The sequence below is a fragment of the Bufo gargarizans genome, chromosome 8 (assembly GCF_014858855.1).
Source record: "Bufo gargarizans isolate SCDJY-AF-19 chromosome 8, ASM1485885v1, whole genome shotgun sequence".
Taxonomy (NCBI): domain Eukaryota; kingdom Metazoa; phylum Chordata; class Amphibia; order Anura; family Bufonidae; genus Bufo; species Bufo gargarizans.
In genome coordinates, this window is record NC_058087.1 from 2,869,113 (window position 1) to 2,941,201 (window position 72,089).

The 72,089-nt window shown below is 44.0% G+C and overlaps 1 protein-coding gene across 1 annotated transcript; it reads left to right on the forward strand.

The window, feature by feature from the left end:
• Positions 1 to 4,478: 4,478 nt before the first annotated feature.
• On the forward strand, positions 4,479 to 36,827 carry NMI (N-myc and STAT interactor). Its single transcript, XM_044303315.1, has 9 exons — positions 4,479 to 4,976; positions 6,755 to 6,809; positions 10,219 to 10,377; positions 10,609 to 10,725; positions 13,882 to 14,038; positions 23,381 to 23,487; positions 34,693 to 34,879; positions 35,114 to 35,220; positions 36,399 to 36,827. Exons 2-9 carry the CDS (start codon positions 6,765 to 6,767, stop codon positions 36,585 to 36,587), a joined length of 1,068 nt encoding a protein of 355 aa, XP_044159250.1. The 5' UTR covers positions 4,479 to 4,976; positions 6,755 to 6,764; the 3' UTR covers positions 36,588 to 36,827.
• Positions 36,828 to 72,089: the final 35,262 nt, after the last annotated feature.

Consider the following 72,089-nt stretch of genomic DNA (forward strand, 5'->3'; position numbering starts at 1 on the left):
CTGTATGAAACACCTATAGGGGTACTCTAATTGCGAGCTTAAAGAGGACCCGTCCCCTCTCCTGACATGTCTGGTTAAGTAACTACTTGCATTCCCTTCCCCATGTAATAACAATTCTGGAGCAAATATTCTTATGACTCTATGGGGTGCCATTACTCTATTATCCCTGCTAGAAGTTTAGGAATGAATTGCTAGCAGTCTGCAGTAAGGGTACAGATAGCTGTTAACAGTTGGGGGCGTGTCCCTGCACAGTCGGACTCTATCCAATCAGTGCTGCCATTGTCAGAAGGTGCAGGGACACCCCCCCAACTGGTAACACCCATCTGGACCTTTACTGCAGACTGCTGGAACTTCTAGCAGGAATAATAAAGGAATGACACAACATAGAGTCATAATAATAGATGCTCCAGAAGTGTTATTACATGGGGGATGCAAGAAGTTACTAAACAGACATGTCAGGAGAGGAGACGGGTCATCTTTAACTCAGAACTCTGATCAGGGCAAAGTGGAGAGAAACATCCTGGACATGAAGATGTGTTTCCTCTGCTTTTGTTTTACCGTAATTCCACGCCCGGTGGCTGAGTTATGTTTTACCGTAAATCCACGCCTGGTGGCTGAGTTATGTTTTACCGTAAATCCACGCCCGGTGGCTGAGTTATGTTTTACCGTAAATCCACGCCCGGTGGCTGAGTTATGTTTTACCGTAAATCCACGCCCGGTGAAGTTATGTTAGCTGATGAAAAGCTGATGACTTCTTAAAGGAAACCTCCACCTAAAAGAATAAAATGTAGTTTGTACAGTAAATATATGTTTTAATTAAATGGGTTTTCCCACCATAGCATTTTACAGTTACCATACTGCCCGCGCCTTTTTTAGGCTTAAAAATGCTGTTTCAGACAGTCTTATTTTTTTATTCATGTTTACTACTAAAAAATGTGCCTGCTTTGGAGACATTTGCGTCTTGTTCCCCTATTTAGATTTTTTTTAGATTAGTTCAGAACTTTTCTAACTTTGACACCTATTTTGCGACCTATTTATGTAGGTGCGCCTTCTTTTTTTTTTTGCCTGACTTAGGCCTCAGGCCTCATGCACACGACCGTTTTTTTTTTTAAGGTCCACAAAAACGTGGTCCGTTGGTCCATGATCCGTGACCGTTTTTTCGTCCGTGGGTCTTCCTTGATTTTTGGAGGATCCACGGACATGAAAAATGAAAAAAAAATCTAAGTCAAGTTTGCCATTGAAATGATATGAAAAAACGGACACGGATCACGGACACGGATCACGGACACGGATGCCAATCTTGTGTGCATCCGTGATTTTTCACGGACCCATTGACTTGAATGGGTCCGTGAACCGTTGGCCGTGAAAAAAATAGGACAGGTCATATTTTTTTCACGGCCAGGAAACACGGATCACGGATGCGGCTGCCAAACGGTGCATTCTCAGATTTTTTCACGGACCCATTGAAAGTCAATGGGTCCGCGAAAAAAAACGGAAAACGGCACAACGGCCACGGATGCACACAACGGTCGTGTGCATGAGGCCTTACTCGCAAAAATAGTCTAATTTCTACTCCACTCCAGGGCAGGCGTACTTTTCTTTGTCTGTTTTCAGTGGTGAGTTGCTCTACATTTTGCCTAAAAAGACGCACTTTCATGGAGATGTGCGCCTACTTTCAGCTCGCTTGCACAACATTTACATGCGCATACTAATAAGGCAAGTCTTAGGGCTCATGCACACCACCGTATGTATTTTGCAGTCTGCAAAAAAGAGATGCCGCCTGTGGTAACATCCGTTTTTTTTGCAGATCCATTATAACTAGGCCTGTCCTTGTCCACAAAATGGACAGGAATATGACGTGTTCTATTTTTTGTGTGGAACGGATTTGAGGACATACGGACACAGAATGCACACGGAGTAATGTCTGTTTTTTGCTGCCCCATTGAAGAATGGTTCCACAAAAAAAAACAAAAAAGCAGAACAGACAAAAAATACGTTTGTGTGGTGTCAGATGCAATTTCATGGTGTCTGGAACCTCGTTATCTGGTAATTGTTGCGCTTCGTTGAGCTCTTTGCCTGAATGTGAAGCGCTTTCTCGCCATCTAGTGATCATTAAGTGTATTACAGTTTTTCATTTTTTCCCCAGTGACTACACAAACATCTTCCAATGAGTTGGTAAGTCTGGTTTTATAATTACAAGCGCCGATTATTTCTCGTATACACGTTCCGTTGTTTTCCTTGATCTTTGGATCACTTGGCTCATCCAAAATATCTATGGTTTGCCCAAACCTTGTCTGACCTACACTGTTCTTTTAACTATAGTCACCTATTCTACCAGACTAGTGAGAGTCTCTCAAAATTTGGGAGCAGGCATCTCCGGCAAAGGCTGCTAGAAGCCACCACTGCGGTGAACTTGGTGATTACATATGAAATTGCTCCATTAACATCAATGGGAACTGTATAAATATGTGTGCGGTCTGCCCCCTAGTGGCAGCTGCAAGCAGCCAGAATGTCATCTCTGCTGTGTAAAGGCAAGCACTGATAGCATCCGTGTTCTGTCAGTGGTGTTGATGTATCATTTGTAGGAGATGGAATACGTGATACGCAAAAGGCGAATAACGGACACACGGACTAAAAACGGACATAGTCACAGATATGAAACATTGACTGACCTGTCTTGTCATGGATGTCATCACAGACACATCTGTGTGTAAGGGTTCATGCCCACGAGCGTGTGTGCCCTATTCTCGTATTGCGGATCGCAAAACAGCGGGTCTACAATATACGGGAACTGGCCATATGTGCTCCATATCACGGATGCAGACCCATTGACTTGAATGGGTCCACAATCCGCAAAAAAATAAATAAATAAAAATCACAAAAAGTTGTGAATTGTGCGAAACAAAATTCACTTTTTACGTCATGCTCAACAAACTAAAAGAGCGTTGGTTGTAACCGGACTAAGATTACATTTTTTAACCTCAGGACGGCCTAAAATGCGCCTTTTAATAAATTTGCCACAATTCACTCCAACAACATTTTCTTTAGGCCTCTTGCACACAAACATTTTTTTTTTCCGTTTCCTTTCTTGCGGATTCCGTTTATGGTCCATATGCGGAACCATTCATTTCAATGGTTCCGCAAAAAACAAACAAAAGAAAAACGGAATGTAATCCGTATGCATTCCGCTTCCGTATTTCCGTATATCCGTTCCGCTGAAAGATAGACCTTGTCCTATTATTGCCCACAAATTACGATCCATGGCTCTATTCAAGTCAGTAGGTCCGCAAAAAAAAACTGAATGCATACGGAACACATCCGTATGTCATCCGTTTTTTGCGGATCCATGCCCACTTTTCCCATGTGTATACTGGTAAAACACATTACTGTACTTTACATTAATGATGAAAAATTTTATGTTTGTTTGCGATCCGCAAACAACGGACCGCATACGGAAACCATACAAAGATTTTTGGCGCAACTATGGAACAGAAACAAAAAACGGAACAACGGATCCGTTTAAAACGGACCGCAAGATACTGAAAAAGCCATACGGTCATGTGTAAGAGGCCTTAGGGCGCGGCCACTCGATCAGGTTTCCTGATGCAGTTTTAGGGTCCATTTAGGCTACGTCTACGCGACGACCTTTGTCGCGCGACATTTTGTTGCACTAATGTCGCGCGACAATTTTTATAATGGCAGTCTATGGTGTCGCACTGCAACATGCAACATGCTGCGACTGCGACGCAACAGTCGCAGAAAATCCATTCGAGATGGATTTTTCTGCGAGTGTCGCGTCGCAGTCGCAGCATGTTGCATGTTGCAGTGCGACACCATAGATTGCCATTATAAAAATTGTCGCGCAACATTGGTGCAACAAAATGTTGCGCTACAAATGTTGCAGTGTAGTTGTGCCCTATGTGTTGCGCGACGACAAATGTCGTCGTGTAGACGTAGCCTTACACGTCCGTGGAATGGTTCCACAATATCCGGAACAGGTGCGGATCCATTCATTCTCAATGGGGCAGGAATGGATGCGGAGAGCACACTATGTGCTCTCCAAATCCGCATTTCCGGAGCGCAGGTCCCGATCTTCCGGTCCGCAGCTCCGGAAAAAAATAGAACATGTCCTATTCTTGTCAATTGCGGACAAGAATAGGCAGTTCTAAGGGGCGATGTGCGGATCCGCAATACACTACGGACGTGTGAATGGAGCCTTAGAAGCCAGAACTGGGAGTAACTTCACGAAAAGATTAGAAGTCGTATCCGTCCTTTATGCTTTCTCTCCTTTTATGATTCACTCCTGATTTTGGCTTCTAAAACTGCATCCATAAACCTGACCGTGTGAATGTGCCCTTCGCAAATAACACGCAGTCTTCACACATGTGGCCCGTGCTGTTTAGATACAGGCTTGACCTTTGACACAAGAAAATAGAAAGTGAAAGTGATCTCTCAGTTTCTGTTCTGTGGCAGGAAGAGCAGAGGACGAGGAGGCGTCTTATTTTCCTGCCGTCTCCTGGTTTTGCTGCCTCTTATTTTCCTGCCGTCTCCTGGTTTGGCTGCCTCTTATTTTCCTGCCGTCTCCTGGTTTGGCTGCCTCTTATTTTCCTGCCGTCTCCTGGTTTGGCTGCCTCTTATTTTCCTGCCGTCTCCTGGTTTGGCTGCCTCTTATTTTCCTGCCGTCTCCTGGTTTTGCTGCCTCTTATTTTCCTGCCGTCTCCTGGTTTGGCTGCCTCTTATTTTCCTGCCGTCTCCTGGTTTGGCTGCCTCTTATTTTCCTGCCGTCTCCTGGTTTGGCTGCCTCTTATTTTCCTGCCGTCTCCTGGTTTGGCTGCCTCTTATTTTCCTGCCGTCTCCTGGTTTGGCTGCCTCTTATTTTCCTGCCGTCTCCTGGTTTGGCTGCCTCTTATTTTCCTGCCGTCTCCTGGTTTGGCTGCCTCTTATTTTCCTGCCGTCTCCTGGTTTTGCTGCCTCAGGTAAGTGGCTGTCTACTGACCGCCTGCTTCTGATACCTCTGGCCGTGCTCGGCGACCGCCTGGACCTTCCCCAGATCCGCACACTCCTCCGCCCGTCCACCTCGCTTCTACTTCCTTGTCTGCTTCATATCCAGAATTGTAGACTCAGTAATGGGGCTCAAAAGACCCCAAAACCCCCGCCGGACACATCACATAACCTTTTCAGGACCAGGCTGTTTTGCGTGTAAGGACCACGCAATTCTTTTCATCTCCATTTCTGGTGAACATGGTTTTGTATTACTGCTATCCTCCTGCCGGTCATTGGACAGGACAGCGGTCACATAATAATGTAAGGCGCTTACCGTGCTGTGACAGCCGTGTTACATCCGTTTTTTCTGGATCCATTGTAACAATGCCTGTCCTTGTCCACAAAACAGACTAGAAAAGGACACGTTCTATTCTTTTGCGGAACGGACATACGGAAACGGAATGTACACTGAGTCATTTCCATTTTTTTCCGGCCCCATTGAAATGAATGGTTCCGCATATGGGCTGCAGAAAAAAAAAACGTAACGGACACGGAAAGAAAATACGGTCGTGTGCATGAGCCCTTAGAAAAAACATGGCTGCTTATTTCTAGAAACAACACCACGTCTGTCCGCAGGTTATGTCTGGTACTGCGATTGAAATGAATGGGGCTAAGCTGCAGTACCACACACAACCCGTGTTAAGGGGTGGCGCTGTTTTTGCAAGAAAGCAGCTACAATTTTCTAATCCCGGACAATCCGTTTAACTAAAATCTGGTTCTCTGGCGCAGTAGCCGTGTGAGAACTTGCAGAAATCCATGCATTCAACTCCTTTCACATGTACGGAACTGATTTCTGGTCGCAGAACTTTCCGCAACAAATCTGCCATGTGTGAATACACGCTAACGAACCTCCTGTATAGCTGCCCTCGCCCCCCACCGTTGCTGCTGTGGCAAAAAAAGCCCCATACCCATAAACAGGGTACTTCCAGGGGCCCCTATAGCAGCCACATGGGGTCCTCTATCATACATATCTGCAGACGGTATAAATGCTGGACGCACCCGTACTGTGCCTATAACTGGTGACCAGCGAACTTATCAAAAATTCGATTCGGCTGCTTCGCCTGAATTTCACAAAGAAATGTGATTCTTTACAAATTACTTCATCACGAATCGCATTCCAATCGCACGGTGATCACGCTGCCCCCCCATCATTGAACCCCTAAGATGCCGCACTCATCGCTGATCACGCCATCTGACATTAATTAATTGAGGCCTTTCAGGGGTTAATCAGGGTAAAAAAAAACAACATACTCACTTCATCCATTTGCTCATGGAAAGGCTGTCTCGGCCATCTTGATTGTAGTAACCGTGCAAAATCTCGCCTGGTGATGTGATGACATCATCACGCTGGCCGGGTGCGGTGACGTCACCGCACCCGCATCACTGATGACGTCACCGCGCCCGGCCAGCTTCGTGACCTGGTGACATCACACGTCACCACGCGGTTTCTTCAATCAAGATGGTCGCGACAGCTTCTCCGGAGCAAATGGTTGAGGTTGGTGTGTTTTTTTTTTTTTTTTTTTTTTTACCGCCATTTCAGGTAAAATAGATTCATTACTACGAAGCTCGTGAAAATTCAGCTTCGTGGCGAATCAAATTTTTTCCTGAAATTTGGATGGAAGTCAATTCGCTTGACTTCGATTTGCTCATCTCTACCTATAACTACAGCATTGCAAGAATGAAGTCACTTCTGGTTGATTTTTTATTTCAGGTGAGAAACGATGAATACAATTCAGCAGCTGAAAGAAGAACTGGAAAAATGGAAGGTAATTTTTTTTTATAGTTTTCTCATTTAAACGATAACTGTCATTTTTTTTTATTTATTTGCTAGTTTATTAGAGCTCGTGATGTATACCTGAGTGAGTCTGTCAATGGTTGTCAAAAGATCTGTAATTACCTTATAATAACAGCTTTCATTAATGTCCCAGTCCCTTTCCACTGCTCCCTTAAAAGACCGTTGCTAGGGCTTGTCTGTCTCCGGCTAGGAAGATGGAGGGGCGGTCCTTCACACTGCATGCCTGCATTAGGCTTCAGAGTGAGGAGGCGTGTCTCTCAGTAATCCAATCTGATTGGCTAGCAGGGACCAAGTGTGTATGTGAAGTGACGGGAAAGCAGTTTTGGCCTCAGAGAACTGGCAGAGGAGCCATCTTGAGAAGGTCCTCATATTGTAAATGTTTAAACAGCGGTAACTAAGGGAAAAACTCAAGGAAAACAGTGGTATGTGAAGAAACTAAAGATTGCTTTATGCATAATGCTGCTGCAGCAGCAACATATGCTAAGGGTCCAGTCACACGTCCATTGTTTCTTTCCTGATCTGTTCCGTTTTTTGCAGGACAGATCTGGACCAGATCTGTACCCATTCATTTTTAATGGGTCCTGAAAAAAAATCAGACATTGTGCTGTCCGATTTTTTTCAGGACCCATTGAAAATGAATGGGTCCAGATCTGTTCCGCAAAAAACGGAACAGATCAGGAAAGAAACAACGGACGTGTGAATGGACCCTAAAATAGATTTTTTTAAATAAAAACATGACCCTTACCCTTTAAACATTTGTGCAGCGATCAGCAGAACATACAGCACAACCTGCACTTTGTCAACAGGTTTCTATTGCTCCATCTAAAAATAAAAAAATATGACAATAGTCATGATTAAAAATATTCTCATCGTTTTGTGTTTGCAGGTCTATGTGTCTTGGTTACAGATTGTAAACCCATCTGATCCTCCAGTCATGTGTTAGGCCTCGTTCACATCACCGTTCAGCCTTTCCGTTCTCCTGCTCCGTTTAGGGGCAGGAGAACGGAAAGGACGGATAAGCACATAACTGACACCAGACTGAGTCAAACGGAGCCTGAGGACCCCATAGACTATAATGGGGTCCGTTATGTTTCCGCTCAGAAGATGTTTTTTAAGCGAAGACAAAAGTTGTGTATGCAGGACTTTTGTCTCCACTTAAAAATCATCTTCTGAGCGGAAACATAACGGACCCCATTATAGTCTATGGGGTCCTCAGGCTCCGTTTGACTCAGTCTGGTGTCAGTTATGTGCTTATCCGTCCTTTCCGTTCTCCTGCCCCTAAACGGAGCAGGAGAACGGAAAGGCTGAACGGTGATGTGAACTAGGCCTTACTGGCTTCCTCTCTTCATCTAATATCAGGATGTACATAGATCTCATAGGGCCCCGCAGCTAACCTAAAGCACCCCCCCCCCACACTGAGATTTCTGATGAATTTCTTTTTTTTTTTTTTTTATTAAGTGGGGGACATTTTTAATTACAAAATTTAAAAAAAAGTCGTCCTCCACTTCCCCCACTTTACTTGACTTTTTCTGTTTTAAAAATTGGAACGGGTGCTTCATTTCTAAATGTCTTGACACCAGACAACTGACGTCAATACTTTGATCAATCCCTGCATAGGAATTTATACAGTTAAGGCCTCATGCACACGACCATTGTTTTGGTGGCTTGGATGTGGACCTATTGACTTCAATGTCCGCATCCGTTGCTCCGTTCCGTGGTCCCCCAAAAAAATATAACCTGTCCTATTCTTTTCTGTTTTGCGGACAAGAATAGGCAGTTATATCAATGACTGTCCATGCCGTTCCGCAAATTGCAGAACGCACACGGACGCCATCCATGTTTTGCGGATCCGCGATTTGCCCACCGCAAAACACATAACGGTCGCGTGCATGAGGCCTAACATTGAAATCAATGGAAACTGTCAAATCTCTTTGCGCTGAGCTCCCCCTAGTGGTGCCTGGGATCGGGAGATCATACATCGCCTCAGTTTTGCCTGTGATGTATGACTATGGTGACACACAGGACTGCCCAGGGGTTGTAGATGCAAAATGGTAGATTTTTTTTTAACCCCTTAACTATCAGGCCTGTCTGCCTGATTTTCATTGTTTCCTTTTTTATTTTTTTTATTTTTTGATGTGATGTACTGTAGCTGTATGAAGACTTGTTTTTTTTTTTGCTGGATGAGTTGACTTTTACAATTTATTGTTTACATTTTATAACTTTTTAAGTAGAAATGCTAAAAAAAAGAGACTAAAAACCCTGCAATTTCCCCATTGTTCTCCCCCCCCCCCCCCCACTATTTATCATATGTTATAAATGCCATGTTAACATTTGTACCTTTGCACAATAATGGGGGAAAAAGTTATTTTAGGGGCCCCACATCCGAGAGTCATAACTTTTTAAATTTTCCTTAGATGTAGCCATATGAGGACTTACCGTATGTTTTTTTTGTTTGCGAGGTGAGTTGTAGTTTTTTTATTTTTTTATTTGGGGACACATAATAGTTTTATTTTACACCATGCAATATAATTATTATGTTATCTTTATTCCATAGGTTACGATTGTGGTGGTCCCATATACAGCATGCATATTTATGCGGTTACCTATTTAAAAAAAAATATATATTTTTAAATTAAAAGGGGGATTTAATTAAAAGGGCTATTTCTTTTAACTCTGTAATTAATTTTTTTGGGCCCACTCGGGGACTTGAAGCAGCACATTTTTTGATGGCCTAATAGCCAGATGTTGGTGGCAGGCCAGAGGGTCTTTTTAAAGCCACTTAGTTGCCATGGTAATGCATCAATACCCCGCAATCGTGTTGCCAGGTGCCAATAGCCAGATCGCTATTGACTGTGGCATATAAGGGCTCAAACCGCCAGGATCAGAGCTAACTCCAGCCTCTGCAGTTGCAGTGGGGGCCCTGACCGTGTACTCAAACTCCACTTCCGTCACCATCCTGTGGGTACAATGGGAAGTACCTAAGAGATTCCGAATATATATCCATCAGGATACGGGAACTACCACCTCCTTATAATGGATATTTATGTTATTCATCATTAAGGGGTTAACTGGAACTGGTTACAAAGTTGCATCTTACTTTTATTAGATGCGTTGGAGCAATAAACATGGTTGCAAAAGTATTCACACCTCTTAATATTTTATATGAAGTTAGAGTTGAGCTGGATAGATACCTTAAAAGGGGTTGATCCCATCCCATCGTTTACACTGCAGAGGCAGTTTTACGTAAGCCCGGCCACATGGGGTCGGCACTTAGCCCCATCTCGCCATTTCTACAGCCCCTTTAAAGGGAAACTTACAGCAGACTCTTGCTTTGGATGATGCAGTAGCAGTGATGATAATTGACGTTCTCATTTCTTAAGGAACAATGTGAGGAGGCGGAAAAACGCAAATCAAATACACTTTTAGATAAACTGGAAGCAGACGACCAACAAAAAGAAAAACAACAAATACTGGATCAGCTGCTGCAAAAGTCAACTGAAATTCAGGATACTCTGTCTGAAAAGCAGACTCTTTACCAAGTAAGAAAACCCTTGAAATCTTCCCTATAGTCGTAGCAAGAAACAGCGCCACCCCATGGGCTGTGTCTGGTATTGCAGGATTCGAGTTAATGGGCCTAAACTGCACTTACCAAACAGAGCCTGCAGACAAGAGTGGCGCTGTTTCAGAAGAAAAAAAAAGCCAAAGTTTCTTTCTAATCCCACGTTTTTTTTTAATGGATTTCATGTGTTCTATTTTTCATGCAACTTCAGAGCGAGATTCAAGATCTAAAAAATAAAAATGAGGAATTAAGAAAAAATGTTGAGAAACTTGACTATAAGATGACGGAGTGCAGGAAAACATTTGATAAGGCAAGAAATGATTTACAGGTAAGTAATACATAATTAAAAAGGTTCAGATTTGTTATAAAGTGAACCTTAAAGGGGTATTCCGGTTATAAGAATTTATCCCCTATAAACCGGATAGCAGATGACTATTAGATCAGTGGTGGCTCGAATGCTGGGACCCCCACTAATCATGAGAACAGGGGCCCCATACCCTGAAATGATAGAGCATGTGCCATGCCGCTCTATTTATTTTCTATGGCCGAGCGCTGTACTCTCTCCGGCAGTGCCATAGAGAATGATTGGAGCGGCATGGCACAAGCTCGTTATCATGATCAGTTGGGGTCCCGGCGGTCAAGACCCCACCAATCTAATTGTGATTCCATATCCTGTGAGAATAGTTGACAACTGTCCCAAATTTGCAAAGACTGTCCCTGATTTTCAGAGACCGTCCAAAATTCAGGCTGTCCTGGGGTGAAAATGGGCGTGCCTAATGATAACCTTGCCCGATTTGTATGCCCTGATTTTACCAACTTCAGCTTTGGTAACTACACCTGTGGGTCGGTGTACCCCTTTAAGTTCATAATCGTCTACTCCCAAGGGGTATGGCTCCATGGAGTTGGTGCTTGGAGGCTGCGACGCAGTCATGAGGTGGCTGAAGGCCGTGCCAGTGTGCAAGTCAGCGCAGTCTCTAAATTGATTGTTAAAAGAACGAATCCTCATTGATTGGTTCACACATTGCAGTTTTTGTCGTGTTAAAAAAACAAAAAGGCACAAAAACAACATGCATTTTTACTGTAATCACGGTTTCTGGGGGTGAAATGCGTTAAATCATTGGGGGAGACTGGTTTAAAGGAAAACTGGCTTAGTTGCCCATAGCGACCAATCAGATTCCACCTTTCATTCTCCATTAGGGCTCTGAAAAATGAAAGGTGGAATCTGATTGGTTGCTATGGGAAACTAAGCCAGTTTTCCTTTACACCAGTTTTGATATGTCTCCCCCATTTAGGTTCACAAAAAAGACAAAACTTATAAATTACCACACGTGTTTTTGTTGTTTTTTCGTTTTGCTGATATTCTCGTTGCCATTAATGATCTACCAACAATATTTTTTTAACGGTTAATTTGAATACTTTGTAAGTCAGGCTGCATCACGGCCTTGTCCCGTCCTCCTGGCGTTCATTCTGTGGAACCGTTTTCTCATAGGCATCTATAACCCAAATTACTGATCACCTGAAGCAGGGCATCGGGGGGGGGGGGGGGGGGGGGAGGGGGATCACATTACACCCACCTCCCCGCTATCTAACAGGTGCCGGCAGCAAGATACATCTTTACGTATGTCTAAAGACACTGTCATTTGCCCTGCACATTACAGCAGACCCTTTAGGGCTCATGCACACGTGTGCGGCCTAGGCCTGTGCTGCAGACCGCTGCACGGGTACCAATGCTGTGCCTGCCGTTTGCGGCTGAGGAGCCATTCACTTGAATGGGTCCGCCATTCGCAAGATTCAGTCCACACTGCAAAAAAGCAGAACATGTTCTATATTTTTTTGCTGTGCGGAGGCACAGACAAAAAATCCCACGGAAGCACTACAGATTGCTACCGTGGGATTCCAGTCCGTGCCTCTGCGCAGCAAAAAAGTCTGTACTACTATTTTTGGAACGGACACACGGACACAGAATGCACATGGAGTAATTTCTTTTTTTTTCAAGCCCCATTGAAATGAGTGATTCCGCATACAGACCTGTTAAAAAGTGGAACAGAAACTGAAGAAATATACGTTCGTATGCATGAGCCCATAGGGCTCATTCACGCGACCGTACGAACGGGTCCGTATCCGCTACGCTTTTTTGTTAAATAGATGCGGACCCTTTCACTTCAATGGGGCCACAAAAGTTGCGAACAGCACAACTTTTGCTGTCTGCATCCGTTTTTCCGTGGCCCCTCAAAAAAGATAGAACGTGTCCTATTCTTGTCCGTTTTACAGACAAGAATAGTAATTTCTATAATTGGCTGCCCGTTCCGTTCAGCAAGTTATGAAATGCACACGGGTGGCATCTGTGTTTTGCGGATCCACAATTTGCGGACTGCATAACATGGCGTGGTCTTGTGAATGTGCCCTTACTCTGTGTATTCTGCTTATAGCAATGAAAGGGCAATGGGGGGTTATAACTTTTCTTCAGGTGTTTTGCGCCATTACTTCTGTGGGATCCTCCTTAATCCCCAAAACAATGCCAACAATGCCTGGCAGAGCAGAGGCAAAGGAGACACTCTACATCAAAATTAATCTAAAAGGATAGGTGGTAACTGGTAAATGCTGGTGGTCCAGTCGTTGGGAACTGGGGTCCCCTGTGTGAATAGGTAAGTTTAACCACTGCTCCATTCTCTGTCTGTGGGACTGGCGAATACAGGACTTTGCTATATCTGGCAATCCCATAGACAGTTAATGGGGTTGTGGTCATGCATGCACACTAGGGTACATAGGGGAGTTGGGGACCCCCACTACCCATGGCTGGTTCTCTAGCGATCAAACATTTATCACCTGTCCTATGGATAAATGTATTTATGTTTTGTTGTTTGTAGCAACCAATCACAGTGCAGCTTTTATATGTTCAGTGACGTCTAAGAGATTAAATCTGAGCTCTGGTTACTGGTCACCTGGCCACTAGTTAGTTAGACTCATTCAGACGTGGACACACCGCTCAGACTCATTCAGACATGGACATGCCACATAGACTCACTTAGACTTGGGCACACCTCTTAGACTTATTCGGATATAGACACACCTCTTAGACTCATTCGGACATGGGTCCACCCCTTAGACTCATTCAAACATGGCCCACCCCTTAGACTCATTCAAACATGGCCCCCCCTTAGACTCATTCAGATGTGGACACACCCCTTATGCTCATTCAGATGTGGACACACCCCTTAGGCTCATTCGAACATGGGCCTGCCCCTTGGACTCAGTCAGATATGGGCCCACCCCTTGGACTCATTCGGACATGGACACACACCTTAGACTCATTCACTACTATATAAAGGTTCCTCAAAAATGGCCCAATGAGCTAGTACCGGTAGACATTTGGCCATATGTTGAGTCTCCCTTTTAACATAATTTCTCCGGGTTCTTTATAATCGCTTTCACATCAGTTCTTGATTTCTGCTCGTTCCTTATTACGGTTTTGTCTCTACATCAGGTGGACAACAAATTGCCACAAAAGAATATAAACTTTACAGAGAAAGCGTCCGGTCCGGGAAACCTTTCCAGTATTTCTTACACCTGTCAGATCTTGATACATCACCCATACATCTTACAGGAACGACAAGCTCTTCTAACCTTTGAAAAAGAAGAAGGTATGGCTGATAACAAAAAAAATAATGGTAATAATAATTAGAATTTTTATGGATTATGATAATAAAAACCTAATAGGTCCAGACAGAAAAGTGGAGAGGTTGTCCACATAGAGCTAGTACAATCTGACTGGTTGTCAGGGCAACTGTTCATCTTTTTGCCACCTCTAACACTAGTCTGGGTAAATTTGCTTGTCAGTAGTGTTGGGCGAGCATGATCGGCGGAACACTAATTTTACTCGAGCATCGCGATGCTCGGCATATTGCGGTGTTCGGCCGAATACCACGTGTGCTTGAGCGCGATGCTCAAGTCTCCTACCCGCACGTTTTTTGCCTGCTACGCAGCCAATAAACTTACAGGTAGGTACTGCCATTCACTGTAATGCCGTAGCCATGTTGGCTGCTGGCATTACAGTGATTGGCTGGCCGGAATGCTATATCGCACCTGATGACACGTGTTCGGCTCAGTCTTAGTCAGGGAGAGCTGGAGAGATAGTGTAGGGAGTGAAATAAGAATATGTTACCTTTTATACTTGTTATAGTCCCAAAAGTCCTTTTAAGGACTATAGTTGTTTCTGGCAGCAATATATATTTTTAGTGCAACCTGCGCTGAATAGCTTGCAATTGTTTGGCCGCTGCAGACAGCGACATTATCTGCACTACATCTCCTGTCTAACGTGTGCGCAGCCTAAAAATATCTGTGACATCCAGTGCACTTTTTCCGTAGATGGTGTCCGCTGCAGACAGTTACATTACCTGCGCTACATCTCCTGTATAACGTTTGCGTATCCGAAATATCAGTGACACTCAGTCAAAAATTTTTGCTGCTGTTGGCATCGACATTACCTGCGCTACATCTCCAGTATAACGTTTGCGTATCCTAAATATCTGACAGTCAATGTAATTTTTTCTTAGCCGCTGGTGACAGTGAAATTACCTCTGCTACATCTCCTGTATAACGTTTGCGCATCCTAAATATCTGCGACATTCTGTGTACTTTATTTGCGCATACACTTACAAAACCTGCGCTACTGTACGTGTGACATACTTGCAAGCATATATACCATTTAATATGCACAATGTGAGCAGTAAGGGGCGGGGAAGTGGCCGTGCTGCTAATGGAGCACGCAGAGGCCGTGTCCCTGGGCGCGGTGAAACTGTGCCTGCTGCCAGAGCACAAGAAACACACTCATCCACGAAACCTTAGCTTCATGTCCCAGTTTGCAGGGCGGAGCAGGACACCACTCTTGAAGTCAGACCAGTGCAACCAGGGGGTCGGTTGGATTGAAGTAGATAATGCTTCCAGTCGGTTAGGCACCACCCTGTCTTCCACAAAGTCCAGTCTCAGTAGCCAAGAGTCTAGTCAACAGAATCCTCACCCTGATACTCCTTCCACCCACCATGGAGAGTCTTGGCAAACAAGTGATCCAACAATTGGATATTCCAAGGAGCTCTTTTCATCACCATTCCTTAATTTGGGCCTCTCGCCTAGCCCGCTTTAAGAGGGACATGAGGAGATCTTGTGCCCTGATTCCCAAACTCTGGAGCACCCACAGTCAGAAGAAGATGACAGTGGGGAACGGGAATTAGTGTTTCACGAGGTGGATGATGATGATGAGACACAGTTGCCAATAAGTCAACCGCAATTAGTGTCTCAAGAGGTTCATGATGAGAATGAGACACAGTTGTCAATAACTGAGGTTGTTGTTAGGTCAACAAGGCAGGAGGATGACCAGAGTAAGGAAGTGGAAGAGGAGGTGGTGAACGATGAAGTCACTGACCCAACCTGGGAAGGGGGCAAGCCGAGCGAGGACAGCCGTACAAAGGGGTAGGGATCTGCAGCACTGCAACAGGCTGGAAAAGGCAGTGGGGTGGCAAAAGGGAGAAGGCGGGCCATACCAAACAGGCCCACAACTGTTCCCTGGAGCACCCCCTTGCGGCAATCTCACTTGCGAAGGGGTAGGTGTTCCACAGTCTGGAGCTTTGTTAAGGAAAGTGCGGACGATAAAAGAATTGTCATTTGCAACCTGTGCCGTACCAAAATGAGCAGGGGTCTGAACACTAGCAACCTCAACACCACCAGCATGATCCGCCACATGGCATCAAAGCACCCTAATAGGTGGGCCGAACGCCTGGGTCCACAACCAGTGTCTGCGGGTCACACCACTGCCTCCTTTTCCCCAGTGTTAAGTGCTGGCCAATCCCCTGTCCAAGACGCAGGCCCGGATGCCTCCCGCCATGCACCTGGACCTTTGCAAGCACCATCAGCTAGCACATCCACTTCTGTGTCCCAGCGCAGAGTACAGATGTCTATACCCCAGGCCTTTGAACGAAAGCGCAAATACCCAGCCACCCACTCACAGACCATAGCACTAAATGCACACCTTTCCAAATTGCTGGCCCTGGAAATGTTGCCATTTAGGCTTGTGGATACTAAGGCTTTCCGCAGCCTGATGGCGGCGGCTATCCCGCGGTACTCTGTCCCCAGCCACCAATACTTTGCATGGTGTGCAGTCCCAGGCTTGCACCAGCATGTGTCCCGTAACATCATCTTGCAGCACCAGTCAGCCATCAGTCAGTAGCTGGAAGAAGTGTAGCACTGCAGTGGGGAAGTGGCAACAGGCAGTGCTGAAGCGGATATGCTTAGGTGACAAACAGCACACCGCTGCAGAGCTGTGGCAGGGGATAAGGGACCAGACTGAGCTGTAGCTCTCGCCACTCAACCTACAACCAGGCATGGTTGTGTCTGATAATAGCCGTAACTTGGTAGCGGCTTTGGAGCTTGGCAAGCTTACACACATCCAATGCCTAGCCCACGTGTTCAACCTAGTGGTTCAGCGGTTTTTCAAAACCTACCCCAATTTGCCTGAGCTACTGGTGAAGGTGCGCCACGTGTGTGCCCATTTCCGCAAGTCATCGACAGCTTCCGCCAATCTGGCAATGCTGCAGCAGCGCTTGCAGTTGCCATCTCACCGACTGTTGTGCGATGTGAGCATGCGCTGGAACTCGACGTTCCACATGTTGGCCAGGCTTTGCGAGCAGCAAAGGGCAGTAGTGGAATACCAGATGCAACATGGTCGTCGCCTTTCCAGTCAGCTTCCGCTATTCACAAGCGAGGAGTGGGCATTGATGTCTGACCTCTGCGAGGTTTTACGCAACTTTGAGGAATCAACACAGATGGTGAGCGGCGATAACGCTATTATCTGCGTAACCATCCCACTTCTGTGTCTACCCAAACGCTCGCTGCTCACAATGAAGGCGGACGCTTTGCATGTGGATGAGGTGGAAATGGGGGAAGAAAGTGCATAGGGTGATAGCCAGACCACCCTCAGTTCATCTTCTCAACGTGAATTGGATGATGATGAAGAGCAGGAGATGGTTGCCTCTGCTACATAGGGTAGTACCCAAGGAAGTTTTATTCCATCTGTTCAGCGTGGATGGGTAGAAGAGGAGAAAGAGGATGAGGAGATTGAGAGTCGTCATCCTGATGAGGACATCGAAGTTATGTCTGTTGGGACTCTGGAACATATGGCTGAATTCATGTTAGGCTGCCTTTCCCGTGACCCTTGCGTTATACGCATTTTGGCCAAAACCAATTACTGGTTGTTCACCCTTCTCGACCCCGGCTACAAAGAGAACTCATCTCTCATTCCTGTGCTGGAGATGACAAGGAAAATGGTGCAATACCAGAAGGTCCTTGTGTAAAAATTGCTCCAAGAATTTCCAGCTGACAACGCTGGCTGCAGATTAGGCCTTGGCCAACTGAGGAGGTGAGACGAGGGGAACAGACAGCAGTTCCAACAGAGGCAAGGCAACACTCTCCAAGGCCTTGAGCAGTTTTATGACACCCCGCCAGCACCCTTAACCTGATGCGCGGCCTAGTGTCACAAGGAGGGAAATTTTTTTGAAGATGGTGAAGAAGTACGTAGCTCTACGCCTTGGAGGTGCTGGCCTGCCCTGCTGCCAGCATTTAGTCAGGGCGGGTATTTTGTGCTGCTGGGGGCGTAATAACTGATAAGCGCATCCGCCTGTCAACTGAAAATGCTGCTGAACATAACATAAAGGCACTCTAAATGTGGCTTTTATGGTGTATTGAATACACTGTATTCCCATCCACCCCTTCCACCACTAAAAAGGGTATATGGTTCAATCTTCCTTTTCTCGTCCTCCTCCTCCATCATATCAACATGCTTATTAGGCTGCCCTCGCTTCTAATGTTTTAGAGGGTCAGCTCAGCAGGAGGGCCCTCACCCCTAAATTTTTAGATGGTCAGCTCAGCAGCAGGCCCTCGCCCACAATTTTTTTTAGATGGTCAGCTTAAAAGCAGGCGCTTGCCCCTAATGTTTTAGATGGTCAGCTCAGCAGCAGACCCTCACCCCTAATGTTTTAGATGGTCAGATCAGCAGCAGGGCCTTGCCCCTAATGTTTTATAGGGTTCCCAGCAGGCCCTTGCTCGGAATGTTTTTGAGGGTCACCAGCAGGCCATCAATCATAATTTTTCAAGGCTGTGTCTGATGCCCTTCTTTATGTGTAATAAAGGGTGTATTGTAGTGCCGGTTGCTTGTAATTTTTGGCAGCCCTTTCACTTAGTACATAGGCTTTATGAGTGTAGGAGTCCCACTGCCTGAACAATTGTACCACAATGTGTATGAGGCCCTCCTTTATGTGATATACAGGTTGTATCGGAGTGCCTCTTCCTTGTAATTTTTGGCAGCGCTTGCACTTTATATACAAGTAAATATACAGGAAAGAATGTTTCCTACCAATTTTTCCTCAAATCGATTTTATCTTCGGTTTTGTGCGTATTATTGTCAGTCTGTAAAAGTGGCGTACCATCTCACCTAAAGATGAAGTCAACATTCTATCCTATTGAGAGCCGAGGACCCCATTTAGAGAGCTATTATAATATAGTGCTAGATGAATTTAAAACCCTCTCCTCACTAGAGAAAAATACTACCAAAAATTTAAACCCTAGGGAAAGAAAAGCCCTTGGGAATTTGAAGAAGAATAAGGACATAATAATAAAGAATGCTGACAAGGGGGGCGGTATTGTGGTAATGGACCATGAATATTATGTAGCCGAATCTAAGAGAATCTTATCTGACCAGGATTACTATAGAACTTTGGACGATGACCCTACAACTTTGTTCAAAAAGTCACTCACCAAAATGGTAGAGATGGCCTTCTCTGTAGGTATCATTGATAAAAAAGAAAAACAATTTTTATCCCCAGCCCATCCTACTGTAGCTAAATTTTATTTTTTACCAAAGATACATAAAACCCTTCATAACCCACCAGGAAGACCGATCATTTCAGGTATCGACTCCCTCACAACCAATTTATCAGCATACGTAGATACATTCCTCCAGAAATATGTAACACAGTTACCCTCCTATTTGAGAGATACAACCCACCTGATCAACTCAATAAGTCCTGTCAAATGGAAGAGTGACTATAATTTTGTCACTTTAGACGTAAATTCCCTGTATAGCAATATCGAACACGATCTGGGACTTACAGCTGTTAGACATTTTTTGGGGAAGGATTCGTCCATGCCAGAACAGCAAAAAGAATTCTTACTGGATGCCATTGAATTTATTTTAAATCATAATTTTTTTACTTTTAATGAGGTGTATTACATTCAGAAAAAAGGGACCACGATGGGGACGAAGTTTGCCCCATCATACGCAAACCTTTTTATGGGCCTCTTTGAGGAACACCATGGTCTATTGTCTCACCCGAAAATCCGTTATTACCAGAGATATATCGATGACATTATTTTTATATGGGAAGGGGATGTTGAAGAGCTAGTATCCTTTGTAAAAATTCTAAATGCAAACCAATGGGGCCTTGGGTTTAGCCTGGAGCACAACCCCCGAGAAGCTATCTTCTTGGATATTCATTTGAGCATAAAAAACAATAAGATCATCACTAAAACTCACTTTAAACAGGTGGACGCGAACAGCTACCTTAACTATAAAAGCTGCCACCACCCAAAATGGAAGAACAACATACCATTTAGCCAGATGAAGAGGTTGAGGAGGAATTGCTCTGACAACCAGACCCTAAAGCAACAACTAAACTCCTTATGTCAAAGGTTTGCTGAAAAAGGTTACCCTAAAACTCTAATCAAAGAATCTGAGAAAAGATCTCTGTCACTTCGCCAAATCGACACCCTCCAACCCAAAATAAATAAAAATAAAAACACTAACACCGAGAACAAGATTCAGTTTAATCTGATTACAAGATTTAATGTGAGACATGTTGCAATCCGGCAAATTATGAAGAAACATTGGGGCATATTACAAAGGGACCCTATTTTAAAACATATACTTCCCCCAGTGCCAGGCCTAACATTCAGAAGGGCCCAAACCCTGAAAAACATAGTTGCACCTTCTTGCCCCAAAATTACAGAAATGGGAAAGGCCACAAAACCAACAAACCCATCAGAAAAAGGGGCCTTTAGTTGCAAAATAAAGAAATGCAAATGCTGTGGAATGATTAAGGATAAGACTAAAACCATCAATGTCCCACATTCTGGTGAGGTCATTACGTTGAGGCACTTTATGAGCTGTGGATCTCGGAATATAATCTATCTGCTTACATGCCCTTGCAATCTGTTATATATTGGGAGAACCACCCAAACCCTTAGGGAAAGAATGAACGAGCATCGCTCAAATATCCATCGCAAAGTTCTGACTCACAGCGTTTCCAGACATTTCTTCGAACACCACAACAGTGATCCCTCCCTTGCGAAAGTCACCCCTGTTGAATGGGTCCCCTATTCATTTCAACAGTTGGCTCGAAAAGAAATGTTCTGGATATACAAATTTAATACGCTGGTTCCCTTTGGCCTAAACGAAGCCCTCGAATATACAAATTATTAACCCACCCATAGTTATGTGTGTATGTGTATATATATATATATATATATATATATATATATATATATATATATTTATTTATTATTTTTTTATTTATTTTTTTCTTTTATATATATATTTTTATATATATATGTATATATTTCACACATTTTTTTTATATATATGTTTTTTAACATATATATTTTTACATATTTATATTAATATTTCCATATGTATTTACATATCCATTTAATGACTTCTTCGGCTCTCTGGGAATATATATATTTGTATGTCCTATGCATATATGTTAAATTTTATATGCGCATTTTTTGGATGCGGTTTTTTAGTGACATTTTCTACGGAATTTTATCATCTTTTTTTATATATATACATTTTTTATTCTTTTATTTTCTCTATTATTATTATTATTTTTTATTTATATTTATAGTCTTCTAAAACTTGTTTCTTTCTATATATACATTTGTCCTACCTTTCCTTAAGAATAGTTTAGTTTCTATTTTTATCATGTAATTATGCACAGCCCTGTATTTATCATATGATCCTGAGCTCCTCCCCCTCTCTTTCCCCCTTACAATAATAATGAGAATAATAATACCAATATTCCTTATATAATATGGCTACAAGATCTTTTAAGATGCTGTCAACCAGGTCCCAAACCAACATTGCTGACAGCACGAACAAAAAACATTTCGGAACGCCCCACAGGACAGCCCATTGAATAACATCATCGGGTGCGTTCCACTGTGGAACGCACGGGCACTTCCGGTTCAGTCCGAAACCGGAAGTGGGGTTGGAGAGCAGCCAAAAATAGATCTGATCCTCTCCTTGTAAAGACACTCTCCCATCTCCTCCCAATCACTCATTATACAAGGTACATACCTGCCCTCTTTGTCTATTATTATGTGTTTATCTGCATAAATGCGTTCCACCGTGGAACGCACCATCACTTCCGGTCCACATAGGAACCGGAAGTGATGCTCCCTTACAAGCGTGGATGTGTTTGTCTGCCATATTTATCCCTATATATAGACAGCAATTGTAACATTGTATACACTGCTGCTCCTGAGGAAGGGGTGTTTAATAGACCCCGAAACGCGTTGAGCTCACCTATTGCCTGCTTTTTGAATAAAGGAAGTTACAAGAAGATCTCAGTGTGGACCTGCTGCTTCATCCTATCATTCTACTTGCGATCCAGGCGAGGGGGTAATATCCAGTAGGTGTCTTGAGCTTTATCCTATTGGATTCCTCCCTGGTGAAGTAAGTTTGAATATATTGTGGAGTTTATTGCTATTTGAAGCAATTTCACGGAGGAATCATTATCAGACCCTCCATCTAGGGTGTGTATCCTACACCTTTGTGTCTGTTCATGTATTTTTTTGTATACATTTGTATACATCTATATCTGTATAGTTGTTCTCTATTTTATCTATTATTAGCGAGCTCCATTTACAGTATAACAGCTTCCATCAGCTACTACTATACATTTAGGGGTGCGTGGCGCCGGACACCTTCTTTTCCGGTGGTTATGGTTGTATATATTTTTTCCTGCTCTCTATTCTACTAATTGTGATAGTGCCTATACTTCACACCAACCTACACTGGCAGCCTGCTATATCCCTCTCTTCCACGTCCTTCTGCTTAATCTTTCATAGCATACAATATATAAAAAAACTTTTTTCCTCCAATTTCCGTCCGACCTCTGGCGCCCTTATGTGCCCTTCATTCATGATCCTCTTATAGATAAATTTCTAGAGGGGGTAATCTGTTTGATTGTCACACTCTAATTTTCCTTTTTTTCTCATCTGTACTATTCAGACAACATGGTTCCCAGCAGCGGCCTGGGAGTCCAAGATGCATCCAGACATCCTCCCCATGCTGTTCCTAAACCGTTTCAGTGGTGTTTCCATTTAATGCTCGGGTTCTCCCATTGACTTACATTGTGTTCGGGTGCTTGACCAACACAACTTGTCATGCATTTAAAAAGCCACCTTTCAGCAGGATCAACCCATTGAATCAGGTGTACTGCCTGGTAGGGTTGACCATGGTGATTAAAATGATACCTGTCTTGTAAAAATCAATTTTGGCTTTCCCAATATTTTTTTTTTTTTAAATTCTTAATACAAATTAAAGCTTTAGTGTAGCCAGCGGTGGGGCCAGCCCTGGAAAACTGAGGTGCACTGAGAGGCTAGGCCCCCCTCAGTGCACTGATGTCTTCAATTGTATGAAGCATTAAAGTATTTTTTTTTTCTCTGGAATGCCATAACCAATATTCACAAGACAGGTATCCTTTTAATCAGTAGGATGAACCCTACCAAGCAACATGCTGGTTTAATAGGGTTGACCCTGCTGTCAGGTGCTCTTTAAGACCAATGTAAAATAGCAGAGCTATCCATATCATCCATACATTTTAATGAAGAGTACCTTCCATTCATCGTTTTTCCCAAAATGTTTTTTTTTACAGTGGCCCAAGGTATTATCAGGAATGGAAGACATAATGTTGACTTGAACAATGTATATGAAGAAGTCAGAGCATGTAAAGTGCAACCTGGAAGAGTCATGACATTTGAGGTATAAAAAAAAAATTGTCTGGTTTAGAAAACAATTTTTTTAATTCTGAGAGAGAGTTTATTTTTTTCTGGGACTCCTATATTGATGGCCGATCCTCTTCAAACTGCTGATCAGCATGGGGGCTGGGAGTCAGACCCCCACCAATCAGATATTGATGACCTATCCTGAGGATAGGTCATAGGTATATGAATCCCGGAAAACCCCTTTAATTGAGGGCAGTTCCTCGTTTATGACCCTCATCAATTAGCCAGAAAAGAGAGTGGCGGCTTTACTGTGGCGGACCTGGAATCCTACTGATTTCAGGGGAAACTATGGAATCCTTCACCTCCCCTGCGGAGGCGCTGCTGGTAGACAGGACACTTGCTGATTGCCTCCAGCACGTATTACACCTCAACGTAGGAGGCCCAGCAGCATAACAACCTACTGTATTTTCTGGGAACCCTTCTAAGGCCCCTTTCACACGGACAAGATTTCCGCACGGGTGCAATGCATGAGGTGAACGCATTGCACCCGCACTGAATCCGGACCCATTCATTTCTATGGGGCTGTGCACATGAGCGGTGATTTTCACGCATGCTCTATTTTGTGCGTAAATGTGGCTGCGTGAAAATCGCAAGCAAGTGCGGATGCGGTGCGATTTTCACGCACGGTTGCTAGGAGACTATCGGGATGGGGACCCGATCATTATTATTTTCCTTTATAACATGGTTATAAGGGAAAATAATAGCATTCTTAATACAGAATGCATAGTACAATATGGCTGGAGGGGTTAAAAAAAATAATTTAACTCACCTTAATCCACTTGATCGCGCAGCCGGCTTCTCTTCTGTCTTCATCTTTGCTGTGCGCAGGAAAAGGACCTGTGGTGACGTCACTGCGCTCATCACCTGGTCCGTCACATGATCCATTACCATGGTAAAAAGATCATGTGATGAGCGCAGTGACGTCATCAAATGTCCTTTTCCTGTACACAGCAAAGATGAAGACAGAAGAGAAGCCGGGCTATGCGAACAAGTGGATTAAGGTGAGTTAAATAATAATATTTTTTTATTGTACTATGCAGTCTGTATTCAGAATGCTATTATTTTCCCTTAAAACCATGTTATAAGGGAAAATAATACAATCTACACAACACCGATCCCAAACCTGAACTTCTGTGAAGAAGTCCGGGGTTTGTGTTTGGGTACCAAACATGCCGATTTTTCTCACGCGCTTGCAAAACGCATTACAATGTTTTGCACTCACGCGGAAAAATCTCGCATTTTTCCCAACGCACCCGCATCTTATCCGGGCCAAAAACATGACGCGGATGGCTTTTTCAGAATTTTGCGGTCCGGTTTCCATTGTGTTTCCGTTCCGTTTTTCCGTATGCCATGTACAGTATACAGTAATTACATAGAAAAAATTGGGCTGGGCATAACATTTTCAATCGAAGGTTCTGCAAAAACGGAACGGATATGGAAGACATACGGAATACATTCCGTATGTGTTCCTTTTTTTTGCGGACCCATTGACTTGTATAGAGCCACGGAACATGATTTGCGGGCAATAATAGGACATGTTCTATCTTTCAACGGGACTGAAATGGGGAAGCGGAATGCATACAGAGTATATTCCGTCTTTTTTTGCGGAACCATTGAAATGAATGGCTCCGTATACGGAACGCAAAAAACGGCCCACAAACGTGGGAAAAAAAAACGGTTGTGTGAAAGAGGCCTAAGAAGAAGGGATTGTCCAATTACTAGTATTATGGAGGTGTTAGGCCTCTTTCACACAAGCGAGTTTTCCGCGCGGGTGCAATGCATGACGTGAACGCACAGCACCTGCACTGAATCCTGACCCATTCATTTCAATGGGTCTGTGTACATGAGCATTTTTTTTCTCGCATCAGTTCTGCGTTGCATGAAAAACGCAGCATGTTCTATATTCTGCGTTTTTCACGCAGCCCTGGCCCCTATAGAAGTGAACGGGGCTTCAGTGAAAAACACGTTGCATCCGGAAGCAAGTGCAGATGCAATGCGGTTTTCAGTTTTGCGATCGAAGGCAAAACTGAATGACTTTGCCTGCGAAATCGTGCAGTTATCACTGAACACATCTGCAACGCATCCGTAGCTAATCAGGACACGCTCGTCTGCAAGGGGCCTTATACAGAGAAACCATCATGACCTAGTCATCTGCTGTCTGTGGTTTTATAACCTTTCTCAACAGCAACATTGTTGTATGTTTGGATACATTAGATACATAGATATTATATAGATAGATAGATATGGGATAGATGGATAAATAGATAGATAGATAAATAGTGAGATGGGATAGATGGATATGGGATCGATAGATAGATAGAGAGATGGGATAGAGAGATATGGGATAGATAGATAGATAGATAGATTTGGGATAGATGGATATGGGATCGATAGATATGGGATGGATAGATAGATAGAGAGATGGGATAGAGAGATATGGGATAGATAGATAGATAGATAGATAGATAGATATGGGATAGATGGATATGGGATCGATAGATATGGGATGGATAGGTATAAGGACCCGCTATGACATCCTTTATAATCAGCAGCTGAACGCATCAGCCTTTGGATGTAAAGTAAATGATCCAGACTTCACCCAGAGTTTGAGAAACATCGACATTCAAATCCTTCTAGAAACATGGACATGTTTCCCCATCGGACCAGTGAAATAGGGAAACAGTCATATCTGGATCAGAAAAGACCGCTCCATCCTCACCTCCAAGTCTGACATCTACCTCTGCCTATATACCACCACCTGAGTCCCCCTACTACAACCCAGAATGCTTTGAGATCCTGCAAAGGGAAGCCGCCCACTATCAAACCCTGGGCAAAGTCCTTATCATGGGAGACCTCAATGCCAGAACAGGCAGGGAAAAAGACTACCTGACCACAGATGGAAACATCTATATATACTGTATTAAATACAGGCCAACAGCGACAGCTCAGTACATACAGAGAGGAACAGTTACGACAGCACGATAAATAAAAGTGGCAAAAAACTGTTGAGTGTTTGCCGAAGCCTCAACAGTCGCACCAAGGGAGACTTTCTAGGAAGGACTACATTAAACTCCCATGTGGGTAGCAGCGTAGTGAACTACACCATCACAGACATGGACGCCGCAAATATTGGGGCCTTCATAGTCAGCCCACAAACGCACTTGTCTGATCACAACCAAACATCCCTATATATTAAGTCCACAAAAAAACCACCAGGACAAATACCTCAGCAGGCAGGGCTCTTCACACTACCTCCATCCTATAAGTGGTCCAAGACATTGGCTCAAAAATATAAAGAGGTGCACAATAAACCAGAAATACAAGGGATGCTCTACTACTTCAACAACAAGGTGTTTGAGATAAACCCAGAAGGAGTCAATCAAGCTGTAAGAGATCTTAATAATATATTTTACACTATGGCAGAAATGGCTGCCCTAAAAAAGTATAGCCACCTGAATCAAAAAGAAGATAACCCTAACACTTGGTTTGACGAGGAGTGCAGAGCTGTACGGAAAACCTTAAGATCGGTCTAAAACAAAAAGCATAGAGATCTCAACAACACCAACCTACGGGAAGTCTACAACGCAAAGGCAATACAAAACCCTCCTCAGAAGGAAAATGCAAGAATATGCCTCAACCTAACTTACACAGCTTCAAGATGCCCTCCAAGATAAATCCTTCTGGGAACTATGGAACCACATGGGCACAAATTAGAAGAAAAACAACCTCCATATTCAGAACGGCAACATCTGGCTCCAGTATTTCAGAGACCTCTACAGAGACATCCCAAAAGAATAACGTAACCCAGACCAAGAACAAATGAGGTCAAAACTGAAGAGCATGGAAGAGATACTTAAAGATTTCCAAAGACCGCTAGACTCACCCATAACACTGCAGGAGATATCCGAGAGAATATCAACCATAAGAGGTAAGAAAGCTAGCGGCACAGATGGCATTCCACCTGAAATGATTAAGTACAGCCCACCAGCAATACAGGCAGCCACATCAAAACTGTACAACATTGTGCTAAGCGCTGGCTACTTCCCCAAAGCTTGGAACCATGGTGTCATAACCCCAATACACAAGAGCGGGGACAGGTATGACCCGGCCAACTACCGAGGGATATGTGTCAGCAGCAATCTGGGGAACTATTTAACAGTATCCTGAACCAGAGAATCCTCAGCTTTCTCACCCAGCACAATGTATTCAGTAAACGCCAAGCAGGGTTCATGCCAGACCACCGCACCACAGACCACGTCTACACCCTGCACCGCCTCATCCAGAGCCATGTCCACAACACAAAGCAGGGAAAGATATATGCTTGTTTTGTGGACTTAAAAAAGGCCTTTGACTCGGTGTGGCACCCAGGATTGCTCCTGAAGCTATTGGAGAGCGAATAGGAGGAAACACATACGACATAATCAAAAGATCCTACACCGAGAACCGATGCAGCGTGAAGGTAAATGGGAAAAGAACAGCTTATTTCCAGCAGAGCCGAGGAGTCAGACAGGGCTGCAGCCTCAGTCCAACTCTCTTTAACATTTACATCAACGAGCTGGCAGTGGCTCTGGAGTCCTCCTCAACACCAGGTCTCATCCTCCATGACACTGAGGTGAAATTTCTCCTGTATGCAGATGACCTTCTCCTACTATCACCAACTGAGAAAGGTCTCCAAGACCAGCTAGTCATTCTGGAGAAATTCAGCACCACATGGGCCCTTCCCTTCAATTTAAAAAAGACCAACACTATGGTGTTCCAGAGAAGGAAAACAAAGTCAGCCAGGTCCCCTACCTTCACGCTACACAACCGCCCTCTTACAGCCACCAACAGGTACACCTACCTGGAACTGATAATTGACCAAACTGGCAGCTTCAAATCAGACATTGAGGAGCTGAAAGACAAAGCATGCATGACCTTCTACAACATCACAAGATGACTGTACCACCTCAAAGCACCAGTGAGGGACTGGCTTAAAATCTTTGACTCCATCATTGCACCAATCCTCCTGTATGGCAGTGAAGTCTGGGGCCCTCACACGTACCCCGACTGGTCAAGATGGGATTCCAGCCCAACAGAAATATAGGGTGATCCAGCGCCATTCCCGACAGGCAGCCACATCATGATAATAGACCGCTGAGGAAGGCCTTCACGGGCCGAAACATCCGGTCGCTATATCTTATGAATGTGAACACTGTAAATTCCCTATGACAGAACTGGATCATGAACTTTATGTGATGTAATACAATTAAATAATTAACTGCAGATAGAAAGAGACTGTGTGCCGCAATTTTCTACTATTTAACTGCGACTTATAAGTCTTTTCTGGCACCAGCAACGTCGCATCTAGTGGAATAAAATATGCACATTATTTTTGGAAGTGCCATGGAGTTTCTTTCTTTATATTTGGTTGGTGGATCGCATCTACAGCCGCTGGCACTCCTACTTTTCTGTCTTCATTGCGGTGCTGCCTAGTGTTATATTTTTCATAGATAGATATGGAATATATATAAAGATAGATAATATGGGATAGATATTGGATAGATAGATAGATAGATACAGTAGATATGAGATGGATAGATATGAGATAGATATGGGATGGATAGATAGATAGATATGGAATAGATGGATAGACAGATAGACAGACATAATAGATAGATATGGGATAGATCAGGGATGCTCAACCTGCGGCCCTCCAGCTGTTTTAAAACTACAACTCCCACCATGCCCTTCTGTAGGCTGATAGCTGTAGGCAGCCCGGGAATGCTGGGAGTCCTTTTGCAACAGTTGAAGGGCCGCAGGTTGGGCATCCCTGGGATAGATTGAGAAAAATATGACACTGGGCATCACTGCAGACTAGGTAGAAAAATGGAGTGCCAGCGGCTGTAGAAGTGATCCACCAACCAGATACAGTTGCAAGAAAAAGTATGTGAACCCTTTGGAATGATATGGATTTCTGCATAAATTGGTCATAAAATATGATCTGATCTTCATCTAAGTCACAACAATAGACAATCACCGTCTGCTTAACCTAATAACACACAAAGAATTGAATGTTACCATGTTTTTATTAAACACACCATGTAAACATTCACAGTGCAGGTGGAAAAGTATGTGAACCCTTGGATTAATAACTGGTTGAACTTCCTTTGGCAGCAATAACTTCAACCAAACGTTTCCTGTAGTTGCAGATCAGACGTGCACAACGGTCAGGAGTAATTCTTGACCATTCCTCTGTTTCAGTTCAGCAATATTCTTGGGATGTCTGGTGTGAATCGCTTTCTTGAGGTCCTGCCACAGCATCTCAACCAGGTTGAGGTCAGGACTCTGACTGGGCCGCTCCAGAAGGCGGATTTTCTTCTGTTTAAGCCATTCTGTTGTTGATTTACTTCTATGCTTTGGGTCGTTGTCCTGTTGCAGCACCCATCTTCTGTTGAGCTTTAGCTGGTGGACAGATGGCCTTAAGTTCTCCTGCAAAATGTCTTGATAAACTTGGGAATTAATTTTTCCTTTGATGATAGCAATCCGTCCAGGCCCTGATGCAGCAAAGCAGCCCCAAACCATGATGCCCCCACCACCATACCTCACAGTTGGGATGAGGTTTTGAGGTTGGTGTGCTGTGCCTCTTTTTCTCCACACATAGTGTTGTGTGTTTCTTCCAAACAACTCAACTTTGGTTTCATCTGTCCATGGAATATTTTGCCAGTACTGCTGTGGAACATCCAGGTGCTCTTGTGCAAACTGTAAACGTGCAGCAATGTTTTTTTTGGACAGCAGTGGCTTCCTCTGTGGTATCCTCCCATAAAATCCATTCTTGTTTAGTGTTTTACGTATCGTAGATTCTCTAACAGGGATGTCAGCATATGCCAGAGACTTTTGTAAGTCTTTAGCTGACACTCTAGGATTCTTCTTCACCTCATTGAGCAGTCTGCGCTGCTCTCCTAGGGAGAGTAGCAGCAGTGCTGAACTTTCTCCATTTATAGACCATTTGTCTTACCATGGACTGATGAACAGCAAGGCCTTTGGAGATACTTTTATAACCCTTTCCAGCTTTATGCAAGTCCAACAATTCTTATTCGTAGGTCTTCTGAGAGCTCTTTTGTGTGAGGCATCATTCACATCAGGCAATGCTTCTTGTAAAAAGCAAACCCAGAACTGGTGTGTGTTTTTTATAGGGCAGCTGTAACCAACACCTCCAATCTCATCTCATTGATTGGACTCCAGTTGGCCGACACCTCACTCCAATTAGCTCTTGGAGATGTCATTAGTCTAGGGGTTCACATACTTTCTCCACCTGCACTGTGAATGTTTACATGGTGTGTTCATCAAAAACATGATAACATTTAACTCTTTGTGTGTTATTAGTTAAGCCGACTGTGATTGTCTATTGTTGTGACTTAGATGAAGATCAGATCACATTTTATGACCAATTTGTGCAGAAATCCATATCATTCCAAAGGGTTCACATACTTTTTCTTGCAACTGTATGTAAAAAAAAAAGAAAATTCCACGGTACTTCCAACAAAAACATGCATATTTTATTTCACCAGATGCAATGTTTTGGTCCCTCAATGGAACCTTTTTTAAGCAGTGACAATAATGGTGCATAGTACATGTATAAATACCTCCCACGTGGTAATAATTAAACTGATTAACATATAAAGTGCAATAGTGCTCAAAATATTACATCAAAATTTAAATATGTAAAAAACAATCACTAGTAATGCAACTATATAGTGAATTAATCCATAGAATTCAGTCAATGTGTTAAAAATATCAAAAAAATACAAAAGTGAATAATGACTCAGAATTTATAAAATCTAGACACTTGTGACCTCCCATATGTGCTAAATAAAAACATAATTAATGAATAGGGGGAGGGAGGACTATACCTGACCAGCATGGAGTCCTGCATATGACTTGGGGTCTCTGTACCGAGATTGCGCATGTTAGGAAGTAACCGCGTCCCAGGAGAGTGATCACGTGATCAAAAAAGGTCACATGGAGACGCTGTAGACAATCACAGCTAGGTAACTCATTGTATGTGGAGAGAGCGATCACGGGACACATTTAGATCACGCAATCCCAATCTCCAGGGGAACAATATAAACATTATATGTTGGAAACTAACTATCTCCTGTCTAGCATTAAGTGACTCTATCACGGTGTCAGGAGAAGCCCGATCGAGCGCACAAGTGGGCAGACAGACCCCACTATCCATGGGCGTCTGATCACCGTAGCGCCATAGGGTTATCACTGCACCAAAGAGGGGGAACAACTAGAGGAAAACTTGTATGAGGTGTTATAATATAGCATAGTGTGTTAAGATGACATGTGCAGTTGTTTCGGTCCTCTCAATGGAACCTTTTTGAAGCAGTAACAATAATGGTGCATAGTACATGTTGTAGGAAGGCGCAAGGGTCCGTTATTGACGGAAGGTATGTGTCACCGAGATTCCTGGCCTCGGTGAGGTAAGAGTCGGTAATTTTATGTGTCAGCGGCAGCTAGTGCTGGATGACATGGTTTTGCTATTTAGTATGGCTGTAAAGCTGATCCGGGCCGGCTCTTACTGGGAGCAGCCAAAGTGCAGGGTGGGTGGCTGCTCCCCACGTTCCAGGCCGGGTCTTGGTTTGGGCTATAAAACACAGGCAGCACTGTCAGGTGGTAGGAATTTACTTCTCTCTGACATTGAAGTTCTGTCAGTCTCTGTATTGGGACCTGGGAGTTTGGGCCTGGGTAAAGGCCGGCTACCTTCTTGGCGTGAGAGCAGGTGGTTTCTGCTATGTCCAAGGACTTCTGCATTGCTGCATGGTGTGAACAAGCACCAGACTCAAGGTGACTGTTTTCCTTGAAACTGACTTTTTGTTTTGCTTATCCTTATGTGTGAATAAACACCGAATTGTTTAAGTTAAAGGGATTCTGTCATCAGAAATGAGCCCTATAAGCTAAATATATGGCGATGTCCCTTGTAAAACACTGAATCCTAAAGTGAGTTTATCTAATGCCCCTGTGGCTCTATATTCATAAAAAAGCGATTTATATCACCTGTCAATCACTTCAAAATGTGTCCAAGGGGATGTCTCGTGGTGAAAGGTGCCCGGCTGCATCCATCTCGTTTAAGTGCCCAACGCCGCCTTCTGAGCCCTCCCTTTTATGCGATCCGCCTACCTCACGTCATCACTGCTTCTCTAACCACCGCTCGCTTCATCAAGATCCCGCGTGTGCGCACTAGGTATATCCTGATTCGGCCGTGCAGACTACTGGCAGCGGCCTCGTATAGCGAAGTGCGCATGCGCTGGCCGGCACACTTCGCTCGAACCTCCACTGACTGCCCTATTACAACCCATCCCAGCCATCCAACCTAGTGCGGACGCGCGGGATCTTGATGAAGCGAGCGGTGGTTAGAGAAGCAGTGAGGTAGGCGGATCGCATGAAAGGGAGGGCTCAGAAGGTGGCGTTGGGCACCTAAACGAGATGGATGCAGCCGGGCACCTTTCACCACGAGACGTCCCCTTGGACACATTTTGAATGATTGACAGGTGATATAAATTGCTTTTTTATGAATATAGAGCCACAGGGGCATTAGATAAACTCACTTTAGGATTTTGTGTTTTGCAAGGGACATCGCCATATGTTTAGCTTATAGGGCTCATTTCTGATGACAGAATCCCTTTAAAGACGTTGTCGTTGCCTTTATACTGCGTCCGCAAGCCTGTCTATCAGAGCAAAGCCCCACAATTGGTGGAGGATGCGTGCAAACAGCCTGAAGGCCGAAATTTTTTTGTTTTCCCCGGCACAAGTGCATGTCTTATATTAAGCCGGCAAGGTTACGACCCGTGTCCCCTGACAAAATGGAGGCAGTCGTGAAGGCCCTCGTGGAGGCTAACTTACAGTGCGAGAAGTGCCCCAGGCCTCTACTGCGTTCTCGCCCTTCGAACTGCTATACGGCAGACACCCTCGCGGTTTGTTGGACGTGGACAAAGAGGAGTGGGAACAACAACCCACTCCACATAAAAGTGTCATTGAGTACATTACCCAGATGCAAGATCGGATGGAGACAGTGTTGCCTCTTGTTAGGGAGCATATGGAGGCAGCTCAGCAAGCCCAGAGTAGGATCTATAATCGGCTGGCTCTTTACCCCGGGTGATCGGGTTTTGGTTCTGGTACCGACTGTAGACCGTAAGTTCCTAGCTAGGTGGCAGGGGCCCTACGAGGTACTTGAAAAAATTGGAGAGGTATATTACAAGGTGCACCAGCCAGGGAGGCGAAAGCCAAAGCAGGTTTACCATGTGAATCTGCTCAAACCATGGCGAGATAGGGAAACCTGTACGGAAGACAGCCCACGGCCAGGGTTCTTGAGGGAAGCGGTTTCGGTCCCTCTGTCTGTAGCAAGGGAAGCGGCTGCCACAGTGAAAATTGCTGACAGCCTATCCTCTAAACAATTTTCGGGAAGCCAGGGAGTTCGTTAGTCGGAACACGGATGTATTCTTCCTGACATGCACGATCTCGGTACAGAGACGCCAAAAACATATGCAGGACTCCATGCTGGTCAGGTATAGACCTCCCTCCCCCTATCCATTAATTATGTTTTTAATTCAGCACATATTGGAAGTCACAAGTGTCTAGATTTTATTAATTATAAGTCATTATTCACTTTTGTATTTTTGGGATATTTTTTAACACATTTACTATGAATTTTATGGATGAATTCACTATATAGTTGTATTACCAGTGATTGTTTTTTATATATTTAAATTTTCATGTAATATTTGGAGCATTATTGCACTTTATATGTTAATCAGTTTCATTATTACCACGTGGGAGGTATTTATACATGTACTATGCACCATTATTGTCACTGCTTGAAAAAGGTTCCATTGAGAGGACCGAAATGTTGCATCTGGTGAAATAAACTACGCACGGTTTTGTTGGAAGTGCCGTGGAATTTTCTTTTTTTATATAGATAGATAGATATGGGATAGATAGATAGATAATAGATAGATTTCATAGTGTTGAGAAAATCTAAGCCAAACGAATTGACTTTGATCCAAATTACAGGAAAAAATTTGATCTGCCGCAAAGCCGAATTTCCTTCGCTCTTCTTGTCAATGAATCTATTTTTCCTAAATTCATCACAAATCGAATTTCTTTTCTTGTCTGACTTCCTTACTTTTCTATTACATAGGTCAACATGACCATCTCTAACACAAAAGTGAATGTTGGTAATCTCCCTATGAACCTCCCTGAGGAGACCCTGAAGGATAAACTGGAGCTCACCTTCTACAAATCTAACAAAGGAGGTAGCGAAATAACGGCGGTGGACTCCGACAGGAGCAAGAATACTGCCTGCATTACTTACAAGGAGAACGGAGGTGTGTATTTGGTCTGGGTGTGAAAGTACTTCATGTTAGCGGAATATGAACATTTCAGTGTCTAGAAGTATGAAGCGGCTCTCTCCGCCCTCTCCCAGCAGGAAGTCCCAGCACAGTCTGGTTACATCAGTTGTGTGTATACATGCATTGTTTTTATTTTAGTCGTTGGCATGCGGCAGTAACCTGGTGGTGTGGGCGCCTTTCTTTCATTGTCTGTATATTTTTTTTCAACAGTGGCTCAGCGTGTCTTGAAGACCCCTCAGCATCTGGTAAAAGTCCATGGGTCCATGTATGAAATTATGATATCACCATTAATAGAAATACAGCTGAAAAAACTACAGGTAAGATTCTGACATTGTGCAGTACTGTACATGAGGTTTTAAAAAAGAATTCACTGATTCTCCATTTCTGGGCTGAAAATGCTTCCGTGTGGGTCTCAGCTTGATGATCTTTTTATAATTTACATGAATTCTGCTCTGTTGTCATGGAAATTACAATGCTCTATACAATGCTCTATACAATGACTTCATGGTGAGCTTGTGTGTGGTACAGTATTGAGTAATGGGGGAACAGGGCTTATACTTATATTCAGCAGCCAATCAGAAGAAGCAGATCTGCAGTGTAAAGCATGGGGGAACTACACAGGTACTTTTTGCAGTGGAGGGTCATCAATGATGTCAAAGTCAGTGTTTAATGCTGTTCACATCTGCAGCATTTTAAACAGGAGCCACAATGTAGTGCGGTCTTGTGTAAAACACTGTCAGGTTCTGACAAACCCCATATAATAGGGCCAATTTGATGGGAAGATTCATAATGGATATGACAGATCAGTTTTGCAAGAGATCCTAATGAATCCTTTTAACATAAAAGAGCAGCACAGGATATGCTGTTCAAAAGCAATTGAAACTGGACAGAACGGAAGTGTGAACAGAGCCTTAGGCTATTTCTTATAGGACATGAAAATCTATATATAACAAAGCTAGAACCAGCCCTGTACCTCACGTGGATCTCCACATTTATTGCTCTGCTAGATTTAGATCAAGCTGACAGCTGAAGGGGAGTGTCTTTTCTACTCAAGCTCAGGGGGCGTGTCTCAGCTCTCCCTATCACAGCTCAGGGGGCGTGTCTCAGCTCTCCCTATCACAGCTCAGGAGGCGTGTCTCAGCTCTCCCTATCACAGCTCAGGGGGCGTGTCTCAGCTCTCCCTATCACAGCTCAGGAGGCGTGTCTCAGCTCTCCCTATCACAGCTCAGGAGGCGTGTCTCAGCTCTCCCTATCACAGCTCAGGAGGCAGTTGAAGGATGAAACCGAGCATGTGCGGCCTTCTCAGTGAGCAGGACAAATAAATAAGAAAAAACTAACAGCAGGTGGCGCTATACACATTTTATTAGATAACTCTCTGGCTATGCTAAATTTTTAATTACTTACAATTACAAAAAAATTTAGATCCAGGCGCTGGTTTGAAAACTGTAAAATATTTTTTTGTGGTACAACCCCTTTAATTGTCTTTTAATTTCAGATATTTTCTGGTATTTGCCAAAGAACAGTGCTGCTGGAGGAGATTAGGAATCAGGCCGAGACTGAAGAGGACATTAAGGATCTTGTAGAGATCCATTTTCAGAAACCAAGTAATGGCGGCGGCGAAGTGGAAAACATAGCATTTTCCCCGAAGAAGCAATTTGTATACTTTGAGGAAGATAAGGCTTAAAATTGGAAGCAGCAAGACAAGAGTTAAGGGTTAAAGGAAAACGCTACGGAAAAACTGAGGCAGCGTGTTATACTTAGTGCTGGGCCTGAGCATGACAGGCATTCAAGAACACTTTAGGTCCATTCACACGCCCACAACTGTTTTGCGGTCCACAAATTGTGTATCCGCAAAACACGTACATCGGCCATGTGCGTTCTGCATTTTGCGGACCGCACATGGCCGCCACTATGATAGAAATGTATATTCTTGTCCGTGGCTGCGGACAAGAATAGGATATGCTCTATTTTTTTGCGGGGCCGCGGAACCGAAGTGAGAATGCGGATTCAAAATGAATGGGTCCACACCCATTCCGCAAAATTGCCGAACGGATGCGGACCCAGTATCCGGACGTGTAAATGCTGCATGATAAACTGTCCATTTTTAACGGACATTTTTTTCACTGATGCCTTTCTGAGAAATGGATGTTAAAAATGGACAAAATAGAACATGTTCTATATTTTGACGTATGTTTTTCACTGACCGCCAAAAAAAACTGCCATGTGAATAACCCCATAGACTACTATTGGTCTTAAAATGGACCTGTGACATGTCCGTTTTTCACTGTAGTGTGCATGTAGCCCAAAGAGAGAATTCTTGTGTCATGCTCCGCCCCCGTGCCCTGCACTAAGCATAACACAGTGTATCAGTTTTGCCAGGTTTGCTCGGAGTGTTCCTTTATCACCCACAAGGTCTCTTGATTTAATACTATTATAAGTAAAATAAGTTTCCTTAAATCATTTAAAATATAAGAAGTAAAGGGGCCGTTCACACAGCAGGTTTTACTGTGGAATTTTGGTGCGGACTGCTGCACCAAAATTTTGCCGAAATCCCGCCGGCAGCAGCTCCCTTTCTCCCTCCCATTCATTTCAATGGTAGGCAGCGCTGAGGCAGCTGAAAGTCTCACCGAGAACGCACATGCAGTGCAGGGAGGCAGAAACCACGTGGCCGCCGTCGACATTTCAGCGTGGGTGAATATACCTTTAAGGGATTTTGAAAATCCACCTACAAAATTTTGTGCACAAATCCACGCATGTGTTTTTTTTTCTCATCTCGTTATTTTACTTTTGTGCAGTTTTTGATGCTTTGATGCCGGTCAGAAAACACACACCAAAAAAAAAAAAAAGAAATGCTGTCACGTACAGAGCCTTTTGGAGCTGATTTTGAGACTGCCTGCACTTGTGGTCCGCTGCTAATGGCAATCCCCAGCAAAAACGCATACAATGGAGGATGCCCGCAGCAGACCACAAGTACCCCAATAGACATCCTACACAGGATAGCAAATGTGTGGATGTGATAAACAAAATAACAATAACATATACAAAGACAGGTACACTCTGTGGTCTTACTAAACCTTCATACTGATGTACAATTGAGAGATTAACCAACATATCCTACTGTGTCTGAGCCCGAGCACCGCGCCAAGGTTTCTCAAGTAGCTCGGGACCTAACGCTACCCGTGCTGTATGGGCAATACGGGCCTATATCAGCCTATACCTGGTATTGCCCCTATGGCACAGGTAGGTTTAGTGTTAGGTCCCGAGCTACTTGAGAAACCTTGACGCGGTGCTCTGGCTTAGGCATGTCCTCTACAGTAGGATATGTTGGTTAATCTCTCAATGTTACATCAATATGAGGGTTTAGTAAGACCGCAGAGTGCACCTGTCTTTGTAAAAATCAATTCACTACCACGAAGCATGAGGAAATTCGCTCAACCCCAATAATAAAATATATAATAATTATAAATGTTATTGCAATGCAGAGATTTCATTTCTGCAGATATAGTTGTTGATGTCAAACTACACAATCTGTTACAAGCATTAACAGGAAATTGAAGAATAAACTCAACTGTCTGCACACATTATAACAACCCAAAACTTGGCTTGGGTTGGCCAAAATGATATTGTGTATCATAATGGCCACTAGAGGGCGCTAGAGCCTAACATTTGTAGAACTGCTCCTATCCTGTGGACATCTACAATGCATCTTCTAAGGCCTCTTTCACACTTGCGTTGTCCGGATCCGGCGTTTACTCCACTTGCCGGAATTACACGCCGGATCCGGAAAAACACAAGTGTACTGAAAGCATTTGAAGACGGATCCGTCTTCAAAATGCTTTCAGTGTTACTATGGCACCCAGGACGCTATTAAAGTCCTGGTTGCCATAGTAGTAGTGGGGAGCGGCATACTTGCCATCCGTGCGGCTCCCGGGGCGCTCCAGAATGACGTCAGAGCGCCCCAGGCGCATGGATGACGTGTACATGCGATCACGTGATCCATGCGCTTGGGGCGCCCTGACGTCACTCTGGAGCGCCCCGGGAGCCGCACGGACGGTAAGTATACTGCTCCCCGCTCCCCACTACACTTTACCATGGCTGCCAGGACTTTAGCGTCCCGGCAGCCATGGTAACCTTGGAGAAACGACGTTTAGCTTAAGGCCGGATCTGGATCAATGCCTTTCAATGGGCATTCATTCCGGATCCGGCCTTGCGGCAAGTGTTCCAGATTTTTGGCCGGAGCAAAAAGCGCAGCATGCTGCGCTATTTGCTGCGGCCAAAAAACGTTCCGTTCCGGAACTGAAGACGTCCTGATGCATCCTGAACGGATTTCACTCCATTCAGAATGCATGGGGATAAAACTGATCAGTATTCTTCCGGCATAGAGCCCCGACGACGGAACTCTATGCCGGAAGACTATAACGCAGGTGTGAAAGAGACCTTAATTGCCTTATGCACATATTAAGGATCTGTTTTTTTCAGAAGGGCCTATAGTTTAATAGATTTTTATAATTATTTACTGTATGTTTTTTTTTTTGATGGGACATAAAAGAACATAGACCAGTATAGTGGGTATACATACCATAGATCCACCAAGGATGTGGGGGGGGGGGGGGAGCGGATGCAAAGAGGATAGGAGTGGTGGTAGTACCCACAGTCCAAGGTTGCAGTCTCCCGTACAGTGGTTAGAGGGCGCACCTTTTATTTTCTTGGGGCGCTCCCTGGAGTTGAGGCACCTGGCTGGTAGTAGCTGGAGTACCTTTGGTGTTGGGTGTTTGGGTGCAAATGGTTGAGTCAGTAACGAGGCCAGTCAGTTGCAAAAAATAAAGTCCCTCTTTACTGAAGTGTAAAATAGGAGTAGTAGTTTTATCCAGCAGTAACGAGGCAAATTTCTACAGCAAATAACATTGCAATCCTTTCCAAACTGGTCACCAGCAATGGTGGCGGTTGTGGTAGTCCTTCTCTCTGTCTATTCCTCTTTCTTGGCCGAACCTGGGCATGCAGTGAGGGTCTCAGTGGATACTTCTGCAATTCCGGGGCTGAGGAGTGCAGATCTAATATATGGCTGTCCAAACCGTCTCAAAGGGTGGAAGTGTGCACTGCCAATGTTCTCTGTCACAGCAACAAAGTCCCTCTGCCATGCACGTGCACAATACTTTGCTGACTGACTCTAATGCATGGCCTTGTAGGTTCTAGATCTAATAACTTCCCTTTTCTCTGGAGCGCTTGGTTCGTGAAGGTGCTTTCTTGGCTGCAGAAGTCGGAAATGGTGGGTCTCTGAACTCAGGCCTAGCTCCGAAGAGCCTGCACATGTAGGTCTTCACTGTAGCTTAGTTAGGCTCTCCTCCACACTAATGCCTCGTTCACATTTCCGTTTTTTTAACTGAGGTGTACTGTCAGCATTTTCCACGGAGAGCACACGTACCACGTCTGTTTAAATTTCAGTATTTTTTTTACTGGTCAGTAAACATGCACTACTTTGATCTGTGATGCGGACCAAGTACGTCCATTGAAGTCTATGGATCCGTGAAAATCATAACACAGATGGCATCCGTTTTTCACTGAAGACTAATAGGAGATTCTTTGGAAATTAATTTTCAGCGGAACAACGTCCGTGAATTACAGATGACGCACGGATGGTAAAAATAGACATACGGACCAACCACGGACATCTTCACAGATGAAACGCGTACGATTTTTTTCACGGACATGACGCTGACACGGAAATGTGAATGACACCTAAGTCATTATTTAAAATGAATTTTAAATGTTTTTAAAAATGCAGAAATTAATACTGAATTCATTGACCGAAGTCTTCTGCGACTTCGGCTGAAACGAATTTTGCAACGAATTCAGAGCCAATACATTTTAATGCTGCACAGAGACAAGTTTTTGAACAATTCGACTTTCGGATCAATGATCCGAAGCTCGATTCGCTCAACACTAATCATGAGCGTACTCCTCCTCAATGGGTTAATTGATCACATGACTTGTTGGGGGAACGCTCCCACGGCCTCACAGGCCTTGATATAATAGTCAGATTTTAGTTGAATATTATTTTTCTGACTTATCAACTGAAATAGCGGCTTCCAACATGTCAGGGGCATAAATAATGAAGTAGGACACCTGTCTCCGCGTCCTGTAGTAGATCTGCACAGAACTCGCTGCTGGGAGTGGAGGACGCTCACTGCTTCACAAGATCGCAGACGGCAGAAATGTTTATTCACGGAGATAAGAGAATAAAAGAGAAAATCACGTATCGCAGATAGAAAAACACTGGCTTTCTGGAAAGACACATTTATCAAACTGTAGTAACCAATCAGGTGCCTCCTTTCGTTTTCCAAAGAAGCTGTCCAAAATGAAAGGTGGAATCTGATTGGTTGCTATGGGCTACTAAGCCAGTTCTACCTTACACCAGTTTGATAAATGACTCCTATTATTTCTCCGCTCGCTTCAGTGGGTGGCTCTTCCCGCTGTGATGTCAGAACCATGCTGTGTGCTCTTGGCCAATCAGATGTCCTCCTTGCTTCTCCCACTCCCTACTCCTGCCCACGCGGTGTCACTCAGGCTACATGTAGAGATGGGCAAAGCGAGCTTTGGATACTACATCCGAAGTCGCTTTAATCAAAACTTCGGATTAATCTGTATCCGTATTTCAGCATTAAAATGTACGGGCTCCGATGAGCCGGTCAGGTATTCTGACTTTATGATGGAATAAAAAGTGATCAAAAAGTCATACACTCCTCAAAATGATATTGTCAAAAGCTACAGATCGTCCCTAAAAAAAGTAGCCCCCCCCCACATCTCTGTAGACATATCGATAAAAAAGTTATGGGAGTCAGAATATCACAATAAAAAGAAAAAAAAATATTTTCCAAAGTTTTAATTTTTTTCTTCAGTCTTAAAATGCAAGAAAAAAATGTATGTGGTATCACCGGATTTAAACTGACCTGTAGAATGAAGAGCACAAGTCAGTTTTACCGCATAGTGAACGCCGAAAACACCCTATAGCCCCCTACGTTTGGACCCACCCCATTTGGACTTTTTTCCCAGCTCTCACTACATCCTATGTCCTATTAAATGGTGGCATTAAAAAGTACCACTTGTCCTGCAAACACAAACCCTCATACGGCTATGTGAATGGAAAAATAAAAAAGTTATGGCTCTGGGAAGGCAGCGAATGAAAAGTGGAATTGCAAAAACTGAAAATAACCGTGTCGGGAGAGTTTTGCTATGTGGCCCTAGGATATCTGAGTATGCCGGGGAAATGAGTGAAGGCGCTGCAACGCTGCGACAGAGAAGACCATTTATGAAATTCATGGAAAAGTAACTTGTTTTTATTTCTTTCCAGAGATTGCCCCCCAGCTTCCCCAGACTCCCGAATGGTAAATTTGCACAGTATATGCAGGGAGCGGCCGTACTGATCACCCAGCTTTTCCCGAAAAAGTGAGGAGAGTGTACAGTAGATAGATTTCTTGACCTCTTGACTGAAGACACTAGTATAGTTTTTTCGTGTAGGTGGGAGCACTGGCATGGGGAGGGGTGCAGGCAGCAGACATCTTGGACCGGACTTCCTAGTGACAGTAAATATTGATAGAGGTCTGTTTACACGGCGCTTCCATCAGCTGCTTGGAAATGTCTCTCCATTATATTTTAATTCATTGACAAATACATACAAAATGTAGCACATAAAGCCCGTTCTTTGGCGCGCTGAGCGAGCAGATGGGGTAATTGAAGCCATTTATAAGCACTGGAACCATGACAATTCCTGGTATCAGCCTCCATCTGGACTGGGCCGCAGCACAAAGAGTGAACGCTGGCGACTGGTCAAGGAGCTTCTCCCGAGAACTTAGATGACAGCAGGACAATAGATCGGGCATGGACAAGGAACAATTCATTTGGGGCATGGGTCAGTGTGAAAGGCTTACTGTGATATCGAGAAGGTTCTAGGAGATTAGAAAACAAGATTTGCATTATAATTTTTTTTCCAAAAATGGTGCCTTTCTGGTCTCCAGGCTGTGTGGTGCTGCAGCTCCGTCCTATCGAAAGAGGACCTGTCACTTAAAGGAGCTTTCCAGGCTCCTGATATTGATGACCTATCCTCAGGATATATCATCGATATCCGTCTCTAAGGCCTCTTGCACACGAACGCGCCGTGTTTTGCGGTCCGCAAATTGCGGATCTGCGAAACACGGATGCCGCCCGTGTGTCTTTCCGAAATTTGCGGAACGGAACAGGCGGCCCATTATAGAAATGCCTATTCTTGTCCGCAAAACAGACAAGAATAGGACATGATCTAAAATGTTTGCGGGGCCACGGAATGGTGCAACGGATGCGGACAGCAAACGGAGTGCTGTCCGCATCTTTTGCGGCCCCATTGAAGTAAATGGGTCCGCACCCGAGCCGCCAAACCACGGTCGTGTGCAAGAGGCCTAAGTGTGGGGTGCATTGGAGGCAATTAATCCTTTCTACATGCAGTCAAGTATTGTGCCATAAACGAGCGTTACCTTACTGTCTGCATGCAGCACGATCCTGGTTCTCGGCCTTCTATGAAGGTCTGCGCTCTCTCTCTCTCTCTAGTGTTTTAGTTCAGTTGATCTCTGGAAGCTTTCAGTCTCAGGAATGAAGATTCCCTGGACCAGGCTTCTCTTTGGGCCTCATGTACACGGGCATTTCAATTTGCGGTCCCCAATGCACGGGCACTATCTGTGCGGCTGCCGCAACGGATCCAGACTCATTCAACCTGAATGGGTCCGTAATCCGTCTGCACCGCAAAAAATTGAATATGCTCTATCTTTTTTGTTGTGCGGAGGCACGGAGAGAAACCCCACTGAAGCACTCCATGTTTCTGTGGGGTTCTGTGCCCCTGTTCTGCACCATACCTTCCGGATTGCGGACCCATGAGTGAGCACACTGCTGGTACCCGCTGTTTGCAATATGGGCATGGCCGGGCAACGGCCGCGTGCATGAGGCCTCAGGCGTACTTCTCAGGAGCTCACACATGCTTCTCTTGTGACTAGAGGCTCCCTACTCTGCAGGTCCAACCCGTCTCCCGGCAATCAAAGTTGGACTGCCAGTGTTAACTATATGTTGCCCATACTGTACATAATCATGTGGAATTCACAGTCCATAAGTAAAAAGAGAATACTTTAGCATAAGACAATGCATAGACAATAAATCACAACATTTTACTCTTTAGCAGTGATCCACTGGGTCACTGCAAACATAGGAGTGGGGAACTACTGTGACTATCAAAAATTTCCTCCATTAGTTAATCCTCACACAGTAAGGATTTGCTTTTCAAGTGCTGTGTTTCCAAAATGAGATTGCACAGCTGCCTGACAACCAGCCGAGGTGACAACCATAAGCTCTTGTACAGACAGAGCAGATGTATGATGTGGTGGCAGTAATCCGTGCCCTTGGCAACAAGAAAACTAGGGCCTCCGCTCTACAGTAGACATTTTTAGATAGTTCACCTGGTCATTTGAGCACAAATGTCATACAGCCCACATAATACTACCATATAGTGCTCAAATATTCAGCCACTCTCCTGTTCATGGCGTGTGACTTAGGCCTCATGCACACGACCGTTGTGTGCATCCGCGGCCGTTGTTACGTTTTCAGTTTTTTTTCGCTGACCCATTAACTTTCAATGGGTCCGTGGAAAAATCGGAATATGCACCGTTTGGCATCCGCGTCCGTGATCCGTGTTTCCAGTCCGTGAAAAAAATATGACCTGTCCTATTTTTTTCACGGACAGCGGTTCACGGACCAATTCAAGTCAATAGGTCCGTGAAAAATCACGGATGCATACAAGATTGCCATCCGCGTCCGTGATCCGTGTCTGTTTTTTCCTATCATTTCAAAGGCAAACTTGACTTAGATTTTTTTTTTCATTTTTCATGTCCGTGGATCCTCCAAAAATCAAGGAAGACCCACGGAAGAAAAAACGGACACGGATCACGGAACAACGGAAATCGTTTTTGCGGACCGCAAAAAAAAACTTTCGTGTGCATGAGGCCTTATATTGCAGATTTCACATCAGTCCCATGCCGTACTAGAATTCTATTCCCATACAATACCACCATACTCTGAAAAATAACACTGAGGCCTCATGCACACGACCGTTGTGTGCATCCGTGGCCGTTGTGCTGTCTTCCGTTTTTTTTCGCGGACCCATTGACTTTCAATGGGTCCGTGGAAAAATCGGAAAATGCACCCTTTTGCAGCCGAGACCGTGATCCGTGTATCCTGTCCGTCAAAAAAATATGACCTGTCCTATTTTTTTGACGGACAACGGTTCACGGACCCATTCAAGTCAATGGGTCCGTGAAAGAACACGGATGCACACAAGATTGGCATCCGTGTCCGTGATCCGTGGCCGTAGGTTACTTTCATACAGACGGATCCGAAGATCCGTCTGCATAAAAGCTTTTTCAGAGCTGAGTTTTCACTGCGTGAAAACTCATATCCGACAGTATATTCTAACATGGAGGCGTTCCCATAGTGATGGGGACGCTTCAAGTTAAAATATACCATCGGATTGGAGAAAACTCCGATCCGATGGTATAAAAGGGACTCCTGACTTTACATTAAAAGTCAATGGGGACAGATCCGTTTGCAATTGCACCATATTGTGTCAACTTGCATTGTAATTCAGGACGGATCTGTTTGGCTCCGCACGGCCAGGCGGACACCAAAACGGTCATGTCCGTGGATCTTCCAAAAATCAAGGAAGACCCACGGACGAAAAAACGGTCACGGATCACGGACCTACGGACCCCGTTTTTGCGGACCGTGAAAAAATACTGTCGTGTGCATGAGGCTTGACTCAGGAGTTCCAAGTAAATGGAAGCCATAGACAGTTGGTAGTGTGGGTGTCTCTATCATATCTGTTATCTCACTTTATTAAAGTATATGGCCAGTTGTCCCCAGCACTCTCCATCAATGGCTCCCCACCAGGGGCGTAACTACCATAGCGGCAGACCATGCGACTGCAATGGGGCCCAGGGTAAGAGGGGGCCCAGCTGGGATTATCTCATTATCTCATCTTCTATTGGGGGTGAAAACTTGGTCAGGACTCTACCCTCTAAAGCAGGGATGCTCAACCTGCGGCCCTCCAGCTGTTGTAAAACTACAACTCCCATCATGCCTGGGAAGCCTACAGCAGTGCATGGTGGGAGTTGTAGTTTTACAACTGCTAGAGGGATGCAAGTTGATCACCCCTGCTCTAAAGGAACAACTTTTAGCAAATAAGGCAGTGAAAAAATGACCCAAGGGTCATGGAAAGGGGTTTAGGCGGAAACCCTTCTGTCCTGTGTGGGGGCCTAGTTTGATCCTTGCTATGGGGCCCATACTTCTCTATGTGCGCCACTGCTCCCCGCCATCCATCAGCCAGGAGAACCCAACCAGGATGTGCCCCAGAGAAAACTACTGCTACTTCTATCTGACCCCCTCATCACTGTGCCAGTCTTAGGAGCGAGGGCAGAGGACCCATCCACCATGAGTACCAGGATAACTGCTACTACCAGTACCACTACCTCTCCCATCTTCCTCTCTGCACTCCCTCAGGTTGCTGAAAGCATGCAAACTACATCCAGATGTTGACCTTGGTCAGATTCAAATCCTGGACCAAGCACTGAAAATGAAATGTTCTACTCATCGAGCCACCATTCGGCTGCTCTGTTGTTGGTTGACCTAGCGGCTTAAAGGGATTGTCTGACTTGTACAACCCAATTCTAAATATGCTATCAGGACATTTTGAGATAATGGAGTTCCTTTGTCAGTTAGCCAGGGTGAAAAGCACCTACAGGGATCTTTTCTGGAGGACCCACTATATCGGAGAACAGCTATTTGATGTATGTTCTGTGTAATGCCTGATTTCACCTCTGGGGGGTGACTGTCCCCCTTTAGATTACAGTTGATCGCTGGGGTCCTGGCAGTAGGACATCATCATGTGATCAGCTTATTTCTGAGAGACCCTTCTAACAAAACGGGAATGTCCAAACTACGCAACAGCTCTTCATGGTATTTTCTGGGTGCACAGCTTTAGATATTTCACCACTTTATTGACACCATGGGGCTAGACTACTTAAAGGGGTTTTAAGGACTAGTAATTGAATAGCCTATCTTTAGGATCAGTTATCAATGTCAGACTGGTGCGGATCTGACCCCAGACATCCCTGCCTATCAGCTGTTTTAAGAGGCTGTGTAGATCCAGTGAGCGATGTGGTCTCCGAGACCCGGGACATCATGTTCATAGGTTACCTAGACTAATTGCAGCGCAGTCCTATTCAAGTGAGTGGGCATGGGATGCAATACCAAGCACAGCCACTATACAATGTAGCACTCACTGGAGCACAATAGTCTCTTCAAGCAGCTAATCATAGTGGTGCCGTGTGTCGGACCTCCACCAATCAGATACTGATGGCTTATACTGAGGAAATGTCATCAATATTCTACTCCCGGGAAAACCGCTTTAAGTGATGTCAGTATGTAAAAAAATGAATCTGTCCACTAGGTGGCGATAAAGAAGCAATTAGAAATCTGCCAAAAGGAATACAAAATGTGTATTCTAAACGAAGAAGTGAACTGGATCCAGAATGACACATTCAGCTTCTTTCTCCTTGAGCTTTGACGGATTGCCTAATTATGCCAGAGCACAAATAACAAAACATCTATTTACCAGAATAGGTCTCCTTCTCCAAGTGGCAGAACATCAATACTACGCGTCCACTTGTCAAGTTCCTACTTACCTGACTTGCAGTATTCTGCAGTGTTTAAAAACTTGTTTTAGGAAAAGCCTCGGAGGCAGTGTCTCTAGATCAAGTGGATTGTAATTTGGTACCAAGAAATGGCATAGGAAAAGTTGGTGCCTCATTGGTGGAGGATGCGAAGTATGTAGGTCAATGTACGTAGGGCTCTGGGATACCAGTGAATGGAAAGTTAAAGGCTATGTACACCTTTGGTGGCAATTTTTTAAAAATTATTGCATTGTACTCATTTCGAGTTAAAAATCAATTTTTCAATTGGTCTTTATTAAAAATGATGAGCCATTTGCCCTGCACAGCTTTGAGTTTATCTACTAGCAGGATCTGTATTTTCTCTCTGCTCCGTCAGGCAGGGAGCTGCCGGCTCCTTATTCCTGATTTCTAACCTTATTAACAGTCATTAAAGCTCAGTTCTTATCTTACTGATAATAATGTGGCTTAAAGAGGCTCTGTCACCCGGATCAACGCTACCCTACCAGGCATATAGTCTGGTAGTATTGATGATCCCGACAAAACTATACCTTTATTTCTGCTGTCCATGGTCCGGTGGTGCAGAAAAATTAACTTAAAAAAATATGCAAATAAAGTAGTAGAGCACCAGGAGTCGGGTTTATGCGGTTCGAGCACCACTCCAGCAATGCCCCTGGTGCTCCATAATGACGCCCCTCTGCTGTAGTTCACGCCCCCTGCTTTTAGATTGACAGCGATCGACCCTTTGGTCTAGCGCTGAGATCTCACACCTGCCATGACGGCTCGTGCGCACTATGCATCTTCACAAGTTGGGAATCGCCGTTCTTTTTTGTAGTTATGCATACGGAGCTGTGTGATGGCTCATTTTTTGAAGGGTGAGGGTGATATCATTTTGAAGTGTGTGCGACTTTTTTATCACTTTTTATCAAATTTATTTGGAGATCTGAAGTGACAAAAAAAGGCGAATATGGCGGGTTTTTTTTTTCCATCACGCCACCCGCCGTATGGAATTAATATTGTTATATTTTAATAATACGGGCACTTTCGTACATGGCAATGCCCATTATGTGTGTTGTTTTTTATTGGTTAAGTATTTTTATCTTTATTTTGGGGAAAGGGCAGTGATTTGAACTTTTAGATTTTTTTTATAATACAGTGCTGCCACCTAGTGGCCTGTATTGATATATTCCACTAATAGCTGGCAAAGCCTACTTGAGGCCTTGAGCTACTAGTATAGAGTAACAGGTTCCCCGATCTCAGCTGGGGAACACTGTACGGGAGCGGTAACCTTATGGCTGATCGCATACATGTGCCGCACGTCAGAAACCCAACAGTCTGTCGAACTGTATGGATAGGTCAGGGTTAACAACCTTGACTCAGCCCCGTTAGAATGCTAGGAGATAGACCTGGGTCCACCCCTAGTCAGAGAAGAGAGAGTCTTGCTGTGTTACTGAGAGAACAGATGTCTGCATGCTTAAGGCTGTCAGAAGGACTATTGCCAGCGTACCCTTTCACACTTTGAGATGGTCTGGCCAGCCGTACCACCAGGAATGAGCCCTAACACCAGGATGTAAACCAAGGGAAGAAAGGTTGTGCCCTCCTCTCACTGCATGGCCCTAGGAGGGTAGCAGTATGGAGAATGCCACTGTGATCTGTGTGTACACTCATTTTTCCCAGAGCCACTACAACTCCCATCCTCCACCCCATAATGAGGTGAATATAATATGAGTCTGATATCCCCGTCCTACTGTATACAGAACTCTCTTTTCCATTAAAAGGGTCCGTTCTTTCATTCTTGGCTCTTGATGATGCAGCAAATACAAATATATTGAGCTTGAAATTTTAAGGATTATTTTTCTATTTAATTAAGCGGCTTTGGCTTTCTCCAGCAGAAAACCAGTAGCTGGCACCTCGTCAAGATGGCTCGATCAGTCAGGTAGAAACATTCCTGACATATTTTCTGGAGAACACAGAGACAATAGCAGTATTCAACCTGTGCCCTATTATACCGTCATACATCGAGAAAACCCTCCTGAACCACACACCACACAGCCTCAGTTATATATACAGTAACTCACAAAAGTCAGTACACCCCTCACATTTTTGTAAATATTTTTTTATATCTTTTCATGGGACAACACTGAAGATCTGACATATTGATACAATGTACAGTAGTCAGTGTATGGCTTGTATAACAATGTAAATAATAACTCAACACATGTCTAAACCGCTGGAAACAAAAGTGAGTACACCCCTAAGTGAAAATGGCAAAATTGTGCCCAATTACCCATTTTCCCTCCTAGGTGTCATGTGACTGGTTAGTGTTACAAGGTGTTATCGCTCTCACCCTCTCTCATACTGGTCACTAAAAGTTCAACATGGCTCCTCATGGCAAAGAACTCTCTGAGGATCTGAAAAAAGAATTGTTGCTCTATATAAAGATGGCCCAGGCTATAAGAAGATCGCCAGCACCCTGAGACTGAGCTGCAGCATGGTGGCCAAGACCACACAGCGGTTTAACAAGACAGGTTCCACTCAGAACAGGTCTCGCCATGGTCAACCAGAGAAGTTGAGTGCACGTGCTCAGCGTCATATCCAGAGGTTGTCTTTTCAAAATAGACGTATGAGTGCTGTGAGCATTGCTCCAGAGGTTAGAGGTGTGTGTGATTGGGGGGGGGGTCAGCCTGTCAGTTCTCAGACCATACGCCGCACACTGCATCAAATTGGTCTACATGGCTGTCATCCAAGAAGGAAGACTCTTCTAAAGATGATGCACAAGAAAGCCTGAAAACAGTTTGCTGAAGACAAGCAGACTAAGGAGATGGATTACTGGAACCACGTCCTGTGGTCTGATGAGACCAAGATAAACTGATTTGGTTCAGATGGTGTCAGGGTTGTGTGGCAGCAACCAGGTGAGGAGTACAAAGACAAGTGTGCCTTGCCTACAGTCAAGCATGGTGGTGGGAGTGTCATGGTTTGGGGCTGCATGAGTGCTGCCGGCTGTGGGGAGCTACAGCTCATTGAGGGAACCATGAATGCCAGCATGTAATGTGAAATACTGAAGCATGGCGTGATCCCCTCCCTTCAGAAACAGCCACAGGGCAGTATTCCAACATTATAACGACCTTAAACACATCTCCAAGATGACCACTGCCTTTCTAAAGAAACTGAGGGTAAAGGTGCTGGACTGGCCAAGCATGTCTCCAGACCTAAACCCTATTGAGCATCTTAGGGGCATCCTCAAACGGAAGATGTAGGAGCTCAAGGTCTCTAACATCCACCAGCTCTGTGATGTCATCATGGAGGAGTCGAAGAAGATTCCAGTGGCAACCTGTGAAGCTCTATTGAACTCCATGCCCAAGAGCGTTAACCCCTTAAATTAATGGCCGGGCCACTTTGCACCTTCGTGACCAGGATTATTTTTGAAAATCTTCCATGTATCACTTTATGTGGTAATAACTTTGGAACACTTTTACGGCAGCGCATGGCGAGAGGCAGCCGGACTAAAAGTACTGCATGCAGTACTTTTAGTCCAGCTGCCTCTCGCCGTGCGCTGCAGTGCCGCCTCCGGAACACCACCCCCGCCCCCATTATAGTCAATGGGGATGGAGTGGCAGTCCGGAAGCACACGTGAACTAGCGGCAGGACGGATCCGACAGGCTGTTCAACCGACGGAACAGCCTGCTGGAGTCCCCTGCCGCTGGTGTGAAACTAGCCTTAAAGGGGTTCTACGGGCTTTTAATATTGATGACATATCAGATCGGCGGGGGTCCGACACCCCCGCCGATCAGCTGTTTGAAGAGGAGGTGTGCGCTGTGCCAGCGCTGCCTCCTCTTCACTGTTCACCTTCTCGCCGTCGCCTCTGCAGCGGTGGGCAGGTGTAATTACACCCAAGCCGTCCTTTTCATTTCAATGGGACGGATCTCTCCTATACAAGTGTATGGGAACGATCCGTCCTATTGAAATGAATGGGACAGTTAGGTGTAATTACACCTGCCCACCGCTGCAGAGGCGACGGCGAGAAGGTAAACAGTGAAGAGGAGGAGGCGCTGAGGATAGGTCATCAATATTAAAAGCCCGGAGAACCCCTTTAACATTCCCCATATGTCCCCTTTATGTTGGCATCATTTTTTAAATGTAATTTTATTTTTTTAGGCTGCTAGAAGGCTTAGAATTTTAGAAGCAATTCTTAAAATTTTAAAGAAAATTTCCAAAACCCACTTTTTAAGGACCAGTTCAGGTCTGAAGTCACGTTGTGGGGCTTACATAGTAGAAACCCCCCATAAATGACCCCATTGTAGAAACTACACCCCTCAAGTTACTCAAAACTGATTTTACAAACTGTTAACCCTTTAGTATTCCACAAGAATTAAAGGAAAATGGAGATGAAATTTCAAAATTTTACTTTTTTTGCAGATTTTCCATTTTAATCCATTTTTTTTCCTTTAACACATGGAGGGTTAACAGCCAAACAAAACCAATATTTATTAGTCCTCATGCACACGACCGGTTTTGTGGTCCGCATCCGAGCCGCATTTTTTGCGGCTCGGGTGCGGACCCATTCACTTTAATGGGTCCGCAAAAGATGCGGACAGCACTCTGTGTGCTGTCTGCATACGTTGCTCCGTTCCGAGGCCCAGCAAAAAAAATATAGCATGTACTATTCTTGACTGTTTTGCGGACAAGAATAGTCATGTCTACAACATTCCGCAATTAGCAGAGGGCACACGGGCGGCTTCCGTTTTTTGCGAACCGCAAAAAACAGCACTGTCGTGTGCATGTAGCCTTACCCTGATTCTGCGGTTTATAGAAATACCCCATATGTGGTCGTAAACTGCTATATGGGCGCATGACAGGGTGCAAATGGAAAGGAGCGCCGCATGATTTTTGGAAGGCAGATTTTGCTGGACTGGTTTTTAAACACCATGTCCCATTTGAAGCCCCCTAGATGCACCCTACAGTATAAACAATCAAAAAATGACCCCATTTTGGAAACTACAGGATAAGGTGGCAGTTTTATTGGTACTATTTTTGGGTACATATGATTTTTAATCGCTCTATATTACGTTTTTTTTATGAGGCGAGGTACCATATTCATCTGACAGCTTAAATCATGTGCTATTTTTATAGTGCAGGTTGTTCTTGATGCGATCATATGAAATATGGGTGACCCCAAAAATTGGTTGTTTTGGCACAGTTTTTATTTATTTATTCATTTATTTCTACGGTGTTCACCTGAGGGGTTTTGTCAGGTGATATTTTTATAGAGCAGGTCATTATGGATGTGGCAATACCTAATATGTATCATTTTTCTTATTTATTTATTTATGTTTTACACAATAATACCATATTTTAAACCAAAAAATTATATTTTAGTGTCTCCATAGTCTGAGAGCCATAGCTTTTTTATTTTTATGGCTGATTGTCTTATGTAGGGTCTCATTTTTTGCGGGATGAGGTGACAGTTTGATTGGTACTATTTGGGGGGGGGGGGCATATGCCTTTTTGATCCCTTGGTGTTGCACTTTTTGTGATGGTAGGTGACAAAAAATGTCTTTTGTGGCACTGTTTTTATTTTATTTTTTTCACTTGAGGGGTTAGGTCATGTGATATTTTTATAGAGCTGGTTGTTACGGACGTGGTGATACTAAACATGTTTAGCGTATCTTATTTACTTCATTTTTGCCCAAATATAAAAGTGGGTTTTTTTTACACTTTTTTTTACACTTTTATTTACTCAGACCCACTTGGTACTTGAAGATCCAGTGGGTTTGATGGCTCTACTATACACTGCAGTACACTGTATAGTGTACTGCAGTGTATTTCCATTCACAGTAAGGGCTCTCATTAAAATCAGCCTATGGGGCAGACAGGCTAGTCAGGAGTGCAAGACCAAATGGAGTCAGCCACACCTCCAGTACAAACTGCAAAAAAAGGGGGTCATTCAGCACATCCAGCCTGTCTGCTGCCCCATAGGCTGATTTTATTAGAGTAAGTATAAAGCTGTAGCCTGCTCTCATTGTATGTATTGGAAGCCATTTGGCACCAGGATAGGTATAGAGTGGGCTCGGCATGCATGTTGGTACCTGCATCCCTGGACTTAATGGAGGCCGTTATGGCACCAAAAATGGTAAAAAGCAGAGTGGACCCAGCATGCGTGTGGAACCTGCGCTCCCTGAATTTTATGGTGGCTATTATGGCACACAACAGGTCGGATTTAGTTTTAGGCTCCCATCTGATAAGAGATCGCCTTGACGTTTGGCAGACGGGCTAAAATAATTTTGTACAAAATGTATTTGCCAAGAGTTTCTACTTTGCAAATAAGTGTAGCATTTACACCAGAATGTTTTCTATAATTATGGCATTACTGTACTTTATTTTTGTTTGCAGGGTGCTGCTGCTTTGTTCTTTTTTCCCTTTTTACTGCAAAATCACAGTAAGATAAAGTTGTCACTGTGATTTTGTAGTAAAAAGATCACAGAGACGCACAGAGCATTATCAATCATGTTAATGCTCCGTGTCTCTGCTGTCCAGAGGGCGGCTTGGCTCTCATTCACACTGCGGATGACACGCACGTGGGGAGTAAGCGCCCACCCAGCACTTTGCTTACTCCCAGTAAAATCCTGGCCCGGATTAGCTGATACCAGCTATAGTAGCTAGAAACAGTGTCCACTATCTATCTTAGTGGACACTCTAGCTTCTGGCTTCCACTACACCAAGGCCGGGTACCTTGGTGGCACGTCTCAGGTGCATCCCCTCTAATATGCTTCCTGCACCATTCTCGGAGACACATACCTTCCTTCGTATATGAGGCCTGTCACTGCCTCACAATATATATATATATACTGTATATATTAGTTATAGGGATTATATCAGATTACAATAACATAGCTTCCTTCTTTTAGAAACAGCACCACTTGTGTCCACTGGCTGCGACTGGTATTGCAATCCAGACCCTTTGACTTGAATGGAGATTGACTGCTGTACCAGACAGAACCTACTGACAGGGGTTGTTCCTGAAAGAGTCGGCAACAGGTAAATTACATTTGCTCACGCCTGCTCATAATCTGTCTGGAGAAGCTGGATATAGCCAGGTGCGTTATGCTTAGGAAATTACTGTCTGTAGATTAGCAGATGGAGGGAACAAAGCCATTGGAATAATGTAGGACTACAGGATCAGACTACATAGCATTTGTTGTAGTCTGTTACCATGGAGACACATAACACTGCACATGAGCTGGTAGATTATCTTTAATCAAAACTAGTTGCTTTTTTTTTTTAATTATTATTCCAGATGCATAGGAGACCCAAATATGGCTGAAAAAGTATACACACCTTTTAGAGAATCTGTTGCATATGTGGGATTTGTCCGGATGCTCATCTTGGTCCCTATCAGCAGGGTTGCCGCTAAGGGGAGCGTTTGGCTAGATGTCACGAGGGGGTGTCCCAGTAAACCACTATGCCTAGCTATGGCTCTGCCTAATGGAGTAAACTCTCAATACGTTGCGAATAAGTAATCAATTATAGAACTTGTCTACGAGGTTGTAGTCTTCGGCCCTATTCCCTGAGTGGGTACTGTAAATGTCATATGAGAATTAAAGTCCCTCATACAGATTTTGCTTTGGGGTCCAGGAACTTCAAAGTTATGCCTCTGAATAAATGGTTCACAAAAATGAACACACCCTTTAAGAAATGTATTTTTTTGCCTAAATAACCCAGAATCCACCAAGACCACCAAGACGTTCCTTATAGAATCTGTGTGTCCAATGATAACATCTAAATCCCTGTCCATCCATCACACATTACACATACAATGCTCCTTTGTTCTTTATCGGAGATCAAACCCGAAGGAATTAGAATTTTATCAAAAAATTTAAACAGGAAATTGCTCTATTTATGTTCTAGAACATCTCATCTTCCCGTGTGCAGAACCCTCAGTGGGCGTCATGTAAACACTACCATCCCCCAAATTCCTTTTGGCCTTTTATAAGGTTCCTTATAACTAACACAGGCTTGTCCTATAAGCTGCTTTTTGTGTGTATTTTATATTTCACTTTCTTTTGTTTCATTATTTCGCTTGAAATGTTTACACGCCGTATATAAAATATAATAGAATCGAAAAATGTGTTTCTAATTTCGGCCTCATCCATTTGGCTGGAGCATAAGAATTTTACAGGAAGTGTGTGTGTTAGGACTGGACTGAGACTCTCCAGCTGGAGTTGGGCTTTGACACGATTATAAAACCCAGATGTTATATCGTAGCCAGTCCCGTATTTCAGCAACAAGATGGTCCCAAGGGTGAGATGCAGGCATTCAGGAAATTTCAGTTTCTGCAGAATTTCAGCTCGTCTGGTAAAGTAACTGGCTTATGTAGAGGAGAGGGCAGATCTCTGCAGAACTTCATCATAAAAGCTCGACGTTTTACAGACCGGGAAATGAAATGGATTTGGAATTTAACGTCTTTATGGGGTTAATAAGAGGGAGAATCGGCCCCGTTGATTGAGGTCAACGTCGTTCCTATCTAAAATGGCTGAATATAAGATAATTAATTTCTCATTAGCTGTCTGCTGACCTGCACAAAGCTATTACCATGAAAAGGATTCTATACTTTCTAGGATATTGGCAAATTTTTGGGAATTTAGGATTACATTTTTGAAGAACAAGTACTGAAATTGCAAATATAGGAACAAAAAAAATTACAGATTTAGGGGCGTACGGATTTTTGGCGTACTTTTTATGCAAATTCAGTCACAAAGAGATTTGCAGCCGAATCTGTGACTTTCCCCCGAGGTGGTGGAAAAAGAAGCACGGCGTAGGTGGGGAAGGGGGCGGACTGGCCAGCCTGTCTCATTTTTCATTTTCTACGCCTGTTTTTGGCGTAGAAAATTACTTAAATCTTCGCCAGTAAGGGAGCTGGCGTATATATAAGCAAGTGGCATGGCCAGCACCTAAGTTATGTAGAGGCCGGTGGTGGTGCCTCTACATGACTTAGGTGCATCAAGCGCCAGTGGACATGTACTAAGACCAGCATCTAAATCGCCAGTCTTAGTAAATGTCTTAGTAAATGTCCTCCTTAGAGTCCAATGTTGCAAGTGCTACTTACCTTCTCACACAGGGGTTTTTATGATATTGTCATGTGATTAATGCATGGGTGTAACCCTTAGGCCTTATTCACACTGTCAGTGTTCAGTTAGTGATTTCCATCAGTGATTATGAGCAAGAACCAGCAGCAGGTCCAGATCTTTCCCTTACACCTTATGTTTGTGTAGCCTCCACTCCAGGTTTTGCCTCACAATCACTGTGTTATGCTGGCGGCCTATGTCTGCTTCTCCACTCGCTATGTGTCTGGCTGTACAGGAGCTTAGTTACTCCCTTTCTCTCCTTGCTCTGTGTGTTGCTGTCCAGCTGCTGACCAGCTAGGTCATCATCTGCCCTATAAATACCTGCTTTTTTTTAAAACTTTTTGCCTGATCAATACAGGTCCTACTAGGTTCTGCTAGTCTGCTTGACGTTGCTATTTTATGATCCACTTACCTGTCAGTATAAGGGAGGTTGCTTTCCTGGACTTTGACCTTGGCCTGTTCCTGACTATGAGTTAGCTGGACCTACACCCATTCATTAATCACCAAAGGTAAACCTTGTTCTTTGGGCTGATCAATGGGCCAGTGCAGGCCTGAAATGCATCACCTGTAAACATACAACATATCTGGACTAACCTGGTTGGGCGATTGCTGATCCCGCACCCTCAACTTTATTGGGTTTTTATGTGATAGACCAACACAAAGTAGCAAGTATGTGTGTTATGAAATTAAAGTCTTTTGGGGTATGTCTCTCTCAGCTTTGCAAATCTAGAGGCTGAATTTTTTGCCCATTCTGCAAAATAGCTTAAGTTCATTTAGATTGGATGGAGAGCGTTTATGAACAGCAATTTTCAAGTCTTGCCACAGATTCTCAATGGGATTTAGGTCTGGACAGTGACTGGGCTATTCTAACACATGAATATTCTTTGATCTAAACCATTCCATTGTAGCTCTTGCTGTATGTTTAGGGTCGTTAGCCTGTTGGAATGTGAACCTCTGCCCCAGTCTCAAGTCTTTTGTAGCCTCTACCAGGTTTTCCTCCAGGATTTTTCTGTATTTAGCTCCATCCATCTTCCCATTAACTCTGACCAGCTTCCCTGTCCATGCTAAAGAAAAGCAACCCCACAGCATGATGCTGTAATCACCATGTTTCACGTTGGGAATGGTGTGTTCAAGGAGTTGTGCAGTGTAAATTTTTTGCCACACATAGCTTTTTGGATTTAGGTCAAATAGTTCAACTTTGGCCTCATCAGACCAGAGCACCTTCTTCCACATGTTTTCTGTGTCCCCTACATGGCTTGTGGCTTACTGCAAATAGGACTTCTTATGATTTGATTTTCAAAAATGGCTTTCTTCTTGCCACTCTTCCATAAAAGTCAGATTTGTGGAGAACACAACTAATAGTTGTCCTGTGGACAGATTCTCCCACCTGAGCTGTGGATCTCTGCAGCGCCTCCAGAGTGACCTCTTGGCTGCTTCTCTAATTAGTGCTCTCATTGCCTGGGCTGTCAGTTTAGGTGGACGGCTATGCCTTGGTAGGTTTGCAGTTGTGCCACAATCCTTCCATTTTCAGGTGACGGATTGAATAGTGCTCTTTGAGATGTTCAGAGTTTGTGATATTTTTTTTTTATAACCTAACCCTGCTTTACACTTTTCCACAACTTTATCCCTGACCTGTCTGGTGTGTTCCTTGGTTTTCATGATGCTGTTTGATCGCTAATATTTACTAACAAACCTCTGAGGCCTTCACAGAACAGCTGTAGTTACACTGAGAATAAATTACACACAGGTGGACTCTATTTACCAGGTAGGCAATTGGTCACACTAGATTTTATTTAGGGGTATCAGAGGACAAGCCACACTTTCCAGATTTTTATTTATTAAAAATTTTGAAAACCATGTATCATTTACTTTTCACTTTACACATACGCTATTTTGTGTTGGTCCATCGCATAAAATCCCAATAAAATATATTTAGGTTTGTGGGTGTTAAGTAAAAAAATGTGCAAAAGTTAAAGGGGTATGAATATTCCTTTAAGGCACTGTACTTAGAGAAATGGGGCCCTATAGCAACCATCAAAATTAACTTTCATTATGGGGCTGGTATGACCTATCCCATTAACCCATTCAGCAATGACAACAGAAGAAACACCCAGATGACAAAACTGCACAGTGCCTCTGCAGTGACCAGGAACGGGTTCGCTGACGCCACTATTAGTGCAGTGGCCGGGTCAGGTGGATAATATATCCTATATTTGTCATGACGCCAATTGCAGCATGCGCAGGGTACTATCCCAGGGCCCTTCCAAGGTGTTATAACGCAAGTCCCAGATCAGGAATGCCAGAGTGGTGTAATGGCCTATAATCTGTAGGGTATCACTGTAGGGTAGTGATAATTGTGTCACGGTGTCTCCTACCTGGGTACGGCTGGACTCCTGGCTCACTTGCAATAAACTTGAGTTTAGTGATAGTAGGAGTAATAGAGGAATTTTGCAGAAGAAATGATGTCCAGACCTTTAGATGAAGTTCAAATGTATCTTTACTTGAAATAACTTGCATCCAAGCAGTATACAGCTTTGGTCTCTTGGTCCCAGCAGGTTTTGGCAATCATTGGCAGGATTGAGTATTTCTGCTTTAAATGTGGAGCTTGCAGGATAAAACGTCTGCTTGGTAGCTCTGTAACTGTGGCAGGATTAGCTTCTGCACTTATCTGGTACCTTCTGCTGTGTGGGGACAGACTAGCTGGGGAGGAATTGGCGTCTCCTAGGTCTCTGGACTTATCTCACAGATGGATTCTCAGGGGATGCTTTCTTCCTGGAACTCTGGAGTTTGCCTGTAGTTTCTGCTTTTCTCATCCAGCAGAGCTGAAGGTGCTCAGAGGTGCTCTGAGTATATGGCCAAGTCTCAGCTGAGACTAGGTCCTTGTTGTCTTCTGGACACTATCACACAGCCTTCTCCTAGCATGGGGGAGGCTACACTGACTCTAACTTCATTCTCCACCCATGCTGCAGGATGTGGGACCAGCCCACCTCTCCACAGAGGGGGAGTTAAGCTGGAATAGACTATTCCAGCTCAGATACACTAAACTGTAACTATTACCTGCCAACCAGGCAAATTACATGAAGAATTGCATTTAACATAGGTTTATATGCACATTTGTGGAGGACATAATATAAATTACATCAGATGACAGTATAAAGGCTCTTAGGAGATAGTAGCGGGGTAAAGGCCTGTACTAACACAACACTGGGGTGTTACACTTCCTTCATTTTGCATTTATTTCTCACCCTCCCTGGGTGTTCATACCCCTTCCTACCTCTCTCTTCTCCTTCTATTAGGCCCAGAAAGTACACTGATTGAAGGGTTTTCCTTTAAAAGATGTTCTGCAGCAGCTGGGGTAGAGCAATGCATAGTTCACACTGTAGTGCAGTGTAGCACCTTGTAGATTCTCAGAAATAACATCTTGAGCCCCCGTACCAACCACTATAGTTATAATACACTTGGGGAAGGTTATTGCAATCGCTTTCAGCAGCATGTAGATGACTGATGATTCACGGGACCCTGCATGACCCCTGGTTGTCTGGGGAGCAGTTCATAATAAAGGGGTTCTTCAAAGAGGGGGTTGGGGCGACTAATAATAGCAAGACCGGATGATGATGACTTTAGCATTATATATAAGACTATAGTAAATAGCGGTTTTGTGTGTCGCCTCCGATCACAATATCAGAAATAACAATATATTTTGTGAGAAGATCAAACCTCGTTGTCACAAGACTCGTCTGATTTCCCAGGGGCAGGACAACCTATTGTGCTCAGCCGCTGCCTGTTTTTAAGGAACATAAAGTTTCCAGGCAGATGGTCTGAGTCACTGGAGAACTATAAGAAATTGCCCTCGATTGGAACATAAAGAAGAATTTCATTCAATTAATACTTTGGATTTATGAGCCTTTTTCAGAGCAAGTCACTGGCAGCTTCAGAATCTTCCTATTTTGTATCTTTTAAAGGGACAGTGACATTCATTTTTTGGATATGTTCTTGTGTTAAAAAAATAATAATAATAAAAAAAAAAATATATATATATACACACACACACACAGTGTATATAAAAGTATTCATACTCCTTGAACTTTTCCACATTTTTTCACATTACACCCACAAATTTAAATGTATTTTGTTGGGATTTTTTTTCATAGACCAACAGAAAGTAGCAAGTATTTATTAAAAATTTTGAAAGCCATTTTCTTTTCACTTCACACATACTTGCTACTTTGTGATGATCTATCACATAAAATACCAATAAAAAACATTTAAGGCTCCATTCACACGTCCGTGGTCAATGCGGATCCGCAACACCCCCTATAGAAGTGCTTATTCTTGTCCGCAGCTGTGGACAAGAATAGGACATGTTCTATCTTTTGCGGAGCTGCGGACCGGAAGATCGGGGCCGCACTCCGCAAATGGGGATGCGGACAGCATCCATTCCGTCCCCATAAAGAATGAATGGGTCCGGACGTGTGAATGGAGCCTAAGTTTGTGGGTGTAACGTAAACAAATTTGGAAAAGTTCAAGGGGTATATACGGTATCTATATAAAACACGTGGTCACTGGTTCCAGTACCCTGTGAACCATACGTTTGATGTCCTGCTGCAGCCTTTCACTGGCCTCATAAGTTCTGTGCCACGTGGAGACACGACCTCACACAGCACGTGATGACGGACAAGACGTCACAATTCCGGTCCACAGGGCATCGAAAGCAACAGGATGGGACTGATGGAGCTGCAACGGAGCTGCTCAGAAGAGGTGAGTGACTTTCATTTTTTAAGTATATGCACATAGTGGCCATTATATAATTAGGATTTAGGGGTCGGACATCCTCTGCTGACATGTAGTTTGTAACTACTTGCATTCTCTGTGTAATAATTCTGGAGCATGTAGTCCCATGACTCTGTGTTGTCTATTTCCTTTATTATACTTGTAAGTTATGAATGAATTACTACTAGTTTGCAATGAAGGTCCAAATGGGTGTTACCATTTGGGGGGAGGGTGTCACTGACCTTTATTGCAAACTGCTAGCAATTCATTTATAACTTCTAGCAGGAATAATAGAGGGATGGCACAATAATCCTTGTATTGTGTTATATTTGTTAACCACTATACTTAGTGTGCCTTGCTGCCAGCTAGTGGTCACTGTTATATCTGGTTTAATAAGTTATCTATGCTGTAATTTTTATGTCATTCATCCTGTAACTCCTCCTCTTTTGTGAGCTTATATCATGTGTCCTGCAGTATTTTCCTGTTTGTCAGACATGCATCACAGAGCTGGAGAGAGGATTTTCCTTTGAAGTCTATCATAATTCTTTCAAGGTACATTCAATAATTTACCAAGGTATATCCATTGCATCCCCCTCACTGGAATTCTACATGCAACTGATGTTGCTAGGGGGATAATTATAGCAACTTCACTATCATCCATTGCTTACACTCTTTTCTCTTCTCTCACGTACATTGGTGGCAGAATAGTGTTTGCAAGTAGAAGGCAGAATTAGTGTCTCCTGGAAATTTCTCTGATCTTATACAGATGAGGCAGAGATGAGTTTCTCATTTGGCACAATTATAGATAAATCTGTCATATTATCTGAAACATAACTAGGAACTATTAGATTTGAAAAATCAAGTTATTTGCAGGATGGATGAAAAATATTGGATCACCCTTTAACAACAGTTCAAGCAAAGTACCTTATTACATTGCCTTATAATGATGCCAGTCATAGTGCCATGCCATATAACAGAGATTGCCACAATGCCATCACAACAGTTGCAGGCTCAGTGCCTCTAAATGCTCATGTTAATACTACACGTGGTGCCTTTTTTCTATACTATTGAGTGTCGGGAGGAAGTCACAAATGAGCAGCCAATCAAAAGCTGTTCCCAGGTGTCTTCAACTTCCTGTGCCATGTAATATTGGAAATGTGATCTCTGATATTGTCTTACCAGAAGAGAAGCATGGTGCCCTGAACAGTGCCATGCTCATGGGTTACACATGGAAAGTCAAATATTGTTATTAATTATTCTCAAGATATGTAATAAATACCTGATCATTGGAGGGCCCCTTCGTTAGGGGCCCATCCTATCTTTACAATAGGAGTGTCGTGTCTGAGGTAGGGTAGGCCAGGAGGGGCTTGACTGGAGTGGGGTTCATGCATGTGTTATGACACCCTATAGAGCTCATGTGTTACTGCCAGTCCCATATTGTAGGACCACTGAGTATCAGGATGTTGTGGCCACATAAAAACCAGTCTAGGGGACTTCCGGTCCGGCGCCGACATGATAGGAGGCGAGTGAGCAGTGCTCCGTCACCCACCGCTCAAAAGCAACTTATATCCCCATCACACTAGAGCCGGGAAAATCAACTAGCAGCCTAAGCTAGAGGTCCTATGGATCGCTTCCTCACCACTATGAGGAGCAAAACAAAAGCTAAAATGCAGACGAGAGGAGGAAAGTTTGATAGCCTAACTCCTAAGATGGCGGACCCAACGGTCAAGATACCGGCAGCATCGTCCCCGATACAAAGCAGAAAACAAGATCAACCGCTACAAGATGAAGGAGACAATGCCCCAGATATTGACTACAAGAGGCTGGCTATAGAAGTGGCAAATCATATATTACCAGACCTGCAGGAGTCACTCTCCACAACGGTGACAGCTTCCTTTGCAGCGCTGCAGGGAGAAGAGGCGCGAAACACAGAGCGCATAGCCGACATTGAAAACAAAGTGCAGTCGTTGGAAATGGATATTGTCACCTCACATTCTCAATTGCAAGTAGCAATAGCAGAAGATAAAAAAACATGGGAGAAAATAGATGATTTTGAAAATCGTTTGCTGAGGAATAATTTGAGGATAGTAGGACTCTCAGAGAATATGGCATCTAAAGATCTCCACAAGATGTGCGAACAGGAACTACAAAATGCTCTGGGACTTACCACCTCATGTAAAGTAGAACGTGCCCAAAGGATAGGCCCGCAACGAGAAAATACAGGTTTAGCAGCTTCTATGAGTGGCACTCGCGGGCTACCAAGACCTGGGCAGGTCATAGTCAAATACTTGGACTACTCTAAAAAATGTAATGGACTTTTATAAAGATCTATATAAAGTAGATGAAGAAAGTGATATAAAAGGGGAGAAGACAACATTAATATGCCTCAGATCTCTCCGGAAGAGCTGAATAGGCTGAATGCCCCGATTTCACAATTAGAGTTTCAAAATGTCATACCTAAATTGTCACTGGGAAAAGCCTCGGGCCCTGATGGATACTCTGGAGAATGTTATAAAAATGTGGTTAGGGCGATGATTAGGGACGCTTTAGGAGGTGACCTGCACCCTGATCCCGGCATCCTGGCCTAGCTGCTTCCTCGCTTACCCTTTATTGTACGGTGGAGAGTTTTCCCCACTCCCCACCGTGACAGAGAGTTAGATCAAGACAAAGAGGTACTTTCAACTAATGAACAAAATAGGGTTCATAAACATGAAGAGGCAATCAAATGATATTATAGGTGAACACGGGAGACAGGGACAGGGACAAAGAAAGGGAGGGGCTAATTATTTATGTATGGCGTTGTATTCTATATTGCATGCTATCAGTTGGTAAAATGTATGTATTTAGACTTTTCCTGTAATACATAAGGTAGAATACTGTATCAATGAATCAATGATGCATATAACTACGTGATAAAATAAATAATAAAGTTTTGTTTAAAAAAGTCTAATTTAGCCTCAAACGCTATTATATGCCACTCATTTGCTATCGACCCTCCCCTGTGTTAGCTGTGAGCAGTAATTGGCTGTTGAAGAGACCAGAATGAGGATCGACTGAAGTGATGATGAAAGTTTTTGTAATTTTGGCCTATAGATGTGAATACAAGGGTAAGATTACAAAAATCCCCTTCAATGCTGACACCATGGAAGCAGGAAAGTCGCCTGTAAGCGTTTCTGTTAATGTGTCCTCTAGTGAAAGAGATACTATAAAAATAGATAGTAATGAATGCCGTCGGGAGAGGCTTCATATTCACTGGAGATTGGCTCTACATTAACCTGCAGGAACGACATAGATAAATGTCCAGATCGCTGTATCCATGCTGTAGGCACAATCTCCTTTATAAAAACTTTTGTAATTTATGTTTTGACTAGTTACCCTTTTATCATATTTGATGTCTTCATTAAGGGTATTCAGCACAATGAGGTTAAATTTGTGCAGAGCCGTCACTTCCTGGGTCTTCAGAAGCCATTGTTGGAGGACTTTTTCAGTGCTTTAGGTTATGCCTAGGGAATAAAACCAGGGGTCCCTGAAATTTAAGACACTTATACTTAACCATTTTTTTCCTTCAGTTTCCAAAAACAGTTGAGGCGGTCACATTCACATGTATTGGAGTAGGTCCATCTGACCTTGTCTTTGCATTTTCCTCCTCTTTAGTCTTTATGGTGCTTTCTAGATTCTTACCTCGGCATTGTCCCTGACCTTGCTCCTGGTTCTGTCATGTTAGTCCAGTCCTGAACTCTTTCTCATTGTGTCTACGCTTCTGAATTATTCCTTATTCCTGCTTATGAGCCCTGAGTAGTTCTTGAATTCACTTCTGTCTCAGCACCACTGTTGGCAATCCAAGACTTCTCTGGATATTCTGCAGCAAAGTCCAGATCCCATGCACAGGAACAAAATGATGGAACTAGGCAATTCCTTAGACTTCACTCCTGGCTTGAGCTAGTGCCAATAGATTATGGCTTCAAGGAACCAATAACACTGCTTTCCAGTAGTGCACAATTATAGAAAGTGGAACCCTGATACTACAACAATCAGGTGCTGACTAAAGTGAGATTTGGAGTCTAAGGGATTACCCTTTTCTTCACCAGGGACGCCTACAAGGAATTTTGGACTTCCCAGGTAGTGGATGGTTAGCGCACTGAACTCAGAAGCACTGGTGGAAATAGAGAGCAGTCAGAGTCATGGGTCAAAACCAGAAGATCAGTTGGAGCAACAATACAAAAGCCAACGTAAGCAGAGTCAAAGATCTGGTCGGGAGTCAACACCAGAAAATACATGGAGGATAAACAATCCAAAGGACAAGATAATAAATCAAGTCAAAAAGTCAATAAGTCAAAATTCAGGAAAGAGCATGGTCAAACACAGACAGTCAATAAAGGTATCGTTAAAAATAAGGACAGAGTGATGTAAGACCCTGAGAAGGTATGTCTGCTGTACCTCTGTACCTCAGTGTTGTAGTCCCTGGTCATGTCTTATTTATGGTAAATCCATATTTGCCAAACTCCCAAATTTGCAAGTATGGTCCCTACTTCTCAAGACAGTCTTGGCAAATTCAAGCTGCACTGGCAAAAAATGGCCAGGGTTGGTTAGGCCATGCCCAAAAATTGCATTCCCAGGATTGCAGGGAAGTATGCAAATCATAACACTGACGATGTAAACAAGACAAGGCACAGATGTATAAAGTGGACAAATGAGGGCGTCAGCAGATCACTTTGGAGCATACCTCCTCAAGCTGCCTTGCATATAGTCAGAAATTAGATCAGGGAATAAAGCTGTTTGGAGAGATGTTGTCATAGGCAGTAGTTGTGGAACCAGTGCATTAACCAACCCTTTAAGAGTCAGCAAGAGCACGGGTGTGCCTTAAGGACAGTGGAGGGAGAGACATTGTCAGCAGGAGCAGGCCCCGGCCTGCAGGAAGAAGAAGTTATGGTAGACTACTGGGTTCGGAGTCTTGGGACCCCAGCAGCAGCAGGAGGGTAAGAGATGTGGCACGCACCTGGGATTCCAGCAGCAGGAGGGTGAGAGATGCGGCATCTGTGGGTGCTGAGAATTAGAGATGCGGTGGGCACTGAGCCCCAACATAACAGATGGTTATAAAGTGATTTGTGTAAGAAAGAATCGAAACCTTTCACACACCAGTGGCATGGTATAGCGGGTCAGTGGTGGACATATCTTCTCTGTATGACCAGAAACTGTAAGTAGGCAAGGTCATTGCTGAGTACCCGTTTCTCATTTTTTAGGCTATAATAGCCAAAGATGCTGGATGCACAATCCAGGGATAAACCATGGTCCAGCTAGGTACATTATTTGCCCTGGTGGTGGAACTTCTTTTGTCAGCTCTGAGCTGCCACTGTGTAGACTGGGACAGAATAAGCAGAGTCATCTCATTATCATTAGAGTGCAGGTGAGATCCATGACAATTCTGTTGTGCTGATAGAGGTCTTGATAAGGCAGTATACTAACACTATAGACTATACACACACATGAGCCTCTGTATGAAGCTCCGCTGCCACTCCCTGGGTGACAGTATGGACTAAGCAATCTTCATCATGCCGTAGATGCACATCAGGAGGTCACATGTAGTGTCCCACCAGGTAAAGGTGGGCACTGCACAGGTTAATGTGTTGCATTGCATTAAATGTCATGTGCATGTTTTTCCCTGTATTATCTGGGTGTCAGGCCTGTCAGGGTGTAGTTTAGCCTCCCAGACGTTAGAGGGAGCTGGAGAGCCCTAGTTACATATAGGAAGGCCCAGACAGGGAAGCGTTAGTGTATTCCAGGGGACTAGAGGAGTCACCTCGTCCACCTGAAGCTCCTGAGGCTAGGATCAGCTCTGAAGAGATACCCCAGTTGAAGGTTCCAACCTCCTGGGAGAAGCTTACAGTTACCCACCTGAAAGGAGGAGGCGACCCAGGGTAAGCCAAGTGCCCCTGATAGGCAGAAGAACTTAGGAACCATTGCAAGCAGTATAATACCTGAGGAAGGAAGTAACCAAGGATATAAGCCACCTTTTTAGGCATCCGGGCCTTGGGAGATATAAAGCCGGAGCAGGAGTTCTAGAAAGGACATTGTACAGTGATTCTGGGAAAGGTACAACCTGCTTCTGAGTGCTTGTGGAATTTACCCTCAGTGTAACTTGCATGACTATTGCCTGCCGTATTGTGAATAAGCCCCTTTTGTGGAACTGTAATACAGAGACTGTGCTACACCTGCTGTACAAAGTTGGATTGTCCAGTAAAGTTTACGTTTGGTTCACTGCATACTTGTGTACCTTCGTCATTCCAACCACCAACCGGCGTGCCACCGTCCAAAGGCACTGGCGTCACGAATACCACAGGGACCTTGCCCCAGGCACCCAAAATACCTGTAACATCCAGGGCACCTCAACTACCATCAGGCCTGGTCCCTATCTACAGAGCGTGCCCCAGAGGAACCGTGTCTACCTCTCCTTCACTGCCACGCGCCTGCCCAGGGTTCTTCAAATATAGTGAGTACCCTCGATTGCCCATAACTGTGACCTCACTTCGTCATCCCCTGCAGGTCTGGCGTGTTGCACACATTGTAGGGGTTTGGTAGCTTGTTCACTGCCAATTTCCATATGAAAGGGTCAGCGGTGCCCTGTAGAATCACTTTTACTGGAAGTACCTGACACATCATCCTAAGGAGAAAGCTATTGACTTGAATGGCTCTTTGTTTAGAATGCTGTGTCAGAAATTTCCAGTAATGGAAATCTTTGGACAAAGCAAAAAATGCCCAGGCCCTCATTAAATGTGAAAATTGGTAGAAAATGTGAGATTACTTTTGGGTAAATTTTTCCTTAAAAGAGAGATGCTATGGATCTGTAATACTTTTTAATGATGGATATCTACGCTACTAGGCATTACTAGGGTAATATGTAAATGAAGATATTCATTGTATAATTAAGTAACTTTCTTTATATAATTGGTGCTTTAATTCTTTACCATTTCCAAGATGTCTCCTTGCAGTCAGTGAATGGAAGCATTCTTATCTGCATCCAGATTATGTCTAAGGTGCACAGTTCATTATTCCAAAATGGGAGTAGAAAAAGTCTACTTTTAATCCAAAAATAGCACCACTCTTGTCCATGGGTTGTGTCCAGTACCACAGTATGATTTGGGCTGAGCGGCACTACCAGACACCGCCAATGCTCAAGAGTGGTGGTGTAGAGATAAAAAGCAGAGCCTTTTTTCTAATATCAGGTTAGATCAGGATATATAATTGCAGTGACCCAGTGGATCACCGCTAAAGGGTTAATACTGGGATTTATTGTTAAAGAGTTCACCACATTAAAAAGATCTACTGGACTGAGAAAATACTCCTGAAAAAAAAAAGAAAATGCATTTTCAGATGGTTGAGAACCATTTAAAGGCCGTGCTGGACTGAGACAGTAAGGTAACCGCACATTATGGCAACAGGCCTTACTGCAGGGGAAAGGCTTGATTGCCTCCAGCATCCACCACATTTTGAAACAGACAGGCCATCCGAATCTAAGATCTGCCCCCCAAAGGCTGGACATTGCACAAAATTTGTTTATTTGGAATAATTGTACTTAGAGACTTTGGGAAGACTACTACTACTATCATTGCCACCTCCTATATAAACCTTTGGGAGAGATTTGCTCTGTCATATACATTAGAACTGTGCCTATTGCATCTGTACTAGAACTCCCATCATCTGCCTAGTAAAGAGAGACTATTTATTATGACTCCTCCATCCATCCGATGCGCCCTCCGCCTGCCCTCCTGCCTAGCACCCAACTATCTAACATCAATGGCTCCCTAGCCATTACCAGGCAGGAGCCCCCAAAAGCTTAGGGTGCGCCCCGAGGAAAAAAAGGGTGTGCGTGTGGCCCAGGGTGCGCTAGAGGAAGAGGGATTAACCATTGTGAGGACTACAACCACCCTTGTTGCCACTGTCACCACTTCCATCATCTCCTGCAGCCTCCATGCCTCCCCCGCGATCTGGTGCGCTGCATAATCAGAAAAAAAAGGATGTTTCCTTTCACTCACAGCAAACAGAGATGTTGAAGAACTAAAATGCACCAACAAGTTTAGCAAGTTACTATCTTTTTTCTATATTTAGTAATGTGCTTCTAACTTACAGTATCCCTAAGCATCTGCCTGTCCTACTCTATACATCTCAGTGATGATGCATCCCAGCAACTATCCCATTACTCTTGCATTGGTGTGACAATAATTACTTTGTCAGCATGTCAGGGTAGGCTGCGCCGCTTGTAGTACTTAAACTTTACCAGCCTTATTCGTTAGGACAGCAGAGAAGCAAAGTACAACTAACTCAGATCTTCCCTTAGCAGCTGCACGGCTCAGTAAAAGGGCTTAGTCTTATCAAATACAGTAAATATCAATACACTTTTTGCAATTTATACCATTTTAAATTTTGCAGACTTGCTGTCCTTTTTTCTGTGCACCTCTAGTGGACATTGTTGATTGCACCCACTGACTGTACTATTCTCGGAGATCCTTATTATAATGGATACTATGGATTATTTAGGTGCCAATTTTAAAAGGCTACTTATTATATATGTTGGAGTCAATTATAATAGGGCCAGATATAAGGTAGAGCAAAAGGGGCAATGGCGAACCCCACCACCTGGTTGCCTCCACGGATGTGACTATTGTATCCCAATTGATTGCCATATCATGCCAGACATGGCTGATGTCTTCCAGAAGCAGCGTCACTCATGCACTTGAATGAGGTTGAGATGCAATACCAGAAGCAGACCAGGTGTAAGAGTGGTAGAAAGTAAGATCTGTTTTTCCAACCCTATTTTGTTAGTTTACTTTCCTAATCATTCAAAGTTACCAACCTGATAAAGGGGGAACATCCACAGACTCCCAGAAGGAAAAAAACATATCTTCTGGGTGCCCCATGTCCTCTGTAAATACCTCCCATCTTTCCTCTTCTACCATAGACAACATCCTGAGGCTGGCGATGACATGAGGATGTTCTCTGCGTTGTTTCTAGGAGTAGATGGGACTGCAAAGTGCAGAGTCTGGTCTGAGGTCTGTATTAGGCCTTGTTCACACTTCAGTGTTTGGTCAGTGATTTCCATCAGTGATTTTGAGCCAAAACCAGGTGCGGGTTTAAACACAGAACAGGTGCAGATCTTTCAATTATACCTTATCTCTGTCTAGGCTTCACTTCTGGTTTTGGCTCACAAATCACTGATGAAAATCACTGACCCTAAAGTGTGAACGAGGCTTCAGTTTAGCATCTGGTCGGTATTTATTTATGGGGTCTGGTATTGCATCTGTATTTATTGTGGGGTTATTCGTTTTGGGCATCTGGCCTCGGTTCTGTATTTGTTTGGGGGGTCAGGATTAGCATGGCCATACACATGCAATAGCTGTCGGCCAACAGCTATCTCTCCCAACTCCCTCCTGGCTCCGCCATACATATGCTCAGCCAAATGTATATGTTTATTCAACGGGGAGAGGGGAGAAAGCTGCTGTAACGGTCAGCAGAGGAAGAGACCGTAGAGCAGGACTCAAGTACAGTGCAGCAGACAAGGAGGCTGAAGTAGAAACCGGCTTTATTAAAAGAGAACTCTAACTGCCGGAGAAGCAGATTTACAATATGAACAGCTTGAGAATTCACAATAAAGATAATGGAAATTTGCATAAAGAACACAAATGAATCACAAACACAAGTACAGACAATAGCAGGCTACTCTCTTCTAGGTAGTCCTATCTGTCCCCGCTACCCGGGTTACACCTCTACGGTGCACTAAACTAAATCCTATTCCACTATGTCCTAGCTCAGGTTAGCATCAGTGCACTCACAGTTCGGTGTCCGCACATGCAGGCAGATACAGTCTGGGTCCCGATCTGGTTGCTTGCTTGCTTGCTTGCTTCAGCGTGGCTCAGCTCTGGCCTCTCTTTGTAGTCTCTGTAACTCTGGTTAGAGATAATCAGCAGCTCTGGACGTGTAATCAGGCAGGGCCTGGAATTCACTCACAGTTCCTCTGGTAAGTGCCTCACACTACAGCAGACAGCACACAGATACTGTGTCACAGCAGGCAGGGAGAAATCGCTCTAATCTTCCCTGTGGATCTCCCTCTCAGTGCACAGCGTCCTTCTTCCTGTGTACTCAGACACCTTCAGCCCAGGCTCTCTGCTCAGCCCGGGAAAAACACTTAACTCCTTGTCCTCTGGAAACAACTCCTCTCACTGTCCTACTCAGCCACAGTGGCCTCTGGTGGCTGGAGGGAAACATGACAGTCTGCTATATATATATGTGTTGGAAATGTTGCTGGATGATCAGGGCTGCCTCTTACATGCCTCCCCACTTAAAGGTGGCCGTCCTCGGCCTTGCTATATAGTCCATAGAAATAATGGTTAATGTAACTTTTTATACAGCAGTACAACATTGTCCACAATACATACAGGTGGACCAAATGAACTCATCAGCAGCGTACCTGTTTGGTGGAACCCCTGCAGTAAGCCTACTGGATCTCCGGAGGTCCTGGCTATCTGTTACGACCTGACTCTCTCCACTAGGAACTGCCAGTCTGGA

Excerpts from the sequence above, each read along its gene's own strand:
- NMI (XM_044303315.1), top strand. The coding sequence starts at position 6,765 with ATGAATACAATTCAGCAGCTGAAAGAAGAACTGGAAAAATGGAAG. Across the intron at positions 6,810-10,218 it reads AAGAACTGGAAAAATGGAAG|GAACAATGTGAGGAGGCGGA; the intron begins GTAATTTTTTTT and ends TCATTTCTTAAG. Across the intron at positions 34,880-35,113 it reads TACTTACAAGGAGAACGGAG|TGGCTCAGCGTGTCTTGAAG; the intron begins GTGTGTATTTGG and ends TTTTTTCAACAG.